At 46.2% G+C, this 72089-nt stretch overlaps 1 protein-coding gene across 1 annotated transcript; it reads right to left on the reverse strand.

The window, feature by feature from the left end:
* Nucleotides 1-8448: 8448 nt before the first annotated feature.
* LOC141127913 (serine/threonine-protein phosphatase PGAM5, mitochondrial-like) lies at nt 8449-32657 on the reverse strand. Its single transcript, XM_073614833.1, has 6 exons — nt 32515-32657; nt 20907-21079; nt 13195-13320; nt 11539-11627; nt 9383-9513; nt 8449-8824 (listed from the first exon to the last, which is right to left on the reverse strand). The coding sequence occupies exons 1-6, from the start codon at nt 32655-32657 to the stop codon at nt 8677-8679; spliced, it is 810 nt and encodes a 269-aa protein (XP_073470934.1). The 3' UTR covers nt 8449-8676.
* Nucleotides 32658-72089: the final 39432 nt, after the last annotated feature.

Genomic DNA, 72089 nt, shown 5'->3' on the forward strand with positions numbered 1-72089 from the left:
TGAAGAGCTTAATTGCGGTCTCTCAAATTGTGATAGAAACATGCTGATTTTCTAAAGACCGCCAGAAGAACAAAAGACTTAGTTGAATCGCCCTTCATTCTCTACCATTGAAGGATTTTCCTTTTATAATTTAGGGATGTCACCGAGTCAGGAGTTACGCTTAACAACATAGAAAGAACATAACAGGTGCATTTGCCCACTTTTCCTATTTTTTTTTTCTTGCAGAAGGAAAAATCTGTGTCCAGTCCCTCTCATGACCCAGCAATCTTACTTGCTTTGCCATCTCAAATTGTTTAGGTGCCGAGCCATCTGCAGATTGTCTGCTAACTGAATTTTTGGACTCTGCAAATAATAGCAGATCGTCCAAATAGGGTACTATGGCGAACCCTCTCTTATGGGTTCTAAGTCTTCCGCCATTCTTTGGTAAAACTCTCGGTAAGGAGAAAAGACCAAGAGATAGAGACCCCCGTTCGGCCCTATTTTGTTTCCAAGATTGACTGCCAGCCACTGAAACTCTTGAAATGAGCTTGCAATTGGGATATGTAGATATGTGTCTGACAGGTCGATTGACGCCATGAAATAATTGGAATGAGCAGATTCCTTAGAGAAAAGATCTTGTCCACCCGAAACCTTTTGTACCTGATGGATCTGACCTGATGGAGGTTTTTTGGCTAGAAAGATATGGGAATAGAAGCCTTCCGCCTCCTGCTCCCATGGGACCCCTGTTGAATCGGTTCCCTTAAAAGGGACGTCATGGCCAGGGCTTTCTCTTGATCCTTGAGACTGATTGTATAAAACCTGTTTGTCCGGAAAAAATTCTGGATTGCCTCCTCCCACTGCAGTTGGAGCGCTGATTGCCTCCTCCCACTGCAAGGTGGCCATCATTGCTTTTTTGCTCTTTGTTTTGGAGGCCTGAAGAGCATGCCCCCTCTACCTCTTCTCTTCTGGGGGTACCCCGGTCTCTCCAGGCTTTGGTCTTTCTTTTGGAGACTAAAAAAAAAAAAAAAAAAAAAAAAGGACAGGAAAAAAAAAAAATAATAATTTTTTTGGTGGTACGCTCTTAGTCAGGAAGGCCTTCTTATCCGCTGTCCTGACTAGGACGGTTTTCAGGACTGGACCAAACAGTGAGTCTTCTGTAAAGGGAATTCCACACAATTTCACCTTTAGAATAGATTAAAAGCATATCAACGCATAGTGGTCATGCGGATACGAACTAGGTTACAGGTGCCACGTCTTATTTATATAAATTAGGAGAACAAGAGAATGTAAGTGGGCTCAAGACTTTATAGGCACAATAATGAAAATAATGTATAATTAAAATTCTATTTTATTTGGAAATTAATTTAAAAAAAAAAGGATAGAGGATAAAATCAGAAGACATACATAGTTTACAGATTATGCACTCCATACACAGCTGAATGGTTTAAGTAATATAGATAAGCACAGAATTACATGCTGTAATGAATAATACAATTGTGAAAAATGCAGCATAACATTGTGTTTACATAACGATTTGTATCTAAACAATGTAGTAGAATAGTGCAAAGAGGCTGTTCCTAAATTACCAGGGGGGTATCCGTCCTACAGTGATCAGGCGGAACGGAGGCAATGCGGGGACGGACGTAACATCATACAAATTAATCATAAGGAAAAGGGGTAGGGTGTAGAGTACATGGTAAGATATATAGTCAGGTATGGTTAGGGTAGGAGAAGGGGGCGAAGAGACGCAAGGGGGGGGGAGGAGGGGGGAGAGGGGAAAGAGGGAACGGGAAGGGAGGGGAAGGGGGGGGGGGTTTTGAAAGGATAGGAGGGAACGGGAAAGGGAAGGAAGGGGGGTAGGAAAGGGGAGGAAGAAGGGGGAAGGGGAAAAGAGAGGGGGGGGGGGGGGGAAGGGAAGAAAGGGAAAAGGGGGCGGGGAAAGGAAAAGACAAAAATAACTCCAAGTTATGAGTGGTTTGTATAGATGTCCATATTTTTTTTATAGAAAGATGTTTCAAGATAATTGAATAACCATCAAGATTAATAATGAAAAGAGACTCAGAGGGAATTATCCTATTGAATGGTGAAGTATATGACAGTCACATGTGGTCCCTGGTAATATATATTCTAGTATTAGTATTAAAGAATAAAGTATTAAAGGATAAATTAAATTGGATTACACTTACCCTGATAAATGTATAACTATACTTAGAAGGAAGGGGAGGAAGAAACGGAACCACAGCAATGTCGTTAATCAGTATTGGTAATTCACAGCACTATCAGCGGTTATAGTTTGATGGAAGGGGATCTGGTGTCAGAGGCAGATGTAAGTATTGCATAAAGATGCATATAGGATTATTTCATTGGAAAGTTATTCTTTCTGACCCCCAGTCCTGCTGAGTCTGTGATATCAATAAAATATATGAGGATAAGCCATGAGTAAGCTGTTATGAAGAGTAGTAGGAATACAAGCTTACCTGAGTATGTAGCATATGGTTGATAAACGGGGGAGTTGGTGGTGAAGAGCCGCACAGCCGTCTCGTATAGAGCGGCTTGTGTAGTGGATAGTACAAGGAGAGACGCCAAGCAGGCGTCTCTTGTACATCCGCCTTTAACGCGAGTCTCCTGATCAGGTCTTCAGCCATAAAGCCCTCCGGGCTGAGTTTTATAAGAGCTGACGATCTCGCTGACATCCTAGCAGCTTCTGCTGAGATGTTCGCCATGTATTTTGCTGCTTTTAACAGCATAGGAATAGACGCTGGTAGATCCTCTCTTTTTCTTCCTTTGATTCACTCTTACCTTTTTGAGGTGGGTGGCAGAGGGTTGAAGCGGAAGCTCGGTTGCCGATTTGACTCCTGACTTGAATTCCTCTTCAACCGAGAGCATACAGACCCCACAGTTTCTGCATGCTCCTCCTTACTGAGGAGAAGAGTTCTCTGCATTGCTGTGTGGATTCCCTCACTAGCCCTGCAATACCACAGAGTGGTTTAGGCCAGGAATCCCTCAGCTCATTCTTACAGGAGGGGCTTTTTTTCCCCCCCAGAAGGACCACTCTGATTTGGCAGTGGGTTCAACCTCACGGTTGAACCAGGTACAACAGAGCCTTTAATGAAGGCAAAGAGAGAGCGATGTACCTAGGAAACACCCTTTTTCCTGTAACACATAGCTACCCCATTCTGTTGTACTGCTAAAAGAACATTAAACCTCTAGCAGACAGCACAGGCTTCAGTAGAAGGACAACAAAGCAAACACCCAGTGAGTAAGATTAGGAGGCACCTGTGTACCTCTTACCTGGTGCACCAGGCACCTGTATCCACCCCAACCACTGTGGCAATGCCTCCAATGCAGGGTATGCAGTGGTTGCTGCCGCCATTCCGGCTCTTTAAAAAGTATCTTTTCAGAGTCTTCTCCTTCCTTACTGCTCAAGGGTCGGAAGGACACATCATCCGATGACCTGCCTCTTCCTCCTGCGTTCCAACGGCCAGAACCACTTCCCAAGTGCCCACCTTGGAAGTCCCTCCTACTGGAATGACATCACCCACCCTCCGGGACTCGGATCCGACATGCCGAGAGCTCTGGGCTCTCTTAGCATGCACATCTGCAGCCTCCGAGCACACAGGCGGGTTCCCCCTGGGTGGCCATCACTCCCATGAGCCGAAGAAGGCACCGGAACACCCCTTTCCCATGCACGGGAGTGCTGGGCTGGTCACAGATGATTCCTGGGAGGTACTGCTAACCCCTCTCCCTAAGAAAATTTACTGGAGAGAGCACAGCCCCCATCAGTTCTTCTACCATTGCGGAGGAAATGCTAACGCCGTGTACACGTTGGAAAAAGCTATGATGGTTTTTCCCGACGGAATTACGCTCAAGCTTGTCTTGCATACACACGGTCACACCAAAGTCAGACTGTCCAGAAAGCGGTGACGTACAACACGTACGACAGGACTAGAAAAGGGAAGTTCAATAGCCAGCGCGCCACCCTTTGGGCTCCTTCTGCTAATCTTGTGTTTATCTCGTGTTAGTAGACGTTTGGTGAGAGACGATTCACGCTTTTCAGACTCCTGCTTTTTCAGATCGTTTTACTGCTGTTCAGTTTGTGCTTGTGGAATTGCATCTGGTTTTCAGTGCTTGAAGTCAGTTCGTATCTGTTTTTCAGTGCGTTCTTGATTTTCAGCTCGCTCTTCACAGGCCTTGCCGTTTGTTCTTCAGTACATTCTGTTTAGTTCGTTCTGACCAGCGGACCGTTTTGAAGCCATGTTGCGGGTACGTGCTTGTCAGAGTTCCTGCTGTGCGGGGGCTTGGCGTAATAATCCTAATTATGTTGCCTCAGTTGGACCTGAGGCCGGATTTTCAGATACTCCAATGACGGTCCTGGAAGCTGTCGGTCCTGGCTTGCCCCCCCAAAGCGCCCGTGAAGTGTGAGAAAAATATGTAGAATATTTTATGGGTAGGGGGGCATTGCTATGCCAGCACATTTTGAATATATTCTCTTTTATCAGATCAAATCTTGATTTTCATTTACTGCTTTGGTTTCTTTTAGCTGTCTCCTAGTGCCCTTGTAGTGCCAAGTGATTTTTCCATTATTAAATAACACCCATTGTCACTGTAAACACCAACTTAACACAAAAAAAAAAAAAAAAAGGCACTATCAGACATTTTATAGTGTGATAAAGGTCTTGATATTGCCTTCATCAGATGGGGTGAAGTCACCCCTGTAAAAGCCCAATTTAGAAGATGCACACAAATTGTGAGTCAAAATGGGGATTTCCTTTCTGATCCCATACCTAATGTCAACATGTGCTATCTCCCATCATGGGGGATCAATGGACGTGTTTTGGGGGTGCAACTACTTCCTCTCACCTACTAGAGTTGGGAGGGAGGGGTTGCACCCACAAAACACGTACATTGAAATCCCCTGATGGCAGATAGCACATGTTGACACTGTCTGCATCTTCCAAATTTGGCTTTTAAACTATTAAAACTTTAGGAAACATTTTTGTAAAAAAAAAAAAAATTCTAGGAATCTTTAAGGATTTAAATTCTCCCTAGTACATCAATCATGTTCTTCAGTCTTTGTTCAATCTCCTTGGTTTTTTTTCTTTGATAATGTCCAAATCCTGACTACAAAACATGATTTCCTGGATCATCCGTTGGGCACTGTTACTGGTGAAATGACTGGATTTTGGTACCACAACCTGAACATCACCTAAAATAAAAATACACACCATGTATTATAAATATGCAGGCATAAATTACCTGAATCTGTGGTGACCGACACGGACCTGTTGTGGTGACAGTCTCCAAAACCTCTTCAAAAGTGAACAGCAGAATATTTCCACACAATTCTGCACATATAAAGTGAAATTATTTTCTTTAGATTGCAAAAAAAAAAAAAAAAAACCCACACACACAATCTCTCTCTCTATAAAAAAAAAACTATCCAGTGAGTGAAATGAGACAAATGACAAAAAGTGCTGCAACCTTTAAAAAAAAAAAAACAGAACTTTCAGTTTTAGCAATATGGTAACTATATTCAGGTGCGCTACTAATGTCACAAACAGACTGAGGGAGCTCCCTCAGCCTGGATGTGTGAGAGAGAATTATACCTTTGAGCAATAATAGTAAATAACAAAAAAATGTAACAAATGTTGGATATTGCACCATCCAGTAACGTAATATGTGAATGGTTACAATATAGCAAAAAAGTCCACTGAAGGAATAGACAGTTGAAAGAAGGCAAATTAAGAAAGTCCTGCAACATAAATATATGCTTCCTGGGTAAATTAATCCTCTCTCTGTGAACCAGACTCTTGTGATAGAATGAGAAAAGGTGGCCGCTTACCAGATCCGTGGGACCCCTATCACAGGGGTCTTATGGGCTCATAAAGTATCCAGGAACTGCTGATAAGATCCTCTTATTCAGTCATCTATCCGGGATCCTCCACTGGCATCAAGGTAGCGGTGTAAGCCGGTGATCCCCACGGCAGACATCCCCTATTTGAAGGCTCTAATTGGTGGCATGAGCACTTATAATAGGGAGCTCAAGAAGGGCCAAGATTCCCTGAGATCAGAAGCTGCATCAGATGACATTTATGTCCCCAGGCTGTGGTACTATGACAGACTGCATTTTCTGGCAGGCTAGCACTCTCCAATCTTCCTTGCCCCCCAGCTGAGGCTTGTGATGTCCAACCTGGGCCTTCCAGGCAGCAACATGTGGAGGAGCCCAGCTTGAGCCAGGTATAGCATTCTTCAAAATATTTCTGGTTGTCAAAATTAATGATGTTAAATATATGCCAATTTTGATCACTAATTTCTGATTTCACAAGGTGGTTTACATATCAGACAGTGGCCACAAATGATTGGGACAAGAATGAAAAATGCTGGGGTCAGAATGATAGTCTTTTACAAGCCTTAAATAAGGGGTTGAGGGGCCAACTCAAAGCTGCATTTGTGAGTTGAACCATGGTCCTCCTCTACCAACACCACAGCCACAGCCTGGAAGGAAGCGTCTAAGGAAGACCAGAGAGTGATGGCCTAGGTTCAGTCTGGTCTGGCAAAAGATGCAGGCTGTGGTATGACCACAGGCTGGGGACAGATATGTCATCTGCTGCTGTTCCTGATCCCTTGTAGTCCTAGACCAGATTGTGCTCACTATAAGGACTCCTCAGGCCACCAATTTTGGCTGTAAAATTGATGTCTGCCCTGGGGTACAAAGGCTTTGCAATTTTCACCAGTGTTGCCTTCCTCTTTATTTTGACCCAGAACATATTTTTTTTTTTTTTTTTTTTAAATACTTGCCTGCATTTTACTTCAAAAAGGGCAGTTTTTTTGGAGTAGGAAGGTACATTTAAAAAATACAATGTCAAACTAACAAGGGACACTAACCAACCTCATTGAGATTTACAAAGACAAGCTAATAATTGTGTTGTGGAAAAAAAAATTCTTGGATTCATAAAAATGAATTAAACATTAGGGAGATCTGGCTTTAAAACAAAAAGATTATGCAGGAGATCATGAGAAATAAGAATATGTTTGAGAAGTCTGAATATGAGCAGCAAAACAGCTTCATTCTAGCATTATAAAGAGAATGCGCTGCATTGAGAGATTTAAAAATTTGCAGTGTGACATACACACACTTTTTAGCAGAGAATCTAAAGAATAAAATGGCGATTGTTGCAATATTTTATGTCACACGGTATTTATGCAGCAGTGTTTTAAACGCAAATTTTGGGGAAAAGGGACACTTTCATGAATTAAAAAAACCAAACAGTAAAGTTACCCCAGTTTTTTTCTATAGTGTGAAAGATGTTACGCCGAGTAAATAGATACCCAACATTTCACGCTTTATAATTGCACGCACTTGTGGAATGACAACAAACTACGGTACCTAAGAATTTCCATAGGCGACGCTTTAAATTTTTTTTACGGTTACCAGGTTAGAGGTACAGAGGGGGTCTAGTGCTAGAATTATTGCTCTCGCTCTGACGATCATGGTGATACCTCACATGTGTGATTTGAACACCGTTTACATATGCGGGCACAACTTCTGTATGCATTTTCTTTGCTGCGTGGGGATGCTTTAAAAAATCTATTTTATTAAATTTTTATATTTATAAATTGTGAAAAAAAAGTTTGATGACTTATATTGCTGTCACAAGGAATGTAAACATCCCTTGTGACAGTAATAGGTGGTGACAGGTACTCTTTATGGAGGGATCGGGGGTCTAAAAGATCCCTCCTTTGCACGTCATAGTATTCAGATCGCCGAAAACGGCAATTCTGAATACTGTGTATCTTTTTAAAATCAGCACCATTGGCAGCTGAGTAAATGGGAAGTGACATCATGACGTCGCTTCCGTGTTTACATATAGAAGGCTGGAACAAAGCTGCCCACAGCTTCGTTCCAGCCTGCCCCCAGCCGCCGGAGACAGCCGATTGGCCACCAGGCCTCCCGATCGAACGGGAGGCGCGGGGAAAACGACATCCCCTCCCGCTGCTCCAGTATAACAACCAAGCAGCATCGGTTGTTATACCCGGAAAGCCGATTGCCTGCTGTAAAAAACAGTACCGGGATGATGCCTGCAGCTGCAGGCATCATCCCGGTATAACCCCTGAAAGCTGAGTACGCACATCTGCGTACGCTCGGCGGGAAGGGGTTAAAATTCTCAGAGATGGTGAGCTTAAGCTAACGAGCCAGTGCCACAGAAGCATACATTGCTTTCAATTAAGATCAGCCTTTAAGTGTCAGTATGGTTGTCAATTCATCCAAAACATGCTGGTTACTAAAAGTAGCTATAAAAAAGGCATCTGTATGATGAATTCTTGAACAAAGCTAGTTTTGAACTGCATTTATTTAAAATTTGCCATGTACAAATCTCACCAAGCACAGAATACAAGATCAATACACAAGTATACATGAGACAAGTACAAAATTCCTGAAGTGTACAGAAAACATTTAGTCTAGTGCAGCTTTACCATGTGTTAGGAATTGTGTTCCCTATAATTAGCAGTAACCAGACATGCTTTATTGCAGTTATACATAGTGCCAGCTAAAGCAAAACAAAAAAAAAAAAAAAAAAAAAGTTTAAACCATCACCATATATGTCAAGACAGTATCTTGCATCAAGTATCTTGTTTGGAGGCAGTTGTATTGATCCTGAACTCCTGACTTTGCATAAATTGTCAGCATCATCCAGTTTAGTAGCTGAGCTTTGGAACAGGCATATGCCCAGCATCACCGAGCATTGTTAGAGTTACACGACCATTGGGGTGAATCACAAGTTCAGTAATGCTGCCATGATTTAGATCCATGCGTAGCCAAGCTTCAGGAGGCAGCTGAAGAGCCCTAGGGAGGGAGGAAGACACCAGTTTAGATTTTTTTTTTTTAGAAAACACCCCAAATTGGAATCTCAACACATCTTTTATTTGTTCAAATGAAAGGGCTGCTGTGCCCAAGCAAGTGTGGCCTACGCACATATAGGTGTGAAGAGAGTTTAGAGTGTAGGTACAGTGGCATACCCTGCCCTGGAACCAGCACCTCCAGTGTGAGAAACAAAGGCAAACTTCAGCTGCACAGAAGTTAACTGCCAGTATTGTTACCCAAATTATTACACAATGCTGTCCCCCAGCAATTAGTGGCTTACAGGCTGTATAAGTAATAGCTTAGTCTCACCACAGAAAAAAGGTTACAATCTTATTGCACAATCCCCTTTAAATCTAGGTAGTGCAAGGGCATTGACTGCATACAAACTGAATGCATATCTTTAGGATATTCTATTACAACCTTAGATTTACCAAAATGATGTATAGCCAGCTTTAGACTGGTGTGAACAGAACCAGACTGCCGTTCTAATCACTCCAAGTTTACCATTTTACAATCTTGCATAAACTCAGATATTCTTACCTGCATACAATATAGCGGATAACATTGTCATGGCAAACTATAATCTCATAGCTTTCATCTTTCTGTTCATAGTCAGCACGGTGAATGAAGCATCTAAAAGCAGATTCTATGCGTGGTCCAGCAGCAAAATACTAGAGACGAGAGATTTCCAGAACAGAAAGCATTTAACAAAATTAGGAAACAAGTCAAAACATAGCACAAGATTAGTCAAAACAGTATCACTTCTCTAGCTTGAAACCAGATTTCAGTTAGGTCACAAATTACAAGGTCATCTTCAGGTCCCAGGGTCCACCATAGACCTTTTCCACAATGGGCCATGTTGTACAGTAAAATCTTAACTATATATGAAAAAAAAAAAAAAAAAAAAAAAAAAAAAAAAAAACCCTTTCCACCAAGTTATCTTTTATGTTTGACAAACCTTGGACACAGCAAGTATTCAAGGACTTTGACCATTGCTACTGTATAAATTATGACAAATTTACCCTTGTGTACACAGCTGGCTATTGTTCCTAAAGCTGAGATTTGTGAGAACTTCAGTCAGTATGAAAGAGGGGACCCTCTATATTACAATGTTATGAAAGAGTCAAGTTAAAAAACTTGAACACATTGAGGAAGTTAGTTAACAGTTGATATATAAATTTGTCTACATAGTACAATATTCTGTTTAAACACAATTGCAACCTTTATAGTAAACTGCATTTCATCATTTGACAAGTTGAAAATATATGACAGAGGAAAAAAAAAAAAAAAAAAAAAAAGGTTTCCATATGTACAATAAAATATGAAAAGACAGGATTAGGACAAAATATACCGTATTTATCACGCACTTTTTTACCCTTAAAATCAGGGGAAAATTGTGGGTGCATGTTATATGCCGATCTCCGCTGATTGAGAGAAGAGAGCGCTGCCATACACAAAGCTCAGTGTACTTTGGCTGGACTCAGCTCCTCTCGCAGTCCCACCCCTGACTGAGCAGAGTCTAGCCGAAGTACACTCAGCTTTGTGCATCTCGATCTGCACCAATTTTAAAAGACACAAGGCTGCAATGACACAGGGAAGGCTGCATTGATATGCAAGTTTTTTCCCTTAAACTTCCCTCCTAAAAGTTTTTCCTTAAAATTGCCTCCTAAACTTGGGGTGCGTGTTATACGCTGATAAATACGGTATTCTCTAAATTGGGTTTGGTCATAATGTGTTATAATGCAACCATAGTCAAATCTGCTACTCCCAAGCCCTCAATGACATTTTAGGTAGAATCAGTTAAATCTTATTGTAAAAGATTCATCCTATAACAGATTAGGATCTAGAAAATTCCCCCTGATAAACTGAGACATTTTTTGGTCCCAGAGCGCCAAGGGAGCCAATTCTTGAACACAATTGCCCAATCTTACATATTTGACGCTTATTCTTTCTGCAAGGGGAAAGAGTCCACAAAACAGATTGTCTGCTAGCCAGTCATCAAGGGTTAGGTCATCTATGAGGGGAAACGATTGAAATTGAGCCAATATATTACACTCTGCTGTCTTATATTTGCAATGAAGCTGTCAAATTATCTGTATGCATATCCCAACCTGACCATTTAGAGTATTTGTAAAGTGACTTGTGTCAATTTTTTTGATAGTCTATACCTGATCTTATTCAAAATTCTTGCATGGCAATACAACTTGGGAATTAAGTCAGTTTTTTTTTTAACACTTTGTATAAAGCCACTGTGGTTAATCAAATGATCAATATAGCTGAAAAAAGTACTGCAAATGACACAAGTAGTCTTTTTCCCTATGATGCCTAGCTGGTTGTAGTGCTTTCATGCATTGCACTTACCTAGGAGTGGGAAGTCTCACATGTGAGTAATAGAGGATAACTGCAGGTCAAGTCAGACACACTGCATGAGATCAGTGAAAAAGTTTACTGCTCTGCTCCTGGGCAAGGTAGGATGTGTGCTGTAACAAGTTTGCCTTCTAGATCTGCATTGAACCATTAGCCTCTAGGTTTTCTTACATGCTGAAACTACATACAGTTAATCTTTAGAGCTGTTAGCTTTTTTTTCTTCCATGTGTTTCCTTAAACAGAATGTTGATTCATCCACTCAATGAGAAAATATTCCTACAAGTCTGACTAGTTACTGAACTTCAGTGCAGAGGCTTTGTAAAGCTCACCTCAACATCTTTCTTCCATTTACGGCTTGGTGGATCTGGTCTAATGGGGTGCCCTTCTATTAGCAAGTCAGAACCAGCACATTTCATACCTGTGATAAAAAAATAATTTCAGTGTCCATCTTAGTTAGCAAGTTCACATCCATATTTCTGTACAGACAGCCTACCAGCATATCCCAAATCTGGTGTATGCTCATAATCACTTGAAATATGTAGGTCAGCTGTACCATATGTTACCTTTTGCCTTGTAGTGTTCAGCTGTTTACATGCTACAGTTTAACATTAATTAGAACAGCAACACAGCCACTAACCCTGGCATAGGCTTGGTGGTTCAAACTGATTGCACAAGGCAAGCAAAACATGGCAGCCATCTTGACGCTACTGATAAGCCACTTGTACCCAAAGTTGATTTAGTCTTTGCTACACCTTCATGCATCAGTTCTCCAGGCCCAACTTTTCCTGAGCACCTTCAATATATTTAAGCCAACCTCAATAGAGCCCCTGGATTGATTGTGGGGGGGGGGGGGCTTTGTCTTACTGACAATTTCACCTGCCATTTGTTCTGAAGGCGAGTGATGCCTTGTGCACCATATTTATATTACACCACTGCCATTCTGTTCAATGATGGTCTTTGGTGTGAACAGGCATCCACAATACATGGACAAAATATGACAGTTCCCCACCAAAAAGAGTCTGGAGTTAGATCTCCATATTAAAAAACAGCATGAAGAGATCCTTCCGACCAGGACAGGAAACATTGTAAAGCCATGAAGGGGGTCCTTCTGATGTCCTCGGTAACTCCCAAAACCTGAGGTCCAATGGCCAATACAGGACACAAGTGAAACAGCTTTACCACAGAGCCTTGAACATGTGCTCTGGAATGGCAAACAGCCTTTTCTATCCACAAGGAAGCCAAAGCTTTCCAATGTAAACCCCCCCCCCCCCCCAAAACCAGGCTCACCCCTATAGCAAACTTGATCCAGCGAGTGCTATAGATGTTTAGAAGCTTTTACCAGCAGAGAATTTTTTTCCTAAAGAAACTGCTTGCTTCAGTGTAGCAATCAAAGTCTGATATCTTACAAGTTTAAGTACTTATTAGGGAGGATTAACACAAATGTAGACAAAGTACAGCGCAACTCGTGGAAGCTTGGCATCGCTGGACAAAGCCAGCTGACTGACAAATGGGAATCTGGTGCTCCCCTGCCTGTTGCATTGTCTGACGAGACTAGATGACTTGCTCAAAAGACCTGTGCTTCTGGATCCAGTGCCCTCATGCTGTTAAATGGAAAGCCTGGCCCCCCCCCCCCCCCCCAGTATATGTGAATAGATTCTCCAAGTGCTACATTTCAGTTGGTGACCACTGGACTCAAGTCCCCGATCAGAAAAAAAAAAAATAAACCCCACCTACATAAAGCATCAAGACAAGACATTAAAACCTTCAGTGTAGAGCTGGTGGTGCCTCAGATAGTTTGCTGGACAGGAAGCATCTTAGGGTACAGCACTGTTACCAGCAAAATTACTTTCAGTGGGAGGAGCCTCTGTCTTATGCAGTCTTGAAGACAGCTTGGAAAACCCCATGGTGTGATTTTCCTGAACATTGATGCAAAAACCTACAATACTGATTTTTTTAACCAACCCAGTAATTCATTTCATACTTACCCTGCAGATGCTGTCCAATTATTTCTGATGTCTCTTTGGCCCTTTGCAGTGTAGAGTAAGTCATCACATTGTAGGTGTGACCGAAACTAGCCAGGCGCTGACCAGTTAAGTTAGCCTGCTCCCGACCTACAGCATAACAAAATGTTAAGTAGGGGGGGACAAAAAACAAACACACAACCAACTTGATCAAGTTGCACATGTCAGGCAAGTACACTGCAAGTTAATGTAATAGTGTAGATACAGAGTCAAACTACCAAATCTTGGACATTTCTGATAAACTGGTTGTAAAGGCAGAAAAGGCAGAAGCATCTTAATGCATTAAAACACCTTGTGCACAGAAAAAAGAAAAAAAAAAAAAAATTACCTGAGCCCCATGTCAATCCAGCAATGTTGCACGAGAGACTTGTTTGTCCAGGACTCTCATCCTCAGTGGCTGACACAGCCAAGTGCCATTGGCTTCTGCTTCTGGCAAAGTCAGTGAGGAGAGTGGGTGGGGCCACAGCAATAGATCAACTGCAACCATCTAGAAAAGACCATGTAATTAGGGTTGCCACCTGTACAGGAATGACCTGGACAGTCTGGGTTTTGACACTTGTGCCCAGGTTTTTGTCCTCCCGATACCTGGACAGTTAGTCCCAATCCATCAGGCAGAGCTGGTGCAAGGGGACATGCCAAAGGGTCACCTGCCCACCCCAGGCGCAGTGTTAAGGGGGGGGTTGAAACGCAGTGTCCGCTTCAGTGTCCTGCATCTTAATGACATGATCAAAACTGTCAGCCGCTGTCCCCACCCACAATGCTTTAGAATGCTTAGATTGAGTCCTGCATCTTCTGTCTGCTTTCGTCCCTGCCCGTAAGCTCGCCCACCATTTGAATTGCTTTGGAATTCTTAGCTCTGTCTAGTTTTAAACCTGGCATTTTTGGCATCTTCTGTCCCCGTCCACCTCCTATCAGACCTGTAGAACATAGTCTAGTCTATGGAAGTGCTACAGGTGGTGGGCGGGCCAGCGGGTGGGGATAGAAGCAGAAAATGTTGGGACTGCATCTGACAGAGCTAAAAATTCTAAAGCAATGTATGTGGTGGGCAGGCTGACAGACTGGGACAGAAGCAGACAGAAAATGCAGAGACTAAACCCAAGAACACAGAAGAATTACAGGTACAATGTTCTGCTATTCAGCTGAGGACTGTGAATAGGTTTGCCAGTTAGGAGAGTACTTAGTGGAAATTGTTTAAAGTGACTGTGCCATTAGGTGAATGATGTTTGGAGGCACTGTGCTGTATGCATTTCCTTTAAGCTGATTATGTCAGGGTCCCACCACTGCGCTTGCTGTGACTTGCTTTTGTGTGGATACAGTAAACAGGTCCCTGCACCTTCATGAAAACATTTGTGGGGAAATTGCATGGTGCTGCATCTTCAGATGCATGGGGGTGCCAATAATGGCAGCCTTGCACATGTAAAAAACACCTGGGAACTTTGCCTACAGGTGGTTGTGGGAATAGGTGCCATTTACATGCCGTCCCACACATGCAGGCAGCCATGCAACAGAGTGAACCTAGCCTTGGGTCATTTACACTTGCAGGAAATAACACATGTTGCAGAGCCTCATTTTTCTGCTCCACATCACTCACCCCATTCAAGCTGAAGAGGCAGCAACTGGGAGTTGTACAGATGGCACTGCTGCAATATTTGGATTTGCAGTTGTGGCAGGAATTGTACCCCCACCACTTTGTGAACGGGGCCACACTGCAACTGCATGCAATGCACAGTAGTGCAGCTTGGGGGGGGGGGGTTTAAAACAGGCAACATACCTACTGTGGGCAGAAGAGGATGCCTCCTGAAAACACCTCAGTCTCAGTGCAGTGCCACTGGGGAGTGAGGGAAGACTGCCTTCTTGTCATGTGACATGACTGGAGGGGGAAGACAGAAGCTGCCTTCATTCCTGGTTTGTCAGCCTTGCCCAGGGAGCTGGATGACCTTGTCCCAGCACTGCCATCAGGTATCTGTCTTGGGGATGGAGCCAGTGCAGGAACACTGTGGGGAGTATCCTTGAAGCAAGTAATTATTCCTGCCAGCTGTGGCTTCCTCTGCTGTGCACTCTCCCCCTCTGCCTTCTCCCATGCAGGGTGTCTAACGCCCCCCCACCCCACCAGCCTGTGAATGCTTTGCAGCCATTGTGCAACTGTCCGCTTGTCACTTTAAATCTTTGTTCAGCACTGAATGACAGGTTTATTGCCTTACTCTTGTTTCTCTGGGGAATGTTTTAATCACCAGACACTTCCTGCTTCCTCTAGTTTTGCAAGGGGATTTCATTTAATTCAGCATCCAGGCAAGCCAGCAGTACCTTGTGGGAAGGATACAGTTTATGGAAGTTTTCTAAAGTTTAAAGTTTGCACCCCTTGCCAAGCAGAGCAAGGTATGCAGTAAGGTGCGTTATCAGTATGTTTTTAGGCACAAATTAAGTCCATGCTGTTAGTTAAAAGATATGCTGTAGACAATCCACATGTTTGAACATAGTCATGCTTCCTTAGATGTTTAATATTAATTTATGTGTATAGATAATGGACCACCACATTTGTAGTTCTGTTGTAACCTTTTTTTGGTGATCTCTGTAAAGTAATGTATTGTAGGTCATTTTACAGTGCAAATGGTGCTTAGTGTTTGAGTCAAAAGATTAACCTCTGGTGTTTAACCTTAATGCACACCATTGAGGCAAAAGACTAAAAGTACTACACCCATCAGAAGCTCTCCTCTTGTTATTTACTCAAAGCCAATGGGGCCGCTACACATTGGTTGCTAGGACTGCCAGTGTCCTAGCAACCAATGACACTTGCCGCTGTGCACACAGGATTTTTAGAGCCGTTCCACCTCCACCCCCTAACTCCAGCCAGTTCAGACACTTAGCCGGTTCCCTCCCTAACTCTGGCCAGTTACCACTCACAGCAGCTCCAGTGACTGACCCTCCTGCCGGTAAGGCATAGATAATACAACAGAATGGGACACTCTGGGGCACCGACTGCTGGTCAAATAGAAAAAAAAATAAATGCTGTGTGCCGCTAAATTGTTCAGGTTTGGCTTGAAGGAAAAAAGTGGCAACCCTACATGTTATCTTAACTGTTCACAAAATGGCTCCTGCCAAACTATATAACACAGACAGGGGTAGCCAGGAGCTGGATACTTACACTTCCTGCAAGCAGAAGACGCTGTTACTAAGGAGCCATTTTCCCCTAGTGTTCCAGCTTAGCTGTTCTGTGACTGATTAGAGGAAGCAAGGCATCTTGGGACATGTAGTTTATCTGGAAGGGATTTGCCCTCTGGCTGCATGATGTGAAACTACAACTACCAACAGGCTGATTGAGAAGCGCAGATCGCTGGGAGGGATTATAAGCAGCAAGGCTGGGGTCTGGCATGCTCTCAGGATCGGCATGGATCTGTGTAGCAGGGAGTCTGCTACCGTGAGGAACTGCAGCCTACTTTAACAAACTTACCCAGCACATATCTTGAAGGACATCTGTTGACAGTCTGTTCAGCGGCCTGGAGATCATTCCTGTCCAATCCACCCTGCAGAGTAATCAGATCAGTGTGAGCCGTGGAGCGGCATGGAGGCCGCCCCTTGAGCCATACAGTTAAGGGGGGGGGGGGGGGGGGGTCATCATCCTTGTCTTCTGTTCCAGTGTGGCAAGTGGATGATTGCCCAGTTTAGGACACTGTCTAGACATCTTTATTTCCTACTCATCTTTGATGCCAAGATTTGCTCCAGTACATCATGGACACTAGAGACATCAATGCCATTCATTAAGGTTTGTGGAACTACAAGCAACAGCAGATCAATCTCGAAGTCAGCGATCATTGAATTTACATTACAATTCTGGTTGCACAGGAAGTTTACTTGCGACACAATCTATTGTAACAGTTACTCTACCTTAGCAGGAACTATTCTGTGTGCAAATAAGTACTCAAGCTAGCTGAACATTAACTGGATTTTCACACAACACTGGACTACCATTGCTTTCCTCCCCACTTAGACCCCTTTAACACCAAAGCACTTTACAGGTGCCATTTTAGGGCAAAAAAAAAAAAAAAAAAAAAAAAGTCCTGCAAGCAGCATCTTTGCAGTGGTGTGGGAGCAGTGTACACAGCTCTCCTCCTTCACCGCCCCTGCCCATTGGAATGAGTGGGCAGCACTGCTGAAGTGCCTGCAAAGCACTTTGGCAGCACCACAACAAGGGTGCTTTTAACCCCTACTAACAGCGGTAAAGCGCCACTAAAACTAGCAGCACTTTACCGCTTAGTGTGAAAGGGCTCTTAGGGAATAGTTTCTAAAATCTAAGCTTTTTACCACCAACTTTACAGAGCAGGTTGAATTGTGCTATAGTTAGTGCCTTGCAAAAGTATTCATCCCCTTGGCTTTTTTACCCATTTGTTACATTACAGCCCCTTTCGTAAAAGGTTTTTAATCTGAATTATATGTGATGGATCAGAACACAATAGTCTAAGTTGGTGAAGTAAAATACACATACAAATTTTTCAGAAAAACAAACAAAAACTGATAATTGGCATGTGCCTATGTATTCACCCTTTGTTATGAAGCCCATAAAAAGATGATGCAACCAATTACCTTCAGAAGTCCCATAATTAGTGAAATGTCCACAAACTAAGTGTCACATGATCTGTGATTACATACACACCTTTTTGAAAGGCCCCAGAGGCTGCAACACCTAAGAGGCACCACTAACCAAGCACTGCCATGAAGACCAAGAAACTCTCCAAACAAGGTGAAAGGATGGATTACTGTACAGCAGACCACCCTTTGTTCCTTGGTAGCCCACCAAGACCCTTCAGAACTCTGGAGGGCCAATCACACACGAGGCAGCTTTCATGTGCAAAGCGAGTCTGAAATTCTTTAAGATTTATATGTGAGTTACAACACAAGAGGGGAGGGGTAAGCTTGCTCCTAAGTTTCTAAGGGTTAACCAGGCTTCTACAGAGATTTTCTTCATGAGTTTACAAAGATAACCTATCTACAAGGACATAGGATGCCTTTCCTAGGATCCAGCTACAATGACTCACAAAAGGGGTTTTAATGAAACCTTAGCTCAAGCAAAAAGTTTAATAAGTTTTAAGACAGTAAGATAAGGCATGTACATTCCTTAAAAAAGCAACTATAAAATTGAGGGGAAATTACAAAATGGAGATGCAGTTGATCATATGCTCTATAACATAAGGGACAATGTTGACACACACACACACACACACACGATGATCCCTAGGAGCACTATCAAATCTATCAAAAACCAAATGGAAAGAACATGGCACAACAAAACTCATGGACCAGGCAAGGAGGGCATTAGAGGCAGCACAGAGACCCAAGATAACCTTGCTGCAGAGTTCTATAGCAGAGACTGGAGTATCTGTACATAGGACGACAATAAGCAGCCATAGAGTTGGGCTTTATGGCAGAGTGGCCAGAAGAAAGCCACTTTCAGCAAAAAACAAAATGGCATATTTTGAGTTTGCGTAAAGGCACGTGGGAGATTCCCAAAATGTATGGAGGAAAGTGCTCTGGTCTAAGGAGACTAAAATTGAACTTTTTGGCCAAAGAAAAAACACTGTCTGGCGCAATCCCAACAACCCAAAGAATACCATCCCCACAGTGAAACATGGTGGTGGCAGTATCATGCTTTGGGGATGTTTTTCCAGCAGTTGGGACTGGGAAACTGGTCAGAATTTAGGGAAAGATGGATGGTTCTAAATACAGGGATATACTTGAGCAAAACCTGTACCACTGTGCGATTTGAGGCAGGACAATGACCCCCAAACACACTGCTAAAAGCAACACTTGAGTGGTTTAAGGGGAAACCTGTTGGAATGGCCTAGTCAAAGCCCAGACCTCAATACAATAGAAAATCTGTGGTCAGACTTAAAGATTGCTGTTCATAAGCACAAACCATCCAACTTGGAGCTGGAGAAGTTTTGCAAGGAGGAATGGGCAAAAATCTTAGTGGTAAGATGTGGAAAGCTCAGAGATTTATCCAAAAGCAACCTGGAGCTGTGCTACCAAGCATTGACTTTAGGGGTGTGAATAGTTATGCACATTGACTTCTCTCATTTTGTCTTTTTTTGTGAAGCAAACAAAAGTTTAAAGCCAATGTGTCAGGACTCTCAGGGTCGCCAGAGGGGTATTGAGCCATCTTGCGACCCTCAAGAGGGCAGCACTACACAGGTCTAGGGTATGGTCTGCCCACTCAGTACCCCCCATATACAGGGTCTGCTACATACTCTAGATCAGCGTTTCTCAACTCCAATCCTCAAGGGGGCCTAACGAGTCATGTTTTCTGGATTTTGCTCAGATGAAACAGCTGTAGTAATTACTAAGGCAGTGAAACTGATCAAATCACCAGTGCAAAAAACCCCACAAAAATTATCCAAAGAGCCCATTGGCTTAGATTGATCCCAATACTGAGTCTAGACCAATTAGCAGAACCAAAGCTGGGAAAGCACAAAGACGAGACCCAATTTATATTCCAAAGTAATTCAATACCTCAGCATTAGTGTCCCTCTGTCCAAGCTGAAAGTCTGACTGGTCCCTTGCATTCTCAAAGCTGTGATCCCACAGAGCCGATTCCTCACTTCTGCCGATTATGAAACCATAGTTGCCAACTGTCCTGAATTTCCCTGGACATTCAGACCTTTGTCCCACTTTCAGCATTTCCTGGGAAATCTGAGTTCCCATTTTTTTGCCGCCAGAGGTCTGGAGCTGGCAGTGAAATGTCTCCGCCGGTCACCATTTTACAGAAGATCAGCTCTCATAGCCTGGTCACTCACCGATGGGAACAGGCAAGAGGTGGAGCTGCCATTACAGTAGACCAGCTATCATGTCACTTGCTAAGGTCACTTGCTAAGGGGAACAAGCAAAAGGCAGAGCTGGCCAGGTGGCTGCCAATAGAAATTGAGCTGCCAACACCCCACCCTTTCCCACCTGTTATGTGAAAGGCTGTGGGGCTGGTGGCAACTCAGTTTATTGGCAGCCACCTGGCCAGCTCTGCCTTTTGCTTGTTCCCCTCAGAAAGTGACCTGTGTTACATGATAGCTGGTCTACTGTAATGGCAGCAGAGACTCCACTGGTGGACACCTGATGTAAGGAGGAGGCAACGGTGGTAAGCGACTCAGGGCTCCCACCAAGTCTGCATTATGGTGAGTTGAACCATTTTATATCACAATGTAATAAAAAAAAATAAGCTCTTCAATCATTCTGACGCCACAATGGTGCCAAGGTGATTGAAGCGCCCACACCAGGTGTTTGGAGTATCTTTATCTGCCGATTGTTAAACATTATGGAATACACATTTGTTGTGTAGGATTGGGCCTGCTGTCCCTCCCTCATCTCAGACTAACCACACATCATATTTAGTTTAAACCACACCCATTTTTGCCTACAGACAAAGGAAAAAAAAAGTTAATATATACACAATAAAGTGTCCCTATAAATTTTTTGACAACTATGTGAAATAGCAAAGGAGTACTAAAACTGCCCAAAGACACTCATCTGTCTTTACACATGCACTGAAGCAAAAACCCTCCTCCTTCAGGCCCAGGCAGAAGTGTGAAAGTGGTTTAAAAGCAGACTGGTTGTAAACCAAAATTAGAAATATGTCAAGGAATAAAGACCATAGGCATATTAGCTAGGCCTCTAAATGTAGATTTAAACAAACCTACCAAGCAGGGTTAGAACTTTTTCAGAGTCGGTTTCACCTTTCACGTACTGTCCATGGCGAACAAGATAGATATGACGTCTGGCCTTTGCTTCATATTTTTTTAGCTGGCTTTTCAGGTCATCCTCTCTATTGCCCTTTAGGTCATTCAGATTGATAAGAGACATTGATTCACGTCTAAAAAAAAAAAAAAAAAAGTTAGGAAGGCAGTTTTTCCAAATATTTCAGCTGTAGACTGATGCTGTAATGCCCAATTTCAAGTCCTAGGACACAGGTGAAACCTTTGCCTACATCTCACAAGTTTTAAGCACCTGCCATGCCATTTTTTAGGGGTCTACTTCTAGATGTAGTCACCCAAGATACACATTCCCTCCCTCCCATTGGGAAAGGTGAATCTTGGGTGAAAGGAGCATTGTGATGCATGTTACTTGGAAAAATGCATGACACTGCAAAGTGAGCAAGCCCTAAGGGTTAGTTTTTCTTCAAGAGACCCTATGCAGGCACTTGACAGAATAGCATTACCTCAAGTTAATGTATAACTAGAGAGGCCCATAGTACAATCCCAAAGCCATAACAGAGGGCTGGCATGACAGGGGGAAGTGGCATAGGAGGAGGAAAGGGGGCAGCATCAGTCTGCAGGGAAAAAGTGGAATAGCCTGTTCCTGTCCATCCGATTTGCTTCTCATTCTTTTGCATCGAGGGCCATGACGGAGGGTAAGTGTGGGGGTTTTTGTGGCGCATTGGCAGGTGGAGAATCTCAGCGATACCACCTGCACGTGCCTCCTCGCTATGAGTTAGGGTGTTTGGGCCTGAATGTTATCCTGTTTGTCTCCTCTGCTGGTAGAGGGGGGGTGGGGAATGGATGGTTTTGCATGTGTTTTAAGGAACATCAAATTTGACATTCTTCAGGTTGATCAGAATATGCAGACTTAAGAGTATGGTCTGATATGGTGGCCTGTACAAAATGAAGGTGGGCTAGGTCAGTGGAGGGCATCATCAAGGCCAGAGTAAAGGTGAATCGGGAGGTGGTGCTCTTTCTGATACGCAATGGGGGCTTGGAAGTACGCCATCATGGTTGGAAGTTAAACCATGGACATATTTACGAGGGGGCGGCATTCATTTGTATGCCGACGGTATCAATTTGTGGTATCTGGGGTTGGAGGACAGCATCCAGAGGGCCCTGGAGGTTCTCTCAAACCTAAGGTGTCAGGCCTGGTGGTGGTGGCAGGGTGCAAGGTCCTTTTAGGTCATATGGGCACAAAAGGTATGGTGTAGGGACCAGTCTGAGGTACGGCTCCTAGTTGGTACAGGTACCTGCTAGTTGTCTGAGTGGCGAGTTCAGGACTGGAGGCCTTACAAGTGACTAGCAGGTACAGTTCTGGTTTATGCCTATTGGGACCTTGGGCTCCATTATAGTTAAAAAACTATGTTGTGTTTAAAAGGATATTGATATGGTAATTACTGGTTAATAAAACGGCTGCTACAGCCAATTTACCCCAGTTATGTGTGGTCTTTAGAGAAAAGGGGGTGGTTTTATTGGCATAGCAGGTAACAAGCCATGATTTTAGTTACGAGGTGAATAGGGATTACAACCTGTCAGTTTTTATTGCTGTCTGTGCCCCAGTTAGGGAGATTCACTCTCCATTTGTCCTGTTTACCATTATCATTGAAAGAGAAGGAAAGTCCCAAGGGGTTATAATCCTCCCTTGCTCCATCCAAAATGGAAGCTTTTTACCTATAGTTGTACATGAAATCAGTTAAAGTGTTTGTTACCCCAACACTTCATATTCTGATATGTGCCTGCTGTATGAAAAAATACCAGTTACTTACCAGTAACTGCCTTTCTAGGAAATCTTCCAGGACAGCACACCTGAGAGATGAGAGGCTCCTCCCCACAGGAAACACAATCAAACAGCTGTTTCAAGTCCCCACCCTTCCCCTTGATCCTCAGTTTGTAGAGAAGTAACTCCTGAACCCAGTTCACAAGGAAATCATTCCTCATAGGCACTCACCTTCTAGTGTTCTAAAATTTTCCCTCCTCCAATGGGTGGAAAGTAGGCCTGCCAACTTGAAAGATTTCCTAGAAAGACAGTTACAAGTAAATGGTACTTTTCTCAAGTCATCTTCCAGGACGGCACACCTGAGAGGATAAGTACCTCAGGCCTACCTTAGGGTGGGACCACTGCAAGACCCTCTTGGCAAACCTCGGTTCTGCAGTGAGCTTTACCTTCACTCCATATGCTTGATGAAGGTATCTTAGCTGGATCATGTGACTGATCTGCTGGTCTACTCCACTGATGTCCCTGCCTTCTCTGCTTCAGATGCAGGATCTAGGTGGAGTGGGCTCTTAAAGATGGAATCAGAAAACATGTTAAACTTGTAGGTTATCAATGTTGCCTGTGACACATCTAACAACCATGGCCTATAGGTGCTGCTTAGAACCACTAAAAAGATCAGAGACCTGTGTTGTAAGACAAGGACACTACATTGATCAATAAGGGGGCCTGTCTTAACACAACCCTGTGCAGGGAAATAAAAAAACTGCCAAAGGGGCCCCTCTGACAGAACTTTGTTCATTTTTATCTTTACGTCAGCTAAGACTGAAGGGAAACCTACTTAAGGGAAATAGATTAACAGAAGCTTAATCCCTGGGTTTAAGGCATGCCCAATCTATAGTTTTACGCCCGAGAGCCTACTCAGGAGATTAACATCCATAGCAGGAGTAAAACACCGATATTGCTACATCTAGGTTTTGCTAGAAGGGCAAAATGAAGGCCATGCACCTAGCTGTAACCCATTTCGTCAGGTATACATCTTTATACCTAATCTTCAGGTCATAATACTCCTCTGAACAGAACTTCCTAAGTTCTTATTAAACAGTGACCCATAACCCTACTGGGCTTCAACCCTAGGAAATGGTTCTGGCATCCCTGAATGTAAGGGGGGGTCAAGGCTTTCTGACATGTGACATCTGCAGCCAGAACTCCTGGCCCTTCCACAGAAGAGAAGGCTGAAATACAAAAAGGTGATACATGTATTAATATCACAAATGAAAAGACCATAGATTGTGGACATAGCACAATAGATTTAGACAGAAAGGACACAAGCATAGACAATGTTGTGTATCTGAGTGTGACTAGCTAAACCGACATATCAAATATGGTAAGAGACCCAAATCTGAACCTCAATGTAGACAAACAGTCCTCACAGTCTGGTTTTCTGATGTGCGGCCAAGATGTAAGCATTAAGACAAACAACCCTAAATGCTGCGCATTTCTGAAGTGCAGCTAGCTAGGTCATAACTGATACAGAAAGGACGGGAAGCCCCTTTACAGTGGTGTTTTACTGATGTACAGCAAAACAAGGCCATAAAAGATAAGACAGAAAGACCCAACTTCTATGTTGCGTATTTATGACGAACCACCAAGTACAGTTGTAAGACAATCTTTTCTGTTATGCAGTTCTGTAGTGTCAGATAAAACCAACCCTGAGAAATGACACAAGCAACCTACAGCATTGTGTTTTTCTGATGTGCCATAAGGTAAGGCAATATGAAACCGAAAGCACCAGCAAGCTTCAATGTTGAGTATTTCTGCTGTGCAGCAACATAAACAGAAACAGACAGTCTTTACAGCTGCAATCTTCCTGGTCTACTGCAAAATAAGGCAATAACTCCACAATGAGTATTCCTGCTGCGTAGCAAAACCTCAACCAGAAGGGACAGATAAGCTTAGGGCTCCCACACCCTTGCAACCCAACCTGCGACTTGGGACGGCAAAACACATGAGAAGTCATATACTATGGCTTCCAATGGGTACCATTGATGACTGTGCAACTCCAGGTCGCAGCGTCTCCAGCAGTCCCTGCTTACTGGATCCACAGACCTCAAGATTACAAATCTCAACATGTCAAATCACATGCCTAAAATTGTCAGCCATTGCCGTTAATAGCACTGTCTGAATCGGCATGATGCCACTTTGTGCTGCTGCACCGATTACCAAAGGCAGTATATGTACTACCCCTGACACAGGTTCAATTTGTACTTCTGTTATGGAGCCCAACAAATCAGGACCATCAATCTTCACTGCTGCCTTTCTGATAAGCAGCCAATAAGGCAATACAGGACACAAAACCCCACAGACAGACCCCAATCTTGTTTATGTCTGATGGGCAGCAAAATCACAATTATGAGCAGAGATGTCACCAGACTCAATGATGTGCATTTCTGCTGTGCAGCACAAAACCAGAAAGTACAGACCACCTTCACTGTTGTATTTTTCTGATCTGTAGCCAAACAAAGTAGTACCTTTAGGATATAAAGGACACCAAACGAGCTTCAGTGCAGTGCATTTCTGATGTACAGCAATAAACCCCTAAGAGCAGAGATGTCTCCCTGGAGGAGTGCCACAAATCTCAATGTGTATTTTTGCTGTGCTACCAAACACCCCAGCAAGGACAAACCTTCATTACTGAGGTCTACTGGTGAGCAGCCAAGAATGAGTCATGGTGTATCCCTTTATGAAATAACCAAACAGGGGCAATTTCATAGGCATAGCCTAGGCTGTAGATACTAACCCTTCACCACCAGTGAAGGAACAAATCCTAAACTGGTTGACACCTTAATATAGTAGCTGTTGTCCTACCTTACCTCCGTACACTGAGCAAATGCTAGCCAGCTCATACACGGGTGGGGCTGATCAGCAACTAAAGTCTCAATGAGCTCAGCCCTAGAGACCAATTTAAGACCTCTAGAAAGGGTGGTTACCAATTTAGCCTGGAGCTAAATAGCTACCTACAGGCCTTAGACAAGCATTCATGTAGTTCTTGCATATGTTTGCACTGAAAAACCTCAAAGGATATAGGAAGCGATTTATGGTAAATCGCCTTTAGATCTGCCACTGAGTGGACTGTAGCCCAAACCAACAAAGGTTTTTCTTTCCCCCTGCACTATAATATAACCAGTGTAAAGGTGGAGTGGGAGCTTATGAAAAGCTACCCATAGCAAGCAACCCCCAAAAGGAGGATCTGTCACAAGGGAACCCCTACTGTGCTACACAGAAATTTGGTCCCTGCCAATCGTTGAAAGTTAGGACAGCCTTTAAGCATCCTGGAGCAACTCCAGATTCCTAGCAGCTGGGCTAATAGGGCCGGATAACCTAGTGCACCTGCTGACCAGGGGAGCTTACTCCTGCATCCTTCAACCATTGCACAATTAATAACTTGTTCAGTGGTATACATGCTCTTTGTATCTACCAAGTCCCCCCTTCACTATAGTCACCCTCAGGGCCGATCCCAGGGTCACCGGCGCCTGGGTGCAGAAATATTTCTGGCACCCCCACATGGGCGTGGTCATCTTACCAACTCCTCCCCTTTACAAATGTTTCTATGGCAATGACTCAAAACACCAAGATGTACCCCTAAGAAGTCTGTTACCCTGGGATCCTCCCATGATCTTTTAACAATAAAAAAAAAAAAAAACACAGGAAGGAGTGTACACTGAGACCTGGAGGGGAGTCTGATGCACACAGAGATGGCTTCTGTTAGAAAGAGCCCCCAGACATATTACAGGAGATGGTCACAGACTGCAATCATGGTACAGGAGATGGTCAGAGACTGCAGACATAGTACAGGAGATGGTCAGAGACTGCAGACATAGTACAGGAGATGGTCAGAGACTGCAGACATAGTACAGGAGATGGTCAGAGACTGCAGACAGTACAGGAGATGGTCAGAGACTGCAGACATAGTACAGGAGATGGTCAGAGACTGCAGACATAGTACAGGAGATGGTCAGAGACTGCAGTTCCTATGGACGTTAGTAGATAATGGCCGATCGGCCCTCTCACCTGACCCAGCCATACAGCAACAGTTCCTCTGATCTGGAGTCAGCTCACTCTAAATTGCCCATGGCGACTGCTGGGTAGCACCCAGATCTGTATTCCTGCAATGACTCCATTCCTTTCATCTCCAGGGATGGCGCTAGGCTGTGTGGCTTTCCCTCTGGTGGTGCAGGGCAGCAGGGTTCTCTGATGGTGTTCCCTCAGCACTGTCCTCTACCTCTGGAGTACTGGGCGTACTTCTCTGAAAGCTTTCCCAGGCTCCTGGCTCTCTCTCTCCCATTCAGCTGAGCATGCTGTGTGGGCTGCAGTTTGTGTTACAGTGGGGCTGCCAGTCCTTGGGACTATATGTCCCACAAGCCTCTTTCTATTCTGTTTCTTCCCTGGGCATATGAAGGCGGGGGAAGATACATAGTGGGCGGCTGTGCTGGCAAGCACCGCTCACTAGTACAGCAGCACTAGAGGGAGGGGGGAAAGAAGAGCCCGCAGCTGCATTGGCATCACTAGGGTTGGGGGGGGTCACCCCCCCTTCCACAAACTATAGTCGCCCCTCAGTACAGACCCCCCCCCTCCACTAGGTATAGACCCCCCTCCATCAGTGCAGAACCTGCAGGAAGTATAAACCCCTACCTCAGTACAGACCTTACTCAGTACAGACCCCCTCCAGGAAAAACCCCCCTCCATTAGTACAGACCCCACAGGACAAACCACCCCTTCATTAGTACAGACCCCCCCCCCCCCCCCATTAGGACAGAACCTCCTCCATTAGTACAGACCCCCCTCCCCCGCCATTAGTACAGACTGCCCCAGGACAGACCCCCCCTCCATTAGTACAGACTGCCCCAGGACAGACCCCCCCTCCATTAGTACAGACCCCCCCTCCATTAGTACAGACCCTTGAGGAAAGACCCCCCTCCATTAGTACAGACCCCCCAGGACAGACCCCCCCCCCCCCCCAGTACAGACCCCCTCCCTCCATTAGTGTACGGTAAAAACACCTGGGCGGCATGGCTGAAAACTGTCCTCTCCAGCTGCCGCCCGGGTGTTTTTACTGTACCCTAATGGAGGGGGGGTCTATACTAATGGAGGTGGAGAACAGAGCAGTAAACAGCAGGCAGGAGTGAGAGAGAGGAGAACGTGTCAGGCACGGGCCGCCCCGCCCGCGCGACATCACTGCACAGCTGGTCTCTCTCCACACAGAGACCAGCCGCTCTGCCTCCATTCTCTGACAGGAGGAGGGAGGGGCTTGAGCAGTTAACACAGCGGCCCTGGACACAAACAAGAGGATGAGGAGGAAGAGGGAACGATGCACTCTGGCGCTTCAGCGCCCCCGCCTCTTGGGTGCACTGCACCCCGTCTGGGATTGGCCCTGGTCACCCTTACTAATGTACCACAACCAGGCATGTAGGGAGAGGCTGGCAACTTACTGTTGTGATAACCAGTGTCTCTGCTGTAAGAGGGAGCTGTGGCTGGTGGTTTTAGCAGTAACTTCTGGGTCATTTGTAGCCAGACCCCAGGCCTTGCACCAGTCAGTATATACATGGGGAAGGGGGAGAAATGCCTTACCTACCTCTTCCCATCTGAGGTGGTTTAGGTACACTTGTTCCTCTGCCCACCATACAGCGTCTGATGTAAGAGGGAGCTGCACTGGTGTTTTTAGCAGAAGCTTCAGTGCTATTTGAATCCAGACCCCAGGGGAGATTCTCTGAAATGCCCAGAAACCATTTGGCTGGAATTGGGGATTTTGCAGCTAAGTTACCAAGGCAAAGGAACGTACTCACCGTTGTTTTGCTCTTTTGCCACAGCCCCCGGTCTTGCTTTTCCATCCTTATGGTCCACATGCAAGGAGGGTAGCTGCCAAAGTAAACCCCCCCCCCTGCTGTCCCCATAGGGAATTGCAAGGTTAGGCTGTGTCCTGCAGTGTACCAGTCAGTATATGCACATGGGGGCAATGCCTTACGTTCCTCATTCCCATCTGAGGTGGTTTAGGCAGACATCCACCGTAGCGAACTGGTGCCTCCTCGCCTAGCGAAAGGAGGATGTGGGCGCCTGCTCCTGCTGACTCTCAGCCTTCCCTCCTGGGTAAGAACGCCGCCATTTTCCAAAAGTCTGAAAATGACGCAGGTGCTTGTCCGCCCTCCCCAGCAGCCCACGCGAGCTACCAGGGGCCCAGGAGTCAGGGGATACAATCCCCTGGAAAGAAACGACGGCCAGCACCCCCATCTGAACAGACACCCGGACAGGTAAAGGGGGGAGACAGGATAAAGGCCCCTGAAGTTCTGGGTACACCACTGTACCCAGGGGCTTTCAGCTCTCAGGGGGGCTCTTCCAGTCCCCCCCCTCAGGAAGGATAAATATAGATCCTGCCAGACCCAGAGGCTTCCCAGGAATTTGGTCCAGCTCCCAGGGGGAGACTGCCAGCCCCAGGCTTCGGGTAATTTGGGGAAAAAAAAACCCCACAACAAACAGTTTCACTGTGTAGGGAGAAACACTCAAAGATTGATCAAGGGGGAAGGGTGGGGACTTAAAACAGCTGTTGATTGTGTTTCCTGTGGGGGGGGGGAGCCTCATCTCTGGTGTGCCATCCTGGAAGAGGACTTGAGAAAAGTATCCCGATTTGTATTCTTTCCTTTGTGTGAAATGCCTGGTGTTCCTGTCTTTCCCTCTGCCTTCCCCATTCATAAAACTGTAGCAGAATCTAACCTCTTCCAGTCTAATGAGAACCTTTAAGGCCACAGACCACTGAAATCCTTCAATATGTAGCAGGAGAGGCATGTGGGTACAAAGATAGTGAAAGTCATTGGGCTCCAGACACTTCTTGGATGCAAAAGTTTGTCGTTTAGCAGTCTTTTACATTTTGCAAGGGAAAGAGGGTTAAGGCCAGGACACCTTTAAGTGGTTGCAATTTCAATAGGCAGACTCCAAGACTTCAATAGGAAGACAGCTGTACAGGGAAAGGCCCCAGCAAGGTGTCACTTCTGCGGATGCAGGTTTGCTGTCTCCTATGGAAACAGTATTTAACAGTTCCTAACGCAAAGTTCAACAATTCTCTCAGCTTCCCTACAATGTTCACTTGTAGCTCTTCAGCCCCTTGAGCTCCTAGTCTCACCGAATCACCAACTGAATCCTGTGAGCTCCTCAAGGCTTTTGTGGTGGCATCTCCCTCAAGTGTCACCCACGCTTCCCCGCTGGGTCCCTAGCCTGGCACTCCAGATACCTTTCTGGCTTCACCCCTGCTGACCAGCTCGGTCCCTGGCTTGACACACAAGGCTGCTCTGCAAGTGTCACTTCCGATGGTTGGGTCCCTGACTCGATCACCTGAAGTTTCCCTGATTCTCCATCATGCCCGTTTGGTGAGAATGTTGCTCCTGTACCTGTGGTCCCTGGTGAAGGTGATTTGTCCCTTAGTGGCGACTGCTTCCCTCCTACCACTGACAGTTTCTCTGGCCAGCAGAACCAATCACTTTTGGTTGGACTGCAAGCCACAGTCCCAACCCTGTGCTTGCCTTTTACTTCTGGATAGGCCTTCACACAGCCTTGCAGCCAGATGAAGTCCTTCCAACAGTGAAGCAGTTAAAAGAAAGCTTCTCTAGAGCAATAAGAGCCGAGCCCCTTTACATAGTCATCTAATTCTCTGATCTTCTGGACACCAGCCAATGTCCCCTTTGTCAAACTCAGCTGGCTCAAGCAGCCCAAAAGAGCCAAGATGCCACAGTCTACACACAAGTTGAGGGAAAGTTGTTTGCCTACTTCCAAGATCCATGTGACAGTTTTCTCCTGTGATACCAGACTAGGTGACAGCCACTCAGTCAGCTCTCTGTAGCTTCAGCATCCGGGCCCTCACGAACAGCAAGCACATGGCAGTGCTGTCCAGGAGGGCAGAAAGGCCTCCAGGCTGGACTTCCCCTCTGTAGGCAAAGACCCAGCAGCTCTGTCGAGAGCAAGGTTTTGCAGCCCTAAAACAAGGCCACACCACCTGTTTGGATCTATGTAAAGCTGCCCATAGACTTGTAGCACCCTGGCGTTTGGCAGGGTTGCTCCTTACAAATTTATTTGCCAGGAGTAGTTGTCCTGGTTGGTTAGAGATCCATTGATTTCTCCCCAAGTTAGGCCTTGGGACACACACACACACACACACACACGTCGTGGATGGAGCCCATCCCAGGCACATCTGGCTGCAAGGCTGTCTGAGAGCCTATCCAGAAGCAAGAGAGCAGCACAGGGTTGGGACTGGCTTGCAGTCCAACCAAAAGTACAGTTCTGTTGGCCAGAGAACCTGCCATGGTCACAGGTAGAGGGGAAGCTGTCGCCAGTAAGAGACTATCCACCTTATTACCAGGGACCACAGTGAGTAACTGAAGCACCAGAGCAGTATTCTCACCAACTTGGGATAGTGAAGAATCCGGAAACTTCAGTGGCAATCAAGCCACGGACCCAGTGAGGTGATGTTTGTAGAGCAACCTTGTGTGTCAAGTCAGGGACCATGGGTGAAGCTTGAGAGGCATCTAGAGAGTGTCAAGCTAGGGACCCAGCAGAGAAGCAGGGGGTGACACTTGAGGAAGATACCTCTGAAGATTGAAGGACCTCAAGGGATTCAGTGGCAGTGAATCAGTGGGCTAAAGAACTACAAGGAGAGCTAGTGAAAGAACTGTTGAGCTTTGTGTTCGGAACGGTTAAAGACTGTTGCCATAGGACAGCATTCCTACAGATGCAGAGTCTTGCTGGATGCCCTTCCCTGCATGTTTCCTATTGAAGTTTGAGTCTATCAATTAAGCTTGCAACTACCCAAGGGTGTCCTGGCCCTAACCCTCCCTCCAAAAGGTTTAAGAAATACTCTTTTGCATCCAAGAAGTGTCTGGCACCCAATGACTAACTATACACCCACCATGCCTCACAAGACACAGAAGCATGTCAGCTATCCCTGGCAGTTCTCAGATCAAAGGAGGCCTGGGACCTAGCTACAGACTATAATCTCAAATGTTAACAAAAGCTATGCAAATAATACATACGTTTCTAGAAACAGATTCAAAGAATCAGACCAGGCAGGCACTAGTTATTGACAATGCTAGAAGAAGATTGTATAGAGTAAATTCACCCTAAAACCCAAAGACAAAAAGGAGGAAAAAAAAAAAAAAAAAAAAAAAAAAAAAGGGCTTCAGTCTACTTTGCTCACTATAGGAAGGTTTCACAATAAGTAACCTGTAAATGGGTCACACATCCCCTCTGTATATGAGCAGTAGTAACTGGTACACTACAATAGGCCAGGCTGGTGATGGAGTTGCTCATCCCACATGAGAATATTCAAACATTTCTAGCATTAAGGCCCCTTTCACACTGAGGCGGTTTGCAGGCAGTATTGCGCTAAAAATACCGCCTGCAAACCGCCCCTAAACAGCCTCCGCTGTTTGTTCAGTGTGAAAGCCCGAGGGCTTTCACACTGAAGCGGTGCACTGGCAGGACGGTGAAAAAAGTCCTACAAACCGCTTCTTTGGAGCGGTGAACTCACCGCTCCTAAACCACTCCTGCCTATTGAAATCATTGGGACAGCACGGCTATACTGCAGCAATACCGCGGCTATAGCCACGCTGTACGAGGGATTTTAACCCTTTTTCGGCCACCAGCGGGGGTTAAAACCGCACCGCTAGCGGCCAAATACAGCTACAAGAACGATGGTACAGCAGCGCTAAAAATAGCGCTGTTGTACTGCCGACGCCCCCACCGCCCCAGTGTGAAAGGGGCCTAAGATAAGTCACATCTACTATGCAAAGAACTCACCGGTCCCAGTTGGGGTCCCAGCACCTGGTGAAGGGTGGTGGCCATGACACAGCAGGTTCACTTGAGTCTTCCCCATTGTGCTTCAAAACCGCTGCAGCAAAGAGTGCTGCTCCACCAGCCAGGACAGCTCTGCGCAAGAACATGATAACTGCTCAACAAACCCACCAACACTGAGAGATGTCTGTCTGCAGGCCTTATATTGTAAGGTACTGCAGGAGGAGTCTGCATGCAGGTGTTAGACGGTGAGGGGATGAGGCTTTGGGGAGGGGCAATTATACCTAAAACTGCCTTAAAGGGCACAGTTGTGGTAAGATTTGAAGAGACAATTAATGGCCTTCTGCTGGAGAAGCTAGTTCTGCTATCTCTGACTTTCAAGGCAATTTCCACTTTTTGCAAAAATGTCATAAAAGCACCCACATTAATAAAAAATGTAATGTGCATATCCCCTTAAGGCCCCTTTCACACTGGGGCGGTGGGGGCGTCGGCGGTACAACAGCGCTATTTTTAGCGCTGCTGTACCGTCGTTCTTGCAGCGGTATTCGGCCGCTAGCGGTTCGGTTTTAACCCCTGCTGGCGGCCGAAAAAGGGTTAAATCCGCTCGTACAGCGCGGCTATAGCCGCGGTATTACCGCGGTATAGCCGCGCTGTCCCATTGATTTCAATGGGCAGGAGCGGTTTAGGAGCGGTGAATACACCGCTCCTTCCCCTCTCCAAAGAAGCTTCTCGCAGGACTTTTTTTACCGTCCTGCGAGCGCACTGCTTCAGTGTGAAAGCCCTCGGGCTTTTACACTGAACAAACAGCGGAGGCTGTTTAGGGGCGGTTTTCAGGCGGTATTTTTAGCGCAATACCACCTGAAAACCGCTCCAGTGTGAAAGGGGCCTTAGGGTTAATAAGCGTGTCCTGCTGAAACATATAGGTCAAAAAGAGAAGGTGAGAGCCCACTTGGTGTTTGAGCACAAGTGGTGGTGGAGATTGAATAAGGCTCGATTCACTCGTATGCATGTTGCTTTTGAGCGTTTTTGGAGTTTTTTTTTCATGCTTGCCACGTTTTTGAGCAGCGTTTTTGTAGCGTTTTTACAGCGTTTTTGCGGCGTTTTTGCCGCGTTTTGCGTTTTTTTTTGTTTTTTACATTTAAAAAAAAAAAAACGGCAAAAACGCATCAAAAACGCATCAAAAACGGTGCACTTGCGTTTTTGATGCTTGTCCATTGAATTCCATTACATGCAAAACACTGCATTTTGCATGAAAAAAAGTCCCTGACCCTTTCCAAAAATGCAGAGATACAAAAAGGCATTGATGTGGACATGTTCTATAGGAACCCATGTTAAAAAATTCCCATGCATTTCTGCAAAATGCAAAATGCATCAAAAAACGCGCTAGTGTGAATGGAGCCTAAAGGAACACTCAGGCTCCATTCACACTAGCGCGTTTTTTGATGCATTTTGCATTTTGCAGAAATGCATGGGAAATTTTTAACATGGGTTCCTATGAAACATGTTCACATCAATGCCTTTTTGTACCTCTGCGTTTTTGGAAAGGGTCAGGGACTTTTTTTCATGCAAAATGCAGCGTTTTGCATGTAATAGAAATCAATGGACAAGCATCAAAAACGCAAGTGCAGCGTTTTTGCAGCGTTTTTGATGCGTTTTTGATGCGTTTTTGATGCGTTTTTTTTTTTTTTTCATTTTTTTTTAAGACTGTAAAAAAAAACTGTAAAAAAAAAAAAAAAAAGGCAAAGGCAAAATGCATCAAAAAACGCGCTAGTGTGAATGGAGCCTCCATTCACACTAGCGCGTTTTTTGATGCATTTTGCATTTTGCAGAAATGCACGGGAATTTTTTAACATGGGTTCCTATGGAACATGTTCACATCAATGCCTTTTTGTTTCTCCGCATTTTTGGAAAGGGTCAGGGACTTTTTTTCATGCAAAATGCAGCGTTTTGCATGTAATAGAATTCAATAGACAAGCATCAAAAACGCAAGTGCACCGTTTTTGCAGCGTTTTTGCAGCGTTTTTGCCGTTTTTTTTTTTTATTTTTAAAAAAATTTTTTTTTAGACTGTAAAAAAAAACTGTAAACAAAAAAACGCAAAACGCAAATCGCGGCAAAAACGCCGCAAAAACGCTGCTCAAAAACGTGGCAAGCATGAAAAAAAACCTCCAAAAACGCTCAAAAGCAACATGCATAGGTGTGAATCGAGCCTAATTCCACATGGGGCGATTTGGGACAGATGCAAGAGGACCCAGGTGGTACGAATGTGCATGTTAATGCAACCAGTGATAAAATATTTTTTTTGCAGTATTGGGGCTCATTCAGATGCAAGGCTACAGACATCTGTCTGTGTCCAGGGCCAGTTAGAGGCCCTAATTGCATATAGCCACTTGGATGAGCCGTTACATATGAATAGCAGTGCTGGAGATTGATTTACGCAAGTAAGGCCCCTTTCACACGATCGGACCGTTCAGGTCCGCCTGTCAGTTTTGACGGCGGACCTGAACGGGCGCTCCATGTTAGCCTATGGAGCGTCGGATGTCAGCGGAGACATGTCCGCTGACATCCGACCCCGTCCGATCCGCTAAAAGCAGATGTATGGCTCTACGTCCAGATCCGTCGCTGGCGGATCGGATCGGGTGAGATCTGACGAAAACGGACACGCTGTCCGTTTTCGTCCGATCCCTCCATAGGCGGCAGCGGCGCCTGACAAGCCCCTCCCCGCTCAGTGAGCAGAGAGGGACCTGTCATCCGCCGGCTCAGCGGAGATCAACGGACAGATCTCCCGCTGAGCCGGCGGACCGAGGCGGGCTCCGTAGAAACGGAGCCCGCCTCGTGTGAAAGGGGCCTTACAAATCAGGCCATACTGCTGGTGATTGCAGCTGTTTGGGTACAGATTGTGCATAGGTGATTATGTCCAGCCAGCAGATTCCTGTAGTTGCAATCACCTGTTTAAAAGTGAACAAGATATATGATCACCCCTGCTGCTAAAAACTCCATGTGAGATTACATTAGAACAGCTGCGGCAGCTGTCAGCCTGTCATTGCTTTGTAAAAGCTGAACAGCCACAACTGTTTACATAAACAGGAGATTGCAACTGCAGGAATCCGTTGGCTGGATGTAATCACCTGTGTGACGGAGGCCTAATTGTAGGGTGGAAAGATAGTAAGGACCCATTCACAGGGGTGGCCACTGGTGAGAATCTGCTTTTCCTGCGGGCAGAGAAACCTCTATGCATAATCTGTACCCAAACAGCTGCAACCTCCAGCAGTATGACCAGATTTGTAACTTGCATAAATAAATGGCCAGTGCCGCTATTCATATGTAATGGCTCATCCAAGTGGTTATATGCAATGCATAATCTGTACCCAAACAGCTGCAACCTCCAGTAGTATGGCCAGATTTGTAACTTGCATAAATAAATGGCCAGTGCCGCTATTCATATGTAATGGCTCATCCAAGTGGTTATATGCAATTAGGGCCTCTGACTGGCCCTGGACACAGACAGATGTCTGTAGCCTTCCGTTTTCATGAGCCCCAATACTGCAACAAAATGATTTTGTTTTACCACCACTGGCTGCATTAATATGCACATTGGTACTGAAGTGGCAACGAGGGTCAGTTTATATGGCCATAGTTATGTGTGTAGTAAGACTGATTTAGAATTTCAGCTAAGAATCATATTTCTTGTATTTCATCCTGAAACTATTTATGACAGGTTGTGGTTAAAGACACTGGACTTACTCACTCCCCCTCCCATACAGAAACCTGCTGAGTTCCTCTTTGTGCAAGAGCATACTGCAGAGAAACAAAAGTTTTGTATAAAGTTAAAAATATATATGGTTTGCAGAACTTGTCTGGGTTAGGATGCATAGGTTGATTTTTAAAAGGTTAGAATGTTTTATATAACGGAAGTGTACCGCCTGTTCGCTTGTGACGCAATATGCTGAAAATTATATGTACACTGTATTAGCTGTATTAGACACTCTTGACATGTAGACACTAGTCGGGTCAGGAGTGTCCATTCTTTTTGGCCAGAAAGATGGAATAAATCTCCCATACCAGAGTTCTTTGTCCAACGTCATTTACCGATATTCTGCTACTTTATTTGGTGCATTTGGCCGTGAGGGGGGAATATCGGTGTGACCTGTTGAGGCAGGTGGCACTGTTTTCCACCAGACCTACAAGGAGAGGCCAGCCCTGTGGGTTATATCGTAGTCTCAAAAGGCGCCTTCTAGAACTGTTATCTAGGAGACTGCGCTGTGTCCCATTTGGTGGCCTGCTGTGGACGACCTTGGTAGCGTCAAAAGGACCTGGGAATCTGAGAAATAGATAGCTGGAGCTCCAACGGGAACAGGTGAGAGTCTTTTTACTTTTGTTTTTGGATAACAGTCAGACAGCCAGCTAGCCTCTCGACGGATCGAGAGAAGGGAAGCCTGATCACCTTCCGAGAGAGACGTCCGTTCAGATGATTGTGCATCTTTCGGACGAATCCTCAGTCAGTCAGTAATTTTTGGGTGGGAGTGTCTGGTATGATTGATGTGTGTATGAGACATCACTTTGTGGTGAGGTGACAGTTGTCCTCTTCTAAGTGCGTTTTCTGGCCGGGAAACCGCGCCCAGGCCACTGACCGAGGGAAGCGTTGTCTATTGTTCCTACTTGTGTCGAGGATTCAGACCCCTTACTGAATTCTCATCATTTACCCTACCCTCTTTGTCTGTCTTGGTGTCTTTTAGGTTACAAGAATGGGAGGGAAACTGTTGAATCTCCCCTACAATCCATGATCTGCAACTTTAGGAAGGGATTTTCTAAGAACTGCAATTTAAAACTTAACCCTGAGAAATTGATAACATTGTGTGAGAAAGATTGGCCCTGCTATGGAGCGCGGTGGCTCCCACAGGGAACCTTTGACTTAGAGACCATTGACTGATTATTTGAGAATATTATGTCAGACTCACAGAAACATGACCAAGACGCACCTTCCAGGAGGACTGTTCGTTCGGATGATTGTGCATCCCTCAAATAAATCCTCAGCCAGTCAGTTAGGAGGAATATCCGTCTGGATGATTAAGCATCTCTCGGATAAATCCTCAGCTAATCAGTTAGGAGGAATATCCGTCCGGATGATTGTGCATCCCTCGGATAAATCCTCAGCTAGTCAGTTAGGAGGAATATCCGTCCGGATAATTGTGCATCCCTCGGATAAATCCTCAGCTAGTCAGTTAGCAGGAATATCCGTCCGGATGATTGTGCATCTCTCGGATAAATCCTCAGCTAGTCAGTTAGGAGGAATATCCGTCCGGATGATTGTGCATCTCTCGGATAAATCCTCAGCTAGTCAGTCAGGAGGAATGTTCGTCCAGATGATTGTGCATCTTTCGGACAAATCCTCAGTCAGTCAGTCAGTCAGCTAGGAGAAAATGTCCGTCTGGATGATTGTGCATCCTTTGGACAAATGGGAGATAAAGACCTGCAGTGGATAGAAGCCACAAAGAGAGGAACAGTGCAGAATTATGGTTATGACTAGAGTAGTGCCACTAACAAAACAAACAAAACACATATATTCTCAACCCGAAGAGACAGATCAGCCTCCCCCGTATGTAGATGAACGGACCTCAGATAGAGACAGGTCAGAGCCATGTCCAAATGCCCCGTCCAGTTTACAAGGGGACTCAAGTTGTTGTCCACCTACATCAGATTCAGCAAGTTTGTCAATGCCAAATCTCAGTAAATATACTCCGAACCGTAACACTCTGGGTATAGGCAGGACAGAAATAGGGAACTCAGTAGTAGTCAATGGGCTCCCCAATCAAGTGTCCAATTCCACCCCAAGAAATCCTGATGCAAATAGCCAGACCCTTGTCCCGTCTTTCAACATACCTCTGCAAATGCCCCTAAGAGAACAGGCGGTGGGGGAACATTGGACTCTAGTTTACACCCCTTTTTACCACAACATATTTACTGAACTGGAAGATTCATAACCCTGCCTACTCTGAGAAGCCCCAAGCCATGACAGACTTGCTCCGGTCAATAACTCAGACCCATAACCCCACTTGGTCGGACTGCCAGCAACTTTTATTGACCCTTTTTAATACTGAGGAGAGACACAGAATTAACCAAGCAGTACAGAAGTATAAAGTCAAAAGACCCTTCCTATTAGAAAGACTTTGTAGTTTTGGGGGGGCATCAAGGCCAACATCAGTTCCTGTACATGCCGGATTGCCCTATTCCCTTGCTGGGCAGAGACTTACTTGCTAAACTCAGAGCACACATATACTTTTAATCTGATGGACAAGCTATCCTAAAATTGCCCCATCCCTTTGAAGCCCGCATACTGCAAGACATCCCGGGACTATGGGCAGAAGATAACCCATCAGGATTAGCCAGACACATTTCCCCAATCCTTATTGCATTAAAATCAGGAGCCACTCCAGTCAGCCTGAAACAGTACCCAGTCCCTCGAAAAGCCCTAATAGGAATACAAAAGTACAAATTCAAGTACAAAGAACAAATTCCTACACTATGGGATTCTAAAACCCTGTCAGTCTCCCTGGAATACACATCTACTCCCAGTACAGAAACCCGGAACAGCTCACTGTCTTCCTGTTCAAGACCTTAGAGCGGTCAATCAGGCTGTAATGACCATTCACCCAGCGGTCCTGAACCCATACAACCTATTGGGATTAATACCAGGGGAGGCCACCTATTTCACAGTTCTGGATTTGAAAGATGCCTTCTTCTGTCTCAGAGTGGCAGAACAATCCCAGCGCATTTTTGCTTTCCAATGGGAGGACCCAGAGACTGGGGGTAAGGGACAACTGACATGGACACGTTTACCCCAGGGATTCAAAAACTCCCCTACACTATTTGGAACAGCCCTGACCCAAGACCTGAAATCCTTCAAGTCTGATCCTGAGAATAGAGTCCTCCTTCAGTATGTGGATGACCTATTGATTGCCGCCAAAAATAGAGAAGAGTGCCTTCAAGCTACTAATGAACTGTTACAATTACTGTGGGAGGCAGGTTATAAGGTGTCCCGGAGAAAGGCGCAATTGTGCCAAGAGACTGTAAAGTACCTGGGATCCAGAGTATCACAAGGACAGAGACAATTGGGAGAAGGCAGGAAAGAAGCTGTTTGTCAGATTCCCACCCCGACTACCAGACGGCAAGTACGTGAATTCCTGGGGGCGGCAGGATTCTGCCGAATCTGGATACCGGACTTTGCCACAAAAGCCAGACCCCTCTATGAATCCACAAAGGGGGGAGAAAAGGAACCCTTTCAATGGGGAGAACAACAAAACAGAGCATTCCAAGACATTAAGGTCTCCCTAATGCAAGCTCCTGCGCTAGGCCTGCCGGATAGCCAAAAAGTCTTCTATTTGTATGTCAGTGAAAAACAAGGAATAGTAGTAGGAGTCCTGACACAATACTTGGGGTCTTGGCAGCGCCCGGTAGCATACCTTTCAAAACAATTGGATACTGTAGCTCAGGGATGGCCATCCTGCCTGCGGGCCATCGCAGCAACAGCCCTCCTTGTAGCCGAAGCTGACAAGTTGTCATTAGGTCAGGAGACTTATGTCCGAGTCCCACACCAAGTACAGGCATTAATGGATTATAAGGGGAATCACTGGTTTACTAACAGTCAAATTGTTGAATATCAAGCTATGCTGTGTGAAAATCCTCGTATCCACTTAGAGACTGTAAACACTTTAAACCCAGCCACTCTGCTCCCCACCTCACAGGAACCCCTAACTCATGACAGTCTCCAGGTAATGGATATGCAAGCCGACCAGACTTGAAAGACAGCCCCTTGGAAAATCCAAACGTTGAGTACTTTACTGACGGAAGCAGTTTTGTAAAAGATGTTTATCCCCAGATATAGGTTCAGACAATGGCCCTGCCTTTGTCCACAAGTGCATCCAGGAATTAGCAACAGCACTTAAGATTACTTGGAAACTACACATTGCATATAGGCCCCAAAGCTCTGGAAAAGTTGAACGAATGAACCGCACGCTCAAGTCACAACTGGCCAAGCTCTGTCAGGAAACCCAAATTAAATGGACCTTGATGTTGCCCATTGCTTTACTGAGAATTTGGAGTACCCCAACAAAGAGGACAAATCTGTCCCCTTTAAGGTTCTGTATGGTAGGCCCCCACCCATCATTAGAGGGATAAGAAGAGACTTGCATCAGATAGGAGGGGTAGTTAACCGTGAACTGATACAGAGACTTGGGGAGAGTAAGCAAGACATAGGGAAATGGGTTCAAGAGAAACTTCCCATAAGCTTGTCAAACCCAGTACACCCCTTCAAACCAGGAGACACAGTGTGGGTAAAGGGGTGGAACTTAACCCCACTAGGGCCAAAATGGAGAGGTCCTTACACTGTTCTGCTATCTACCCCAACAGCCATTAAGGTAGCTGAGGTGACACCCTGGATACACCACTCCAGGGTAAAAGGAGCTGCTGACCTCACAGACTCCTGGCACAGTACAGTAGATCCCCAAGATCCTTTGAGACTGAGATTGACCAGAGAAATCAGAAGGAAGAACTCCAGCCCTGCAGCCAGCACACCCCTGTAAGCTGCTGGCTCAACGCACGGTGGAAGATAAAGGATATCTACTAAGCTCTGCTCCAACCACAGCCCGGACGCTGGTTGGTCTACGCATAAGCTGAAGCTTGAGGATATTCATCGATGTAATGTTTACTAAAATCTTTATAACGAGACTGTTGAAAGCCATAGCAGTGATACTGGCCGAGCTAAAAAGGGGGGAGGGGAATTCATGTGACCCTTGTATAAAGACCACCAGAGTAGGATCCATAGCTACCAAGATGTTACTGTGACACTCTCATTATCAATGCAAGGGCACGGTAGCTGGTACCTGCATACATAATGGGACTACCTATTCAATGTGCTCCGTTGAAAATCAGATAACCTGTTATAACCCTACTTATGCACTCTTTAAAACTTGGCTAACTGCTCAGAGCTTTAGCTCCACCGGTAAGCTGGTAAACCATACCCTGATCACCAACTCAAGTATTGCAGAGACAAGTTTTAATTATTTTCTGATTCTCCCTATAGTGTATGGAGTGCTAATATTTTTACTCTTTTTGCATTCTTATTGTTACCATGGGCCAAGGGTCACTATCCCAGTGTTTTATAAGTTAATGAGAGACCCGACTGGAGCTGACAATGGGGAATAGTCTCGGTAGAAGAATGTTTTGTGCCTGCTAGTGAGGCCACCATAAAGAAGAAAGAAAAACAAAACTGTATGTTATCTAGTGATGCTTAATCTCGCTCATATTAATCGCTACGATTATCAAAGGGCGGAATGAAGTGGCAACGAGGGTCAGTTTATATGGCCATAGTTATGTGTGTAGTAAGACTGATTTAGAATTTCAGCTAAGAATCATATTTCTTGTATTTCATCCTGAAACTATTTATGACAAGTTGTGGTTAAAGACACTGGACTTACTCACTCCCCCTCCCATACAGAAACCTGCTGAGTTCCTCTCTGTGCAAGAGCATACTGCAGAGAAACGAAAGTTTTGTATAAAGTAAAAATACATATGGTTTGCAGAACTTGTCTGGGTTAGGATGCATAGGTTGATTTTTAAAAGGTTAGAATGTTTTGTATAATGGAAGTGTACCGCCTGTTCGCTTGTGACGCAATATGCTGAAAATTATATGTACACTGTATTAGCTGTATTAGACACTCTTGACATGTAGACACTAGTCGGGTCAGGAGTGCCCATTCTTTTTGGCCAGAAAGATGGAATAAATCTCCCATACCAGAGTTCTTTGTCCAACGTCATTTACCGATATTCTGCTACTTTAGTACCACCTGGGTCCTCTTGCAGCATCTGTAGGTTTTTCTGGGTTCTTAGCAATGGAGAGCGTTGTTCATTAGTCACACACTAAACCCTTCAGCTGTGATTCTTTAAGCACTATTCACACTTGTGAATGGGGCCCGTTAGCGATTAAATGCAGGAGACCCAGCAATAAAATGTATATGTGTAGCACCCTTTAGTGCTCAGTTTGGAGTAGTTATGACTCATGGTAGTTGTGTTAGTCTAGTAATTGGTTGGAGGTTACTGTAGGTCAGGCTGGAGCACTCTACCGGTCAGGCCTCTGGTACCTCCCCCTGGTACTAGAAGCTTGGAGAAGTTTCTAGAAGCTAGTGCGTGGAGGCCAGGAAGACCTGATCTGCATATTTATGTGAATCTGACCAATCCCCAGGCAGGAAACTTGGCAGGGTGGCTGAATCAGCTCATAAATATTGTGGACCCTGGCCAGCAGGGTTGTTGTTGGAGTTAGGTGGAAGATGGAGTGAGAAAACTGTGATGTGTAGCCTGGGAGAGGACGCTAGGGCTGAGGGGGCTCTGCCTCCAGGCTGGGAGCTGAGGAAGAAGGACAGAGTGATCTCCACTACCCTACAGTCTCTTCTAGATGACATCCTGGCTTTCAAGGAAGGACCTGGACAGCAGGAGGCCTGAACTGTAGTCTTTCCTGAAGCAGCAAGATTCTGAGGACAGTGTGAGTACCTCTACACCCCCAGGGCCTAGAAGGGGGTGAGCTGCCCAACGCAATATCTAGCAAGCTTTCTGGGACAGTGTCTACAAGCTAAATCTAATTCCTTGTCCTGGGACATTTCACCAAGCAGCCAGGTGGGCTGGTATTTTCAAAAGAGGGGACACAGAGCTCCTGCAAGTTTAGACATTGCTAAAATTCCATACAGGGGGACACAGAGCTCATAGAAGGAGGATTTCCTTTGCTAAACCTGGAAAGACTGTTGCTGTTCTGAGAATGCAGTCAAGGATTTGTTCACTTTTTTTGTGGTGTGCATAAAGAAGGAAGTTGTTTTCATCATTGTTATTCAGGCCAACTTGGGTATCCCATAATCCCTAAGCTATATCTAAGATGTTTTCCCAGATAAAAGAACAACAACAAGGCCATGGACTGATTCCTTGTCTCTGAATGAGAGTTGAAAGTGCGTGTTGCCTGGCTGTGCAGGAATAGGGGGACCCAAAATCCAGCGGCCCTCTAGGGGGTAGCGCTACATATGTAATAGGTAAATCCTATGTTCAGCCATAGTTGATTTATGAAAATGCAATAGATGTGCAGTTGTTGCAGTTCTTCACTGTTTGTTATAAAGTGTTATAATCCTTATAAAAACTGAAATACCAATTAGCAGGGAGTATCATTTTTAACCCCTTCCCACCCGCACTATAGCCGAATGACGGCTACAGTGAGGACCCACATTGCCGGGAGTTTGTTAATAGACGCCCCCCCCTTTGCACGCTCCCCGTGCGCACCCCACAGGGCGCGCGGCACGCTCTGTGATCACCAAGTCAATGATCCCGGCCCCTTACCAAGTGATCGGCTGTCAGCCAATGTAACAAAAGATCGGTAATCATTTTTTTTTCTTCTCACACTGACAGCATGAGGAGAAAAAAAAGCCGATCACCGGCTTCTGTGTAAGGGACATTGGTCCTGAAGAGGAAGAGGCACAGCCACTTCATCTGTGCCCACCAGTGCTGCCTGCCAGTGCCACCTGCCAGTGCTCAGTGTATATCAGTTCCACCAATTAGTGCCCACCAGTGCATATCAGTGCCACCTATTAATGCCCACGAGTGTCACCTATCAATGCCCACCAGTGGTGCCAATCAGTGCCTCATCAGTGCCACCTAGCAGTACTGACTATCAGTGTCACCTACCAGTGCCCATCACTGCCACCTATCAGTGCCACCTATTAGTACCCTTCAGTGCCACTTATCAATGCCCTTCAGCGACACCCATCAGTGCCACCTCATCAGTGCCCACCAGTGCTGCCTTATCAGTGCCCATCATTGCAGCCTCATCGGTGTACATCAATGAAGGAGAAAAATTACCTGTTTGCAAAATTTTATAACAAAATATAAAAATGTTTTTTGTATTTTTTTCCAAAATTTTCGGTCTTTTTAAATTTTTTTTAACAAAAAATTAAAAAAACACAGGTGATCAAATGCCACCAAAAGAAAGCTCTATTTGTGGGAAAAAATGATAAAAATTTCACTTTGGGTACAGTGTTGTATGACCGCGCACTTGTCTTTCAAAGAGTAATAGCGCTGAAAGCTGAAAATCGGTCTGGGCAGGAGGGGGGTTTAGGTGCCCAGTAAGCAAGTGGTTAATAATGCTAAAAAGAAGAACATTAAAACATTAAAAATCCTTTAAATATCATGCCTGAGGGGTGCACTAAACCTGCCTGCACAGGGGTGCATCTGTATGATGTGTAGGAGGTAGTGCAGCAAAAGTGACATTCAGAATGAAAAAAGTCTCTCAAATCGCAGTAACTGAAATTTCTATGCTGATTTCTTTTTTCTTTTCTTTTTTTAAATGACATTAGGGTCTTTGGAGGGGTCCCATGCCAAATAGAGAAAAGTCAGCAGGGAAATGTCATATACTGCAATTTAAATTACTTTTTTTTTCCCTGAATGTTACTTTTGCTGCAATACATCCTAAAGCAAAACTGAAAAAAAAGCAAAGAAAAAACACCATCCCCCCTCCCAAATCCATAACCAGAGAAGTATGGTGAAAGCTTTTTTGGTCATACTTCTTCTTTGGGTCACAGGAGTGCATTTACTTTTGCACTCCTGTGACTAGGGATGAGCCGAACACCCCCCGGTTCGGTTCGCACCAGAACCCGCGAACGGACCGAAAGTTCGCACGAACGTTAGAACCCCATTGACGTCTATGGGACTCGAACGTTCGAAATCAAAAGTGCTAATTTTAAAGGCTAATTTGCATGGTATTGTCCTAAAAAGGGTTTGGGGACCCGGGTCCTACCCCAGGGGACATGTATCAATGCAAAAAAAACTTTTAAAAACGGCCGTTTTTTCGGGAGCAGTGATTTTAATGATGCTTAAAGTAAAAAAAAAAAAGTGAAATATTCCTTTAAATATCGTACCTGGGGGGTGTCTATAGTATGCCTGTAAAGTGACGCGTGTTTCCCATGTTTAGAACAGTCCCTGCACCAAATGTCATTTTTAAAGGAAAAAATCTCATTTAAAACTGCTTGCGGGTTTAATGTCATGTCGGGTCATGGCAATATGGATGAAAATCAGTGAGACAAACGGCATGGGTACCCCCCAGTCCATTACCAGGCCCTTTGGGTCTTGTATGGATATTAAGGGGAACCCCGCACCCAAATTAAAATAAGGAAAGGTGTGGGGCCACCAGGCCCTATATACTCTGAACAGCAGTATACAGGCGGTGCAAACAAGACAGGGACTGTAGGTTTGTTGTTAAGTAGAATCTGTTTGTAATTTTGAACATTTTTAACGTGTTTAGCTCCAGCCAAAAAATCTTTTCTAAGCTTTTTGGAAAACATAGGGAAGGGTTATCACCCCTGTGACATTTGTTTTGCTGTCTTTCCTCCTCTTCAGAAGATTTCACCTCACTTTTTTGTCCCAATGAAAAATGTTTTTTGAAAATTTGGGTTTTTTTGTGGAACAAGGATTGGAAAGCATCAGTGGAAAGGAGAAATTGTTTTCCCATATTAACTCTTACAGGAGAGAATTTCCCTTCCTAGGGGTAGATTTCATCTCACTTCCTGTTGTCTCCTTCCGTTTGCAAGTAGGAGTCGTTTGTAAGTTAGATGTTTGAAAGTAGGGTCCTGCCCTATATACTCAGCAGAAATTTGGGCCTTAGGTGTTGCTGTGGCCACAACACTGTAAGCCCTCACAGGGCCCTGCTGTGAAATATTAGATCAAGAATTGTAATTACATGCCCCTGTTGAACAGGAGCTGAAAAATTAGGCCTTAGGCACTGGTGCTGGTGCCACAACACTGCAACCCCTCACAGACACTCTAGTTGGAACGCAGGAACGAGCCCTGCTGCAAAGTATTGCTTCAAAAATTGTAATTACACGCCCCTGTTAGACAGGGGCAGAAAAATTGGGCCTTAGGCACTGGTGCTGGTGCCACAACACTGCAACCCCTCACAGACACTCTAGTTGGAACGCAGGAACGAGCCCTGCTGCAAAGTATTGCATCAAAAATTGTAATTACACGCCCCTGTTAGACAGGGGCAGAAAAATTGGGCCTTAGGCACTGGTGCTGGTGCCACAACACTGCAACCCCTCACAGACACTCTAGTTGGAACGCAGGAACGAGCCCTGCTGCAAAGTATTGCATCAAAAATTGTAATTACACGCCCCTGTTAGACAGGGGCAGAAAAATTGGGCCTTAGGCACTGGTGCTGGTGCCACAACACTGCAACCCCTCACAGACACTCTAGTTGGAATGCAGGAACGAGCCCTGCTGCAAAGTATTACATCAAAAATTGTAATTACACGCCCCTGTTAAACAGGGGCTGAAAAATTGTGCCTTAGGCACTGGTGGTGGCGCCCAGAACCAAAAATGTTCTTACAAGCTATCAGCGTGATGATTGAGGAGGAAGAGGATAATTACTCAGGGATAGTCACTCAGCATCAGCATAGGCAGTCTTTGAAGGGATCTGAGATTTCAAAAAAAATTATTCGGTTACATCAGCATCAGGTGCTTGGTAGCTGGTGGTGATCCAAGACTCATTCATTTTTATGAAGGTCAGCCGATCGACCGAGTCGGTGGACAGACGCACCCTGTGATCGGTTACCACGCCTCCAGCAGCACTGAATGTGCGTTCCGAAAGAACGCTGGATGCAGGACAGGCCAGTAGCTCAATTGCATACTGTGCAAGCTCTGGCCAGTGATCCATCCTCAAGACCCAGTAACCCAGAGGATTTTCGGTGGGAAAGGTGTCCAAGTCTGATCTTGCCCCTAGGTATTCCTGCACCATGTAAAACAGACGCTGGCGATGGTTGCTGGAACCGATCATACCTTGGGGCTGCGGACCAAAAAATTGTCTGAACGCATCGGTCAGACGGCCACCTTCTCCACCGCTCCTTCTTTGACTGACCGAAGCCTCAGCAACACGTTGTCCAGAAACAGGAGTTTGTAACCTCCCAGTCTCTGGGAACGCGTTGCACAGACCTTTCTGCAAGGCCTCCCGAAGATGTTTCATCCTCTGCTCCCTCTGCGATGGCAAGATAAGGTCCGCAACCTTACCCTTGTAACGTGGATCAAGGAGGGTTGCCAGCCAGTATTTGTCCTTCTCCTTGATACCACGAATACGAGGATCCTTACGCAGGCTTTGCAGGATCAGGGAGGCCATGCAGCGTAGGTTTGCTGAGGCATTCGGTCCGGAGTCCTCTGGGTCACTAAGAACGACATGGTCCGCAGCCACCTCCTCCCAGCCACGTACAAGTCCATGTGTTTCTTGGGACTGATCCCTTAAAGACTGCTGCTGATGCTGAGTGCCAGGCTCCACCTCCATACTGACACAATCTTCCTCCTCCTCCTCCTCCTCCTCCTCGTCCTCTTCCTGTGTGATCGGCGGGCACGCAGGAACACTGTCTGGATAAAGGGGGCCTTGAGAGCTAAGGAAGTCCTCCTCTTCCTGCCTCTGTTCTGCCTCAAGTGCCCTGTCCATTATTCCACGCAGCGTGTGCTCCAACAGGTGGACAAGGGGGACAGTGTCACTGATGCATGCACTGTCACTGCTCACCATCCTCGTGGCCTCCTCGAATGGTGACAGGACAGTGCATGCATCCCTGATCATGGCCCACTGGCGTGGGGAAAAAAAACCAAGCTCCCCTGACCCTGTCCTGGTGCCATAGTCGCACAGGTACTCATTGATGGCCCTCTGCTGCGTGTGCAGCCGCTGCAGCATGGCCAACGTTGAGTTCCACCTGGTGGGCATGTCACAGATTAGGCGGTTCTTGGGCAGGTTAAACTCCTTTTGGAGGTCCGTCAGCCGAGCACTGGCATTATATGACCGGCGGAAATGCACACAGACTTTCCTGGCCTGCCTCAGGACATCCTGTAAGCCCGGGTACCTGCCCAAGAACCGCTGCACCACCAAGTTAAGGACGTGAGCCAAACAGGGCACATGGGTCATTTGTCCCTGTCGGAGGGCAGAGAGGAGGTTGGTGCCATTGTCGCAAACCACCATTCCTGCCTTAAGTTGGCGTGGCGTCAACCACCTCTGAACCTGCCCCTGCAGAGCTGACAGAACCTCTGCCCCAGTGTGGCTCCCGTCCCCCAAGCACACCAACTCAAGCACCGCATGGCATCTTTTGGCCTGCGTACTTGCGTAGCCCCTTGAACGCCTACGGAGCACCGCTGGTTCCGAGGAAGAGGCCATGGAGGAAGAAGAAGAGGAGGGGGTGGAGGAGAGAGGTGTGTCACAATCAGCATTTTGGAGGCGTGGTGGCGGAACAACTTCCAACACTACTGCACCTTGTCCTGCATCCTTCCCAGCTGCCAGCAGAGTCACCCAATGCGCCGTGAAACTTAGGTAACGTCCCTGTCCATGCCTGCTGGACCATGAGTCAGCGGTAATATGCACCTTACCGCTGACCGCCCTGTCCAGCGAGGCATGGACATTGCCTTCCACATGCCGGTAGAGAGCCGGAATCGCCTTCCGTGAGAAAAAGTGGCGTTTGGGTACCTGCCACTGAGGAACCGCACATTCCAACATTCCACAAACTCACGGAAGGGGGCAGAGTCTACCAACTGAAAAGGCAGCAGTTGAAGTGCTAGCAATTTTGCCAAGCTAGCATTCAACCGCTGGGCATGTGGATGGCTGGGAGCAAACTTCTTTCGGCGGTGCAGCAGCTGGGGCAGGGAAATTTGCCTGGTACAATCTGACGTCGGTGTACCAAAAGCAGATTGCCCACAAGTACTTGGCTGTGACACACCTAATTCTACACCTTCATTCCTCTCACTGCAGGTCTCAGAGAGGACTGAAGGTCTAGTGGGGTTGGAAATCTCAGCTGATGAGGAGCAAGGAGAGATCCTCTTTGTTCTTTGGTGTGGGTCTTTTAGATACGCTTGCCAACGAACTGCATGGCAGGTCAACATATGTCTGGTCAAGCATATGGTACCCAAGCGGGAGATGTTTTGGCCACACGAGATACGCTTGAGACATATGTTGCAAATAGCAGCGGTGCGATCTGATGCACTCGTCTCAAAAAAGGCCCACACCAAAGAACTTTTTGAATAACGCGCAGAGACTGCAGCGCCCTGCACATGTGGAGCTTTGGGGTGTGATGCAGTCAATGTGCTGCCCTTAGGCTGGCCCCTGGAGGGCATCCTGCCTCGTTGGTGATGTGCCGCCGCCTCCTCCTCCTCCTCCTCCTCCTCCTCCTCTCTCCTATCAGGCACCCACGTTGAGTCAGTGACCTCATCATCCCCTCCCTCCTCATCACTGGAGCAAACCTGGCAGTATGCTGCAGCAGGGGGAGCATGACTGCCAGATTGCTGTCCTTCTTGGGCACCCCCTCTGTCCGTGCTCATGTTACTGCCTTCATCGAGCTCAGTATCGTCATCAGAGCCTTCCAAACGCTGGGCATCCTCCTGGAGCATGTACCCAACACTGTGGTCAAACAGTTCGAGGGAATCCTCATGAGGACATGGTGGAGCTAGGGAAGGAGTCACTGATGACATTGAGCTGAGGGAAGAGGCCGCTGCTTTGCCAGACAAAGCACCCTGGGCATGGGTGAGAGAGGATGAGGAGGATGAGGACGGCTTGGTCATCCACTCGACCAAGTCTTCCGCATGTTGCGGCTCAACACGGCCAGCTGCCGAAAAAAAGGCCAAGCGTGTCCCATGGCCACGTGCTGATGAGGATGCACCGTCTCCACGACCAGCACTAGACACAGAGCCTGCTTGCCCTCTCTTATTGGCTTGTGACTGTCTGCCTCTCCTTCTTGGCCTTCCAGACATACTAATGGCCTGTAGCTGCACTAAGCTGGGATAGAACACCTGTAATTTTCTTCAAGTAGCTTTATATACTGTAACCAGACAAGCCTGCCTGTCAGTAGGAAGATAACAGGAACGGATCTAGCTGAACACTGTGAGCAGGACGCACTGTACTAAATGTAAATAGTCTAGCTGCCTGACCGTGGTACTAATAGGATCAAATAGAACACCTGTAATTTTCTTCAGGTAGCTTTATATACTGTAACCAGACAAGCCTGCCTGTCAGTAGGAAGATAACAGGAACGGATCTAGCTGAACACTGTGAGCAGGACGCACTGCACTAAATGTAAATAGTCTAGCTGCCTGACCATGGTACTAATAGGATCAAATAGAACACCTGTAATTTTCTTCAGGTAGCTTTATATACTGTAACCAGACAAGCCTGCCTGTCAGTAGGAATTTAACAGGAACGGATCTAGCTGAACACTGTGAGCAGGACGCACTGCACTAAATGTAAATAGTCTAGAAGATAACAGGAACGGATCTAGCTGAACACTGTGAGCAGGACGCACTGCACTAAATGTAAATAGTCTAGAAGATAACAGGAACGGATCTAGCTGAACACTGTGAGCAGGACGCACTGCACTAAATGTAAATAGTCTAGAAGATAACAGGAACGGATCTAGCTGAACACTGTGAGCAGGACGCACTGCACTAAATGTAAATAGTCTAGAAGATAACAGGAACGGATCTAGCTGAACACTGTGAGCAGGACGCACTGCACTAAATGTAAATAGCAGGAACGGATCTAGCTGAACACTGTGAGCAGGACGCACTGCACTAAATGTAAATAGTCTAGAAGATAACAGGAACGGATCTAGCTGAACACTGTGAGCAGGACGCACTGCACTAAATGTAAATAGCAGGAACGGCTCTAGCTGAACACTGTGAGCAGGACGCACTGCACTAAATGTAAATAGCAGGAACGGATCTAGCTGAACACTGTGAGCAGGACGCACTGCACTAAATGTAAATAGTCTAGAAGATAACAGGAACGGATCTAGCTGAACACTGTGAGCAGGACGCACTGCACTAAATGTAAATAGCAGGAACGGATCTAGCTGAACACTGTGAGCAGGACGCACTGCACTAAATGTAAATAGCAGGAACGGATCTAGCTGAACACTTTGAGCAGGACGCACTGCACTAAATGTAAATAGCAGGAACGGATCTAGCTGAACACTGTGAGCAGGACGCACTGCACTAAATGTAAATAACAGGAACGGATCTAGCTGAACACTGTGAGCAGGACGCACTGCACTAAATGTAAATAGCAGGAACGGATCTAGCTGAACACTGTGAGCAGGACGCACTGCACTAAATGTAAATAGCAGGAACGGATCTAGCTGAACACTGTGAGCAGGACGCACTGCACTAAATGTAAATTGCAGGAACGGATCTAGCTGAACACTGTGAGCAGGACGCACTGCACTAAATGTAAATAGTCTAGAAGATAACAGGAACGGATCTAGCTGAACACTGTGAGCAGGACGCACTGCACTAAATGTAAATAGCAGGAACGGATCTAGCTGAAGACTGTGAGCAGGACGCACTGCACTAAATGTAAATAGCAGGAACGGATCTAGCTGAACACTTTGAGCAGGACGCACTGCACTAAATGTAAATAGCAGGAACGGATCTAGCTGAACACTGTGAGCAGGACGCACTGCACTAAATGTAAATAACAGGAACGGATCTAGCTGAACACTGTGAGCAGGACGCACTGCACTAAATGTAAATAGCAGGAACGGATCTAGCTGAACACTGTGAGCAGGACGCACTGCACTAAATGTAAATAGCAGGAACGGATCTAGCTGAACACTGTGAGCAGGACGCACTGCACTAAATGTAAATTGCAGGAACGGATCTAGCTGAACACTGTGAGCAGGACGCACTGCACTAAATGTAAATAGTCTAGAAGATAACAGGAACGGATCTAGCTGAACACTGTGAGCAGGACGCACTGCACTAAATGTAAATAGCAGGAACGGATCTAGCTGAACACTGTGAGCAGGACGCACTGCATTAAATGTAAATAGTCTAGATAGAAGATAACAGGAACGGATCTAGCTAAACTGAATACAGTGTATATATATATATGCAACACCTGGGATGCATATATATACACAATACACTGTAAGTGCAGCTAACTGACTGACTGTTCTGCCTAATCTATCTAACTCAAATCAAATGACACTGTCTCTCTCTCTATCTCTCAGCACACCGGAACACACACTACACAGGGCCGCCGTGCAGGCGGCCTTATATAGTGTGGGGTGTGTACTAAATCCCCTGAGCCATAATTGGCCAAAGCCACCCTGGCTTTGGCCAATTACAGCTCTCTCTACTGACGGCGCTGTGATTGGCCAAGCATGCGGGTCATAGTGCATGCTTGGCCAATCATCAGCCAGCAATGCACTGCGATGCCGCAGTGAATTATGGGCCGTGACGCGCCACACGAATTTAGCGCGAACGGCCCATAACGTTCGCAATTCGGCGAACGATCGAACAGCCGATGTTCGAGTCGAACATGGGTTCGACTCGAACACGAAGCTCATCCCTACCTGTGACCCAGAGTTGTCTGACAGCAGGCTATTGCCTTATATCAGCAGACATTGCTGAGCCACTTCAAGCTCTGGAAGAATCCTAAAATATTGATGAGATTCAATCACCTGCCTGATTGACAGCTGGCTCTGCCTCTCAGCACAAGGCTGAGAACTAAAGCCAGCTGTGCCAACCCCTTTCCCAGATTGGCACTCCAGTCACTGCTCTTCCCTCTGGGCAGATGAAGAACCAAGTGATCACTCAGTTCTCAAGCTTAGAGCTGACGTGGGAAAGCTGCAGCATCACACCAATGCTGCAGCATACAGATGAGTATGTGTCCTGCTGTAAAATAACTGTTAACAGGCAGGCTTTCAGTGGCGGCCCGTCCATAGGGGGCGCCCCCCCCCCCAAAGCTAGTGACAAAAAAAAAAAAAAGTGCCCTTCAAAAAAAAAAAAAAAAAAAAAAATTTTTTCTTTAAATTCACTGTGCTCGGGCACCGGCCACATTGCACTATGGAAGCGTCATGCCAATGCAATCCCATGATTGCAGGCGAGACGCTACATTTGCGGGATTTTGTGTTGCTTTGTGGCGCAAAGCTAAGCGCCTCTACACTCTCATTGGGTCAGTCTTCTGTCTGTCTGCCTATCTGACCATTAGCACCACTGTAGGAATTGAGCTGTGCTTTAACCCGGACAGCTGTGTCACTCTTATGCCGCGTACACACGATCGGACTTTCTGGCATACTTGGTCCGGCACACTTTCTGACGGACTTTGTCCGCCAGGTGCGCCGGACTTTAAAACGGATGGACTTGCCCACACACGACCGGACTTTCCGGCGGGCTAAGTCCGCCCGTCTTTCCGACGGACTTTCGCCGGAGTTATGGCGGACTTTCAGAATGAACGGACTTGCCCACACATGGACAAGTCCGTTCATTTTGAACGTGACTCAGGTGCGACGGGACTAGAAAAGGAAGTCAATCTTGCCGCTTTTATCGGCGAGATTGACACCTTGCGAGCCCCATCGCGGGTCATACCAGGCCCTTAGGTCTAGTATGGATTTTAAAGGGAAGCCCCCCACGCCGAAAAAATGGCGTGGGGTCCCCCCTAAAATTCATACCAGACCCCGATCCGAGCACGCAGCCCGGCCGGTCAGGAAAGGGGGTGGGGACGAGCGAGCGCCCCCCCTCCTGAACATACCAGGCAGCATGCCCTCAACATGAGGGGTGGGTGCTTTGGGGGAGGGGGCACCCTGCGGGGCCCCCCTCCCCCAAAGCACCTTGTCCCCATGTTGATGAGGACAAGTGCCTCTTCCCAACAACCCTGGCCGTTGGTTGGGGTCTGCGGGCGGGGGGCTTATCGGAATGCGGGAGCCCCCTATAATAAGAGGGCCCCCAGATCCCGGCCCCCCACCCTATTTGAATGAGTATTGGGTGTCAATAATAAAACACACTACACAGGTTTTTAAAATAATTTATTAAACAGCTCGGGGGGGGTCTTCCTCCGGCTTCAGGGGTCTTCTTCCGGCTTCGGGGGTCCCTCCGGTTCCTCTTCTCCCGGTGTTCCAGTTCTTCGGCCGGCTCCTCCGCTGTCTTCAGGCCGCTCTCTTGCCAGCGGAGGTCCGGGCTTCTGGGCTTCTTGTCTTCTTCCCTCTTCTCTTCTCCAGATGTTGACACGACGCTCTGTCCGGCTGGACTGCTCTCTGAGGGCTCCGTTGTGACTTATATAGGCGGAGACCCCGCCCCCTTATGATGTCACAGTCCCTGGGCATGCTGGGACTGTGACGTTTTAGGGGGCGTGGTCAACATCACCCGGTGACCACGCCCCCTAAAACGTCACAGTCCCAGCAGTTGGATCGGGGTCTGGTATGGATTTTAGGGGGGACCCCACGCCGTTTTTTCGGCGTAGGGGGGCTTCCCTTTAAAATCCATACTAGACCTAAGGGCCTGGTATGCCCTGCGCTCGCCGCAATAGGAAAATGTGTTTTTCCTATTGCAGCGAGCGCGAAATGCAATACCCTGCCCTCGCGTCGTATCTGGTCTGTTGGACCAGCATACACACGAGCGGGCTTTCCGTCGGACCAGCACACAGACGAGCGGACTTTCCGCCAGAAACTGAGTCAGACGGAAAGATTTAAAACTTCTTTCAAATCTAGGTCCGGCGGGCTTTTGGGAAAAAGTCTGCCGGAAAAGTCCGCCGGAGCCTACACATGGTCGGATTGTTCGGCGGACTCTGGTCCGCCGGACCAAGTATGCCGGAAAGTCCGACCGTGTGTACGCAGCATTACTTTTGGTTTCTATGCCAGTGGGAAGGCGGCTCCATGAAGCAAGAATCAAGGTAATGTGATCTGACACTGTCAGTGTCTGTCCCTCCACATACCTTGCAATATTCCTTGTAATACCTTGTGTAATGTTCTCATCCTGTGATGATGATCTGTGATCGGACGGTGGAGGGAGGGGGGAGGGGGTGCCCTGCTTCTTCTGTGCCCGGAGTTAACCTCCATTCACCCAGCAATCTGCAGGAGCATTTATATGTGTACCATGAGGGGTTCCAGCACTGTGTCCTGCTACAGCCATCGTATACAGCATATCCTCACCTTCACCAGGTCTCTATCTCTCTCCCTCTCTCCTTTCTATCTATTCTATCTATCTATTCTATCTATTCTATCGATCTATCGATCTGTCTGTCCGTCTGTCTGCCTATCGATCTGTCTGTCTGTCTACCTATCTGCCTGCCTATCAATCTGTCTGTCTGTGTACCTATCTGCCTGCCTATCAATCTGTCTGTCTGTGTACCTATCTGCCTGCCTATCAATCTGTCTGTCTGTGTACCTATCTGCCTGCCTATCAATCTGTCTGTCTGTGTACCTATCTGCCTGCCTATCGATCTGTCTGTCTGTCTGTCTGTCTGCCTATCGATCTGTCTGTCTGTGTACCTATCTGCCTGCCTATCAATCTGTCTGTCTGTGTACCTATCTGCCTGCCTATCGATCTGTCTGCCTGTCTGTCTGTCTGCCTATCGATCTGTCTGTCTGTGTACCTATCTGCCTGCCTATCGATCTGTCTGTCTGTGTACCTATCTGCCTGCCTATCGATCTGTCTGTCTGTGTATCTATCTGCCTGCCTATCAGTCTGTCTGTCTGTCTACCTATCTATCTGTCTGTCTGTGTACCTATCTGCCTGCCTATTGATCTGTCTGTCTGCGTACCTATCGATCTGTCTGCTTATCGATCTGTCTGTCTGTGTACCTATCTGCCTGCCTATCGATCTGTCTGTCTGTGTACCTATCTGCCTGCCTATCGATCTGCCTGCCTATCGATCTGTCTGTCCGTCTGTCTGCCTATCGATCTGTCTGTCTGTGTACCTATCGATCTGTCTGCCTATCGATCTGTCTATCTGTGTACCTATCTGCCTGCCTATCGATCTGTCTGCTTATCGATCTGTCTGTGTACCTATCTGCCTGTCTATCGATCTGTCTGTCTGTGTACCTATCTGCCTGTCTATCGATCTGTCTGTCTGTCTATGTACCTATCTGCCTGCCTATCGATCTGCCTGCCTATTGATCTGTCTGCTTATCGATCTGTCCGTGTACCTATCTGCCTGCCTATCGATCTGTCTGCTTATCGATTTGTCTGTGTACCTACCTGCCTGTCTATCGATCTGTCTGTCTGTGTACCTATCGATCTGCCTGCCTATTGATCCGTCTGTCTGTGTACCCATCTGCCTGTCTATTGGTCTGTCTGTCTGTGTACCTATCTGCCTATCAATCTGTCTGTCTGTAGGCCCTATCAAGGGCGAGTGGCGGCGAGGGGGTGTTGTTGGTTGGGGCTATGTTTCCCCCCCCCCCAAAAAAAAATTGAGCACCAGCCTCCACTGCAGGCTTTGACATGCTCTATCCCCTCGGTAATAAAATGCCCCTATAGGCCTACTCTCTGTCTCCTCCTACAACTCTGCTCACAGTGCCAGGCCGGTCTTCGAGTCATCCCCCACTGGCCAATGAAGAGGTCCGAAGACCGTCATTCAGAAGAAGACACCGGGTCCAATGTAGGACCATTGGACAGGTAAGTATGAAGACTTTAATTCAGAGCACACAGCCTGGCAGACCAAGAAAGGTGGAACAGCCACACACCCTCTCTCCTGAAACATACAGGTCACATGCCCTCAGAATTCAAAGGGTGTCGTGGCAGAGCATCTTGTCCCCAATCCTGTATTGTAATAATAATAATATTGATAAGGGAACGTGCCCTGGCCCGGTGGTTGTGGGGGGTGACATCATTTCTGAAGGCCAGCTTAAAATACCTATAGTCATTCACCCACAAAAAATTTAAAAGTGAACACACACCTTAGAAAAAGTCCTTATTGAAAAAAGCACACACTCTGGGGGGACATTTGTCAATCCTGTGGCAAGTCAAAGGAATATTAAACATGAGCAGTGAGGAGACGCATTGTGGGACAGATTTATTACAAGGTTACAGCCTGAGCCATAGATTGCTCATTTGGCTGCTCTAAAGTTCGCACTTGCGCCTGCATTAAACCTGACCTTGACTACTTAATTCTGTATCTGCTTAGAGTGAAAATCTGTCTTAAAGTGGTTCTAAAGGCATTTATCTTAATACAATTTTTTTTTACCTTCTGTGTGCAGCTGCCCCCCTAATACTTACCTGAGCCCCATATCAATCCAGCGATGTTGCACGAAAGCCTCGGCCATCCGGGACTCTCCCGCTGAGACACAGCAGCAGATGCCATTGGCTCCCGCTGCTGTTAATCAAAGTCAGGAAGCCAATGAGGAGAGAGAGGGGCGGGGCCAACCAGCAGCTCATTGTCTGAATGGACACACAGAGCAGTGGCTCGGCTCGGGTGGCCCCATAGCAAGCTGCTTGCTGTGGGGGCATTTGGCAGGAGGGAGGGGCAAGGAGCACCGACAAAGGACCCAAGAAGTTGAGGGTCGAGTCTACTCTGCGCAAAAACACTGCACAGAGCAGGAAAGGAATAACATGTTTGTTATTTAAAAAAAAAAAAAAAAATGATTTTAATATCACTTTAACTAAACCCACTGACATGCTGAAAGAAAAAAAACCTTCTGTCACGCACTAATGACCAGGGCTGGTGCAAGGATTTTTTATACCCTAGGCGAAACCTCATTTTGCCGCTCCCCCAGCTCCACCCTGATTCCACCCCCTTGGCCCTGCCCATGTATACCCCACCTTTTTAATGAAGTGCCCATCAAATGCAACCTGACCAGCGCCCACCAATGCAGCCTACCAGCGCCCACCAATGCAGCCTCACCAGCGCCCATCAAATGCAGCCTCACCAGCGCCCATCAAATGCAGCCTCACCAGCGCACATCAATGCAGCCTACCAGTGCCTAACAATGCAGCCTACCAGCGCACATCAATGAATGTTTGCTTGCTTCCATTCATTCGGGGTCGGGACACAGACACAGTCCTCCGCCGCTGTGCCTCTGACACTATGTGCGAACGGAGCGGCGGCTGCTTGCTGATGCCGAGACTTAGTTGCTTGCTGCAGAGAGAAGAGAGTAGGAACACCAGTAGCTGGGCGCCCTAGGCGGCTGCCTAGTTTGCCTAGTGGTAGCACCGGCCCTGCTAATGACAGCACCCCAAGCTAGAGTTGCCACCTGATCCCTTTAAAACCGAACACATATTAATTACACAGGTTCTGAGGCTAATTTAATGCAGATAAGGCACTGAGTTTAGTAACCATCCTAATCAGCCACAGAACCTGTGTAATTAAAATGTGTTTGATTTTAAAGGAATGAGGCGACAACCCTACCCCAAGCTGTTTTCTGAAATGTAAACAAAGGAAAGGCTGAGCCACTCTCCCTGCCCCTTTGTTTACCGTACCAAGGATTCCAGACCAGCAAATGAATGGGGCTGGGTGATGTCACTGGTTGCCAAGGACACAGCACTTGCCAGCACCCACTGCATCCTTAAGAACCATTGACTGAGGAAGAAGGAAGCTGTCATATATAAAGTAGCAGTACAAAACCCACCACTACATATGACGTTCAGCTCCCGATGAATGGGCTCCAACCCAAATAAGCAAATGCAAACCAGGAGCTCATCCCTAGTTGTGACTGAGAGACAGAGGTGTGGACAGAGAGGCTTCAGTAAATGATGCAGCTGAAAATAATTTTTAATTAACCACTTGCCTACCGGGCACTTACACCCCCTTACTGTCCAAGCCATTTTTCAGCTTTCAGCGCTGTCACACTATGAATGACAACTGCGCAGTTGTGCTACACTGTACCCAAACAAATTTTTTTATCACTTTCTTCACACAAATAGAGCTTTCTTTTGGTGGTATTTAATCACTGCTTGGTTTTTTTATTTTTTACAAAAAAATGACCATATATCTTTTTTAAAAAAAAGGTTTTTTACTTTTTTTCTGTCAGTAAATTTTGTAACTAAGTAATTTTTCACCTTCACTGATGTGCACTGATGAGGCGGCACTGATGGGCACTGATAGGCTGAGCTGGTGGGCATTGATGAGGTGGCACTTATGGGCACTGATGAGGCGGCACTTATGGGCACTGATTAGGTGGCACTGATGAGGAGGCACTAATATGCTGCACTTATGGGCACTGACAGGTGGCACTGATATGTGGCACTGATAGGCAGCACTTTTGGGCACTGATAAGCGGCACGGATATGGCGGTACTGATGGGCATTGATGGGTGCCACTGATGGGCGGCACTGATGAGCATTACTGATGGGTATTAACAGCAGTGATGGGCAGCACTGATTGCCAGCACTGACTGGCATCGCTAATGGGCACTGATTGATGGCACTTGTGGGCAGTGATTTGTGACACGATTTTGCAATATTGTAAACGGGGCACTGATGATCAGTGCCCTGATTACATTCCTAGATGTCCCCCTGTGTGGAGATGCTGCTGATTGGCTCACATTGACAGAGTGTATGGCGAGGAGCGCCGATTACCGGCACTTCCTTGTTTACATGTGACCGGCTGTGATTGGACACAGCCGATCACATGGTTAAAGAGCCACGGATACGGCTTATTCCAGAGATTGGGGTCACGCTGTGTCCTAGCAACACGACGCAGCCGTGATCGCTGCGCGCCCCCACGGGCGCGCGAGAGCAGCCATTCTGGGAAGCCGTCACATGACGTCGTCCCAGAACGAGAGCTGCACCACCCCGTCGTCATTTGACTGTGGGCGGGTGGCAAGCAGTTAAATAGGCATGCTTGGAGCTTAAAAGGAGTAGCACTCAGCTCATGTAAAGAAAAGTATTTCTTCTATGCATTTGGCATTCTTCTGCCAGCCGAGTCTGCAGTAAAATCACAGTTTAAAAGAGTAATGCCACAGTTGCTGCTACTGTCTAGCCTGCTTTCTTAGGACATGTCAACAGACTCTGGCAGCAATATTTAAAGAGAAGCTTCCTTCTTATAAAAATTACAACAAAGGCACCTTTAAAAATGTTTAGTAATGGCAATCTACAAACAGATACATATAAATAATTGCAAAACCTTTTTTTCCCATACCCATTATTCTTATGTTGACCATTTTTACTAAGGGCAGATGAATTAATTTTTTACTTCCTGAATCTCTGCCTAGAATCGACCCATTTCTGTGAGTGGAGTAACATAAATGAGTGTTAAATGATGGGGAATAGAGTTTGGACAAAAAGGTATCATTGTCAGTAAAAGTAATTGATAGTGTAAAGATGCGCTGATTCTATGTAAAGGGTGGAAAAACCCACAATGATATAAAATATCAATAATGTTGCCCAATGTGAACACAATGGGTAAATTGGAAACAAGTGTGTGGTCTGGATTGACCTGTAACGCATGTGGATAAGCAAAATTTCTTAAAACTGTATGTGCATAGTCAAAAAATATAAACAATGCAATTCATATACAACGTGTATATAACCTAAAAAGGTAAAAAAAAAAAACAATTTATTTTAAAAGGTACTTATAAAATCAGAGGAAGACTAATAGTGGATTACCTTTTGATAAAAAAAAATCTATTTATTTTAATAGGCACTTAAAAATGTTACACCAAAAAATTGTGGCACGTATTGTGGCAGTGCAGACTGTGCTCTCCGATGTTATATCTGGCTCCTTCCAGCGCGTTTCCCCTAAGGTGGCGTCAACTGGGATTGGAGAGGCCTTCTCTGGGGAAATGCATTGGAAGGAGCCAGTTGTAATGTCAGAGAGCATGCCACAATTTGTTGCTGTAACATTTTTAAGTGCCTTTTAAAATAATTAGATTCTTTTTATTAACAGGTAATGCACTATTAGTCTTCCTCCAATTTTTTATCATTCATCATAAGCTGTGGATCCACTTGAACCCTTCGAGGAAGGTATAGAGGAATCCATTTGTAGCACTTACCCCTGAAGGAGCTGCTGGTTTTAAATTGGGCTTACCGTTACCTCACCGTTACACCGTATCCGTCACAGGGGTCCCATTAGAAGAATGTTCAATGTTGTCTACACCAAACACTCAGTTCCTTTTTCTCCAATTCTTTTATTTAACAAAGACAGATAGAGGGATGGAGGGTTAAGGGGGATTCAGGTACCTGGTATTGCGGATCAGGGTATTTCTTTAATCCAGAGGACAAACGGTTTCCTTCAGCTGGATATAGCAATCACCGGATAGGCCTCTCTCACTGACCTAGCAGCCGGTGCAATGCTCGGACATAGTCTCTGCCGCAGACTTGAGAAAATCACGTTACAGTCGTTACACAATCCTCTGCCACAGGATGTTGCAATCAAACTTTTGCAAGATTAAAGCATAACTGCACAGTACCAGTTTCTTTCAGCCGATCCGGCGATACTGTGAGGTGGGTGACCCAGGTTGCATCCTTCAATTGAGTTTCCAGGCTTCTCCTGAGATACCAGCATACTTTGCTCGGTCACCTCCAGGAAAGTCCTCTCCTGGTTTCCTTCAATTGATCGGCTTCTCCCCGCAGGCAAGACAGCACAGGACCACCCTCTGGATCAGCAGGCCCCAGAACTCCTGGGCCTACTTTTGTAGTAACAAAGCCTCGGGCCAGCCGGCCCCGAGACAGCAGAGCTGCCACGGCACACCCTGGGCCAGGAGGGAACATTGAACCCCGACCAATTGGCACCTGTACGTTAAGTACCCTTACCCAGAATGCACGGCGAGTGAACCACTCCCAACGGGCTGTTTCTGAGTAAAAGGGGTGCCCAATGCATCCAGCCTGTTGCATTTCCAACACTTACCCATGGTTACAGCGACACCCACGGCCAAGTGGAAATTGACACAACCCAGCTGAACTGGTACAGAAACCAGCAAATTTACTATAATCAGTCTGAGCTAAACTAGAGCTTCAGACAACTTAAATTTACATAGATAGCACCTGCCCATCAGGAGCAGGGTGCTACACATTTTATCAGCCGCAGATGAGCGTCTATGCTTACTCATCCATTTGGGTCTGTTGGGAGCTGTTGTCCATCATGAATCTCTGAGATTGGTAGAAAGAGGAATGCATCCCTAAGCTGTGGATCAGCACACATGCTTGTGACCTATGTGGGCCTGGTAAGCAGACAATTTTATTACTTTTGAATAGGGATGAGCTTCGTGTTCGAGTCGAACCCATGTTCGACTCGAACATTGGCTGTTCGGTCGTTCGCCGAATTCCGAACGTTATGGGCCGTTCGCGCCAAATTCGTGTGGCGCGTCATGGCCCATAATTCACTGCGGCATCGCAGTGCATTGCTGGCTGATGATTGGCCAAGCATGCACTATGACCCGCATGCTTGGCCAATCACAGCGCTGTCAGTAGAGAGAGCTGTAATTGGCCAAAGCCAGGGTGGCTTTGGCCAATTATGGCTCAGGGGGTTTAGAACACGCCACACACTATATAAGGCCGCCTGCACGGCGGCCCTGTGTAGTGTGTGTTCCTGCGTTGAGATACACAGATAGACAGAGAGACAGTGTCATTTCATTTGAGTTAGCTAGATTAGGCAGGACAATCAGTGAGTTAGCTGCACTTACAGTGTATTGTGTATATATATGCATCCCAGGTGTTGCATATATATATATATATATATATATATATATATATATATACACTGTATTCACTGTATTCAGTTTAGCTAGATCCGTTCCTGTTATCGTCTTACTGACAGGCAGGCTTGTCTTGTTACAGTATTTACAGCTACCTGAAGAAAATTGCTGGTGTTCGTTTGATCCTATTAGTACCACAGTCAGGCAGCTAGACTATTTACAGTTAGTGTAGTGCGTCCTGCTCACAGTGTTCAGCTAAAACTACAAGTTAGTGTAGTGAGACCTCTGCACAGTGTTCATCTAAAGCTACAAGTTAGTGTAGTGCGTCCTGCTCACAGTGTTTAGCTAAAACTACACGTTAGTGTGGTGCGTCCTCCTCAGTGTTCAGCTAAACCTACAATTTTTTTTTTTGCGAGCTCTGCACAGTGTTCATCTAAAGCTACAAGTTAGTGTAGTGCGTCCTGCTCACAGTGTTCAGCTAAAACTACAAGTTAGTGTAGTGAGACCTCTGCACAGTGTTCATCTAAAACTACAAGTTAGTGTAGTGCGTCCTGCTCACAGTGTTCAGCTAAAACTACAAGTTAGTGTAGTGAGACCTCTGCACAGTGTTCATCTAAAGCTACAAGTTAGTGCAGTGCGTCCTGCTAACAGTGTTCAGCTGAAACTACAAGTTAGTGTGGTGCGTCCTCCTCACAGTGTTCAGCTAAACCTACAAGTTATTTTTTTGCGAGCTCTGCACAGTGTTCATCTAAAGCTAAAAGTTAGTGTAGTGCGTCCTGCTCACAGTGTTCAGCTAAAACTACAAGTTAGTGTAGTGAGACCTCTGCACAGTGTTCATCTAAAGCTACAAGTTAGTGTAGTGCGTCCTGCTCACAGTGTTCAGCTAAAACTACAAGTTAGTGTGGTGAGACCTCTGCACAGTGTTCATCTAAAGCTACAAGTTAGTGCAATGCGTCCTGCTCACAGTGTTCAGCTAAAACTACAAGTTATTTTTTTGCGAGCTCTGCACAGTGTTCATCTATTATTATTATTATTATTATACAGTTTTTTTATATAGCACCAACAGTTTACGTAGCGCTTTACAACTTGAGGGTAGACAGTACAAATACAATACAATTTGATACAGTAGGAATCAGAGGGCCCTGCTCCTTAGAGCTTACAATCTAAGAGGGAAGGTCAAGAGATACAAGAGGTAATAACTATGGGTGATGTGCTGATTGAGAAGATAAATGTACAGTTGTTAGGTGGGGGCCAGATAGGCTTCTCAGAAGAGATGAGTTTTCAGGGATCGTCTGAAAGTGGATAAAGTAGGAGAAAATCGGACGGATTGGGGTAGAGCATTCCAGAGGATGGGGGAGGCTCTGGAGAAGTCCTGAAGGCGAGCATGGGATGAGGTGACAAGGGAGTTTGAGAGCAGGAGGTCTTGGGAGGAGCGAAGAGAACGATTAGGTTGGTATTTTGTGACTAGGTTAGAGATGCAGCTGGGGGCCAGGTTGTGGATGGCTTTGTAAGTTATAGTTAGTATCTTGAATTTAATTCGGTGACTGAGTGGCAGCCAATGGAGGGATTGGCAGACGCTGAGCGGTTTGTGTGGTGGATGAGCCTGGCAGCAGCGTTCATGACGGACTGAAGTGGGGATAGCCTATTTAGAGGTAAACCAATGAGGAGGGAGTTGCAGTAGTCGAGGCGGGAGATGACCAGGGAGTGGATTAGAAGCTTTGTGATGTCATTGGTTAGGAAGGGTTGTATCTTGGAGATGTTGCGAAGATTGAGGCGGCAAGCTTTGGATAGTGATAGAATGTGGGGTCGAAAGGTTAGTTCAGAGTCCAGGATTACACCTAGGACCTTGGCGTGGGGAGATGGGTTGATAGTTGAGCCGTTGATCTTGACAGGGAAATCAGGGGAAGTGGCACCTGAGGGAGGAAATATCATGAGCTCGGTTTTAGATAGGTTGAGTTTGAGAAAGTGATGTGACATCCAGGCTGATATGTCTGCTAGTAAGTTGGTAATGCGTGAGGAGACAGATGGAGAGAGCTGGGGGGTGGAGAGATAGATTTGGGTGTCATCAGCGTAGAGATATTTAAAGCCGTGGGAGGCAATCAACTAAATCTAAAATTTAGGCAATCTAAAGCTACAAGTTAGTGTAGTGCGTCCTGCTCACAGTGTTCAGCTAAAACTACAAGTTAGTGTAGTGAGACCTCTGCACAGTGTTCATCTAAAACTACAAGTTAGTGTAGTGCGTCCTGCTCACAGTGTTCAGCTAAAACTACAAGTTAGTGTAGTGAGACCTCTGCACAGTGTTCATCTAAAGCTACAAGTTAGTGCAGTGCGTCCTGCTCACAGTGTTCAGCTAAAACTACAAGTTAGTGTGGTGCGTCCTCCTCACAGTGTTCAGATAAACCTACAAGTTATTTTTTTGCGAGCTCTGCACAGTGTTCAGCTAAAACTACAAGTTAGTGTGGTGCGTCCTCCTCACAGTGTTCAGCTAAACCTACAAGTTATTTTTTTGCAAGCTCTGCACAGTGTTCAGCTAAAGCTACCTGTAGAAGGTTGGTGGTGTTTTTCTGATCCTATCACTACCGCAGGCAGCTAAATAAGCGGCAAGTTATTTTTTGGCGAGCTCTGCACAGTGTTCACCTAAAGCTACCTGTAGAAGGTTGGTGGTGTTTTCCTGATCCTATCACTACCGCAGGCAGCTAAAAAAGCTACAAGTTAGTTTTTTGCGAGCTCTGCAGTGTTCACCTAAAGCTACCTGTAGAAGGTTGGTGGTGTTTTCCTGATCCTATCACTACCGCAGGCAGCTAAATAAGCTACAAGTTAGTTTTTTGCGAGCTCTGCACAGTGTTCAGCTAAAGCTACCTGTAGAAGGTTGGTGGTGTTCTCATACTACAGGCAAGCAGTTGATTTTGCTAGCTGCAGTATCAGTATATATATATATATCCCAGCTTAGTGCAGCTACAGGCCATTAGAATGTCTGGAAGGCCAAGAAGGAGAGGCAAACAGTCACAAGCCAATAAAAGAGGGCAAGCAGGCTCTGTGTCTAGTGCTGGTCGTGGAGACGGTGCATCCTCATCAGCACGTGGCAGTGGGACACGCTTGGCCTTTTTTTCGGCAGCTGGCTGTGTTGAGCCGCAACATGCGGAAGACTTGGTCGAGTGGATGACCAAGCCATCCTCATCCTCCTCATCCTCTCCCACCCATGCTCAGGGTACTTTGTCTGGGAAAGCAGCGGCCTCTTCCCTCGGCTCAATGTCATCAATGACTCCTTCCCTAGCCCCACCATGTCCTCCTGAGGAGTCCCTCGAACTGTTTGACCACAGTGTTGGGTACATGCTCCAGGAGGATGCCCAGCGTTTGGAAGGCTCTGATGATGATACTGAGCTCGATGAAGGCAGTAACATGAGCACGGACAGAGGGGGTGCCCAAGAAGGACAGCAATCTGGCAGTCATGCTCCCCCTGCTGCAGCATACTGCCAGGTTTGCTCCAGTGATGAGGAGGGATGGGATGATGAGGTCACTGACTCAACGTGGGTGCCTGGTAGGAGAGAGGAGGAGGAGGAGGAGGAGGCGGCACATCACATCACCAACGAGGCACGATGCCCTCCAGGGGCCAGCCTAAGGGCAGCACACTGACTGCATCACACCCCAAAGCTCCACATGTGCAGGGCGCTGCAGTCTCTGCGCGTTATTCAAAAAGTTCTTTGGTGTGGGCCTTTTTTGAGACGAGTGCATCAGATCGCACCGCTGCTATTTGCAACATATGTCTCAAGCGTATCTCGCGTGGCCAAAACATCTCCCGCTTGGGTACCACATGCTTGACCAGACATATGTTGACCTGCCATGCAGTTCGTTGGCAAGTGTATCTAAAAGACCCACACCAAAGAACAAAGAGGACCTCTCCTTGCTCCTCATCAGCTGAGATCTCCAACCACACTATACCTTCAGTCCTCTCTGAGACCTGCACTGAGAGGAATGAAGGTGTAGAATTAGGTGTGTCACAGCCAAGTACTTGTGGGCAATCTGCTTTCTGTACACCGACATCAGATTGTACCAGACAAATTTCCCTGCCCCAGCTGCTGCACCGCCGAAAGAAGTTTGCTCCCAGCCATCCACATGCCCAGCGGTTGAATGCTAGCTTGGCAAAATTGCTAGCACTTCAACTGCTGCCTTTTCAGTTGGTAGACTCTGCCCCGGCTCTCTACCGGCATGTGGAAGGCAATGTCCATGCCTCGCTGGACAGGGCGGTCAGCGGTAAGGTGCATATTACCACTGACTCATGGTCCAGCAGGCATGGACAAGGACGTTACCTAAATTTCACGGCGCATTGGGTGACTCTGCTGGCAGCTGGGAAGGATGCAGGACAAGGTGCAGTAGTGTTGGAGGTTGTTCCGCCACCACGCCTCCAAAATGCCACTACTAATGATTGTGACACACCTCTCTCCTCCACCCCCTCCTCTTCTTCTTCCTCCATGGCCTCTTCCTGTGCTTTGTCCTCGGAACCAGCGGTGCTCCGTAGCCGTTCAAGGGGCTACGCAAGTACGCAGGCCAAAAGATGGCATGCGGTGCTTGAGCTGGTGTGCTTGGGGGACAGGAGCCACACTGGGGCAGAGGTTCTGTCAGCTCTGCAGGGGCAGGTTCAGAGGTGGTTGACGCCACGCCAACTTAAGGCAGGAATGGTGGTTTGCGACAATGGCACCAGCCTCCTCTCTGCCCTCCGACAGGGACAAATGACCCATGTGCCCTGTTTGGCTCACGTCCTTAACTTGGTGGTGCAGTGGTTCTTGGGCAGGTACCCGGGCTTACAGGATGTCCTGAGGCAGGCCAGGAAAGTCTGTGTGCATTTCCGCCGGTCATATAATGCCAGTGCTCGGCTGGCGGACCTCCAAAAGGAGTTTAACCTGCCCAAGAACCGCCTAATCTGTGACATGCCCACCAGGTGGAACTCAACGTTGGCCATGCTGCAGTGGCTGCACACGCAGCAGAGGGCCATCAATGAGTACCTGTGCGACTATGGCACCAGGACAGGGTCAGGGGAGCTTGTTTTTTTTTCCCCACGCCTGAGGGGCATGATCAGGGATGCATGCACTGTCCTGTCACCATTTGAGGAGGCCACGAGGATGGTGAGCAGTGACAGTGCATGCATCAGTGACGCTGTCCCCCTTGTCCACCTGTTGGAGCACATGCTGCGTGGAATAATGGACAGGGCACTTGAGGCAGAACATAGGCAGGAAGAGGAGGACTTCCTTAGCTCTCAAGGCCCCCTTTATCCAGACAGTGTTCCTGCGTGCCCGCCGATCACACAGGAAGAGGACGAGGAGGAGGAAGATTGTGTCAGTATGGAGGTGGAGCCTGGCACTCAGCATCAGCAGCAGTCTTTAAGGGATCAGTCCCAAGAAACACATGGACTTGTACGTGGCTGGGAGGAGGTGGCTGCGGACCATGTCGTCCTTAGTGACCCAGAGGATTCCGGACCGAATGCCTCAGCAAACCTACGCTGCATGGCCTCCCTGATCCTGCAAAGCCTGCGTAAGGATCCTCGTATTCGTGGTATCAAGGAGAAGGACCAATACTGTCTGGCAACCCTCCTTGATCCATGTTACAAGGGTAAGGTTGCGGACCTTATCTTGCCATCGCAGAGGGAGCAGAGGATGAAACATCTTCGGGAGGCTTTGCAGAAAGGTCTGTGCAACGTGTTCCCAGAGACTGGGAGGTTACAAACTCCTGTTTCTGGACAACGTGTTGCTGAGGCTTCGGTCAGTCAAAGAAGGAGCGGTGGAGAAGGTGACTGTCTGACCGATGCGTTCAGACAAGTTTTTGGTCCGCAGTCCCAAGGTATGATTGGTTCCAGCAACCATCGCCAGTGTCTGTTTTACATGGTGCAGGAATACCTAGGGGCAAGATCTGACTTGGACACCTTTCCCACCGAAAATCCTCTGGGTTACTGGGTCTTGAGGATGGATCACTGGCTAGAACTTGCACAGTATGCAATTGAGCTACTGGCCTGTCCTGCATCCAGCGTTCTTTCGGAACGCACATTCAGTGCTGCTGGAGGCTTTGTAACCGATCACAGGGTGCGTCTGTCCACCGACTCGGTCGATTGATTGACCTTCATAAAAATGAATCAGTCTTGGATCACCACCAGCTACCAAGCACCTGATGCTGATGTAACCGAATATTTTTTTTTGAAATCTCAGATCCTTTCAAAGACTGCCTATGCTGATGCTGAGTGACTATCCCTGAGTAATTATCCTCTTCCTCCTCAATGATCACGCTGATAGCTTGTAAGAATATTTTTGGTTCTGGGCGCCACCACCAGTGCCTAAGGCCCAATTTTTCAGCCCCTGTTTAACAGGAGCGTGTAATTACAATTTTTGATGCAATACTTTGCAGCAGGGCTCGTTTCTGCGTTCCAACTAGAGTATCTGTGAGGGGTTGCAGTGTTGTGGCTCCAGCACCAGTGCCTAAGGCCCAATTTTTCAGCCCCTGTTTAACCACTTCAGCCCCGGAAGGATTTACCCCCTTCCTGACCAGAGCACTTTTTACAATTTGGCACTGCGTCGCTTTAACTGCTAATTGCGCGGTCATGCAATGCTCTACCCAAACGAAATTTGCGTCCTTTTCTTCCCACAAATAGAGCTTTCTTTTGATGGTATTTGATCACCTCTGCCGTTTTTATTTTTTGCGCTATAAACGGAAAAAGACTGAAAATTTTGAAAAAAAATGATATTTTCTACTTTTTGTTATAAAAAAAATCGAATAAACTAAATTTTAGTCATACATTTAGGCCAAAATGTATTCGGCCACATGTCTTTGGTAAAAAAAATGTCAATAAACGTATATTTATTGGTTTGCGCAAAAGTTATAGCGTCTACAAACTAGGGTACATTTTCTGGAATTTACACAGCTTTTAGTTTATGACTGCCTATGTCATTTCTTGAGGTGCTAAAATGGCAGGGCAGTACAAACCCCCCCCAAATGACCCCATTTTGGAAAGTAGACACCCCAAGGAAATTGCTGAGAGGCATGTTGAGCCCATTGAATATTTATTTTTTTTGTCCCAAGTGATTGAATAATGACAAAAAAAAAAAAAATTTACAAAAAGTTGTCACTAAATGATTGATTGCTCACATAGGCCATGGGCATATGTGGAATTGCACCCCAAAATACATTCAGCTGCTTCTCCTGAGTACGGGGATACCACATGTGTGGCACTTTTTGGGAGCCTAGCCGCGTACGGGGCCCCGAAAACCCAGCACCACCTTCAGGATTTCTAAGGGCACACATTTTTGATTTCACTCCTCACTACCTATCACAGTTTTGAAGGCCATAAAATGCCCAGATGGCACAACCCCCCCCCAAATGACCCCATTTTGGAAAGTAGACACCCTAAGCTATTTGCTGAGAGGCATGGTGAGTATTTTGCAGCTCTCATTTGTTTTTGAAAATGAAGAAAGACCAGAAAAAAATTTTTTTTTTTTTCTTTTTTCAATTTTCAAAACCTTGTGACAAAAAGTGAGGTCTGCAAAATACTCACTATACCTCTCAGCAAATAGCTTGGGGTGTCTACTTTCCAAAATTGGGTCATTTGGGGGGGGTTTGTGCCACCTGGGCATTCCATGGCCTCCGAAACTGTGATAGGCAGTGAAGAGTGAAATCAAAAATTTACGGCCTTAGAAAGCCTGAAGGCGGTGCTTGGTTTTCGGGGTCCCGTGCGCGGCTAGGCTCCCAAAAAGTCCCACACATGTGGTATCCCCGTACTCAGGAGAAGCAACAGAATTTATTTTGGGGTGTAATTTCACAAATCCCTATGGCATGTTTGAGCAATATAACATTTAGTGACAACTTTGTGCAAAAAAAAAAAAAAAAAAAAAAATTTGTCTCTTTCCCGCAACTTGTGTCACAATATAAAATATTCCATGGACTCGACATGACTCTCAGCAAATAGCTTGGGGTGTCTACTTTCCAAAATGGGGTCATTTGGGGGGGTTTTGAACTGTCCTGGCATTTTATGCACAACATTTAGAAGCTTATGTCACACATCACCCACTCTTCTAACCACTTGAAGACAAAGCCCTTTCTGACACTTTTTGATTACATGAAAAAATTATTTTTTTTTGCAAGAAAATTACTTTGAACCCCCAAACATTATATATTATTTTAAAGCAAATGCCCTACATATTAAAATGGTGGGTGTTTCATTTTTTTTTTTCACACAGTAATTGCGCAGCGATTTTTCAAACGCATTTTTTGTGGAAAAAACACACTTTTTTAAATTTTACTATATTGCCCAAATGTTTGATGAAATAAAAAAGATGATCTTAGGCCGAGTACATGGATACCAAACATGACATGCTTTAAAATTGCGCACAAACGTGCAGTGGCAAAAAAATTAATACATTTTTAAAAGCCTTTAAAAGCCTTTACAGGTTACCACTTTAGATTTACAGAGGAGGTCTACTGCTAAAATTACTGCCCTCGATCTGACCTTCGCGGTGATACCTCACATGCATAGTGCAATTGCTGTTTACATTTGACGCCAGACCGACGCTTGCGTTCGCCTTAGTGCGAGAGCAGGGGGGACAGGGGTGCTTTTTTTTTTTTTTTTTTTTTTTTTTTCTTTATTATTTTTTTGCTTTTTTATCTTATTTTTAAACTGTTCCTTTCATTTTTTTTTTTTTAAATCATTTTTATTGTTATCTCAGGGAATGTAAATATCCCCTATGATAGCAATAGGTAGTGACAGGTACTCTTTTTTGAAAAAATTGGGGTCTATTAGACCCTAGATCTCTCCTCTGCCCTCAAAGCATCTGACCACACCAAGATCGGTGTGATAAAATGCTCCCCCAATTTCCCAATGGCGCTGTTTACATCCGGCGAAATCTAAGTCATAAAATGCTTGTAGCTTCCGGTTTCTTAGGCCATAGAGATGTTTGGAGCCACTCTGGTCTCTGATCAGCTCTATGGTCAGCTGGCTGAATCACCGGCTGCATTCTCAGGTTCCCTGTTGAGACAGGAGAGCCAGAGAAAAACACGGAAGACGGTGGGGGGGGCATTCCCTCCCACTGCTTGTAAAAGCAGTCTAGAGGCTAATTAGCCGCTAGGATTGCTTTTACATGAAAGCCGACCGCTGGCTAAAAAGAATGATACCAAGATGATACCTAAACCTGCAGGCATCATTCTGGTATA

Source organism: Aquarana catesbeiana, linkage group LG01 (assembly GCF_042186555.1).
Source record: "Aquarana catesbeiana isolate 2022-GZ linkage group LG01, ASM4218655v1, whole genome shotgun sequence".
Lineage (NCBI taxonomy): Eukaryota > Metazoa > Chordata > Amphibia > Anura > Ranidae > Aquarana > Aquarana catesbeiana.

Bases quoted from the DNA above. Each gene is read 5' to 3' on its own strand.
- LOC141127913 (XM_073614833.1), bottom strand. From the start codon at position 32,657: ATGTTCTTGCGCAGAGCTGTCCTGGCTGGTGGAGCAGCACTCTTTGCT. The intron at 13,321-20,906 runs GTAGGTTTGTTT...GTTATGCTGTAG, and splicing joins AAAAGTTCTAACCCTGCTTG to GTCGGGAGCAGGCTAACTTA. The intron at 11,628-13,194 runs GTAAGTATGAAA...TTTTTATCACAG, and splicing joins AATTGGACAGCATCTGCAGG to GTATGAAATGTGCTGGTTCT.